Source organism: Vigna unguiculata, chromosome 5, assembly GCF_004118075.2.
Source record: "Vigna unguiculata cultivar IT97K-499-35 chromosome 5, ASM411807v1, whole genome shotgun sequence".
In the NCBI taxonomy this organism is placed as follows: domain Eukaryota; kingdom Viridiplantae; phylum Streptophyta; class Magnoliopsida; order Fabales; family Fabaceae; genus Vigna; species Vigna unguiculata.
In genome coordinates, this window is record NC_040283.1 from 11488501 (window position 1) to 11560589 (window position 72089).

Below are 72089 nucleotides of genomic sequence, written 5' to 3' on the forward strand. Positions count from 1 at the left end.
TTTGTTAAGAGTGACTATTGTCCAAAGAATACTTTTTCTTTGCCAAAAGTAGTTGTTGTCCAAACAATAGTTTATCTTAGCCAAACGTGGGTGCTAATCAAATAATACTTTATAGGTTAAATATGTTTTTTGTCTCTTAACTTTTAGTAAAAATTGAAATTAGTTCCTCTTTGAAACTTTGACCAAATTTAGTTCTTCAACTCTATAAATACGTGAATTTAGTTCTTTTAACCAAATTTTGTTAAATTTACTTAACATTTCAAATACGTTTTATAATAGTTTATTAGCTAACATTAAAGCTGAAATGTGTCAAACATTGTAAACAACTTAATGTTATCATGATACGCATTTGAAACATCAAATAATCTTAACAAAATTTGATTAAAATGACTCAATTCACACACTTCTAAAGTTGAGGGATTAAATTGGATCAAAGTTTTGAAGATAGACTAATTTCATTTTTCACTAAAAGTTAAGAGACCAAAATCATATTTAATCGTACTTTATATAAGTCGGTAGTGATTATAGTTCAAACAATACTCAATGGTTTAGATAAGAGTGGTTGTAATCCAAACAATGCTTAATGGTTTAGATAAGAGTGGTTGTAATCCAAACAATACTCGTTTTTTAGCTATAAGTGGTTACACTGCAAATAATACTCAAAATTTTTAACTAAGAGTGACTTAATGTTCAAATAATATTCTGATTTTAGTAAGGAATGATTGTATTTCAAATAATACTCGATTTATAACTTGCAATAGTTGATAGAGTAACTAAACTAAACACACTTACGGTATCAGAAGAACTTATGTAAAGATCAAATGGTAACTTATTATTTCCATTATCCTTTGCATATTATTGTAGTGCATAGGTGAAAGAAGGGGAAATTTACAAACCAAATAGAAATATGTTTTGGCAGATCGTTTGTTAATCTAAAACTATGATTTGATTGTCTGAAATTAAACAATACACTATGAAATCTGAAAAAAAAAATTAGAGCACAACTTAGCATTGTCTTCTTATATTTTTGACCTATTTAATTACAATACTATTTATGTAATTTCTTTCTAGATAATTTCTACATTAGTTTATCTCCTCCTTCCTCTTATATAGTTACACATCATAATGCAATATTCATAATTGAATATTTGATAAAAAATTCATATTAGTATATCTTCCACATCCAACAAATACAATTACATTCACTAAATAAAATTCTAATATAATTTCTATAGTAATGGATTTGGTGTAAACCAATCTCATAAAGAACAGAGGAAAGAGTTTAATTTCGTAGTACAAACATTTTAATAAGGCAGTGTATATCTGAACTCGAATGCTATGTTTCATATATCATTACAACTAACTTGTAAATAACATATTACTTTTAAATATTATTAGAAATTTAAACTAGTTAACATTTTTAAATAACTTCAGTTATATAGTGTTTTTGAGAGAGGTTAAATGGGAAATAAGATAACAATTTTGAAAATTTAAATATACTAATTAAAAAGAGCCATTTCGTAATTTCATATTTTAAAATAAAAAAGAATTAAAAAAAATTAAAAAGTAATAATAATAGTAATAATTAAATAATAAACAGTGAATGATTTACTGTGATATTTTATTGAAGAATGTAATTACTTTAGAAAGTGTAAATAAAGTATTGAAAGGTAAACAATAATGCCAATTAAAAAATAAATAAATGGTACATATATATATCAAAATAAAATATATATTTTATATATGACCATTGGCATAGATTATGGATTTGAAAGTGTGCTCCTTCAATGTTATGAAACATTTTTCTGACCTTTATCAAATATTTAGTATTGATAAATTGAATGGTATTGAAAAAGTGTTGGTAGTTCACATCCAATGAAATATTCAAATATAGTACGAAACCATCACTTATTCGAGTATTAGAGTTCGATCAGATCAATTATCTTTGGTATAATGAAGCATTGTAAATTTTTTAACTAAAAATAAACGTCATATATTTTGAAAAAAAAAAATCTAAAAAAGTATTAACAATATATCATAGAATAAATTTATTAAATAATTTGAATCTATATTCCTTGTAATAAGAATCGAATGAAGAAATAATCGGTCATTATTAAATGGAAAAACATGGATGAAAATGAATTCAGGTAAACAGGTTCACAATAATTGGCAACTCCGTAAGTGTTTTGAAAAGTAAAATTTAGAAAAGTAGCTAAGTTAGTTGAAAATGAAGGTTTATTAAGCACAAAAAGAGTTTTTTTTTTTTTTTGCTGAATATTGTTTTTTAATATTAATATAGGAGTTGGCTAACGCTAAGTACAAAGCTTTTCTGAAATACGTACACGAAGTGTTAAATGCAAACCAATATTTGAGCGGCAATTAATATAAAAGAAATTGCTGATAAAAGAACAAAAAAGAATGTTTAATTTGGATCTGAGTGTGAAGATACTAGCATATTCATATATGATAACGATAATATATAATAATTTCTATAATTTAATTTAATTTCAAGATAATAACACACCTGTTACCATTGTTTTGATTATTCTAAATTACGGGATCAAGAAGATTCCTTCCCTTAAAAATGTGAAATTCAGTTTTTATAGAATGTTCGAGTTAATGTGAATATTTCCACACTATGGTTAATCACATTCGGATAAACGTTTATTTCATGATTGAACTAATGTTTGAGAAACATATATTTAAATTTAAAATCTAAAATAAAAGTAATCAGGACCAAAAACAAGTATATTTCACAAATATAGATAATATAGTTTAGTTTTAAAACTATTTTTAAAGTTTTTACTTTCATTATACATTTGTTTTGAATTTTAATTTGAGTGGTAATAGTAAGATTTCATTCTCATTTTTTCATTCTCTCACTCATATGCACCCATTTCTCTTTCCTTCTTGGTAAGTTTTTTTTTCTATCTTCGGTACTTCAAATCTCATTTCTTTTAGAACATGATGGCATTTTGTAGTTGCTGGAAACTTAACTAAATAATAAAGATAACAGTATAACATTTATATAAAAATTAAATTTATTATAATTTGAAAAAAAACAAAATTAGTTTATTTTTAACAAAAAATTAGAGCTAAATTAATATTAAGTAAATAATAAATATAGAGACTAAATTAAGATTAAAATAACAAATATAGGGACTAAATTGAAATTAAGTCAGTGATATGGCGCTGACAGTGACACCTGATACTACCACTGCCACGTCACACTAACACTGTCATGTGACATAATGCTAATTTGCCATGTGACAATTTAAAAAAAAAAGCACGAACTGAAACATGACACATATTTAATGTTGTTAGCACAATACTAACAAAAGATCTAATTGTTACACATTTTCAAAAGGGTTAATTATGTTTTTCGTCCCTCAAGTATTATACGATTTTGTTTTTAGTCCCCCAACTACCGTTTGCTCCAATTTGGTCCCTCATGTTTTGAAACGATTGGAAATAGTCCTCCTTTTTGGACGCCGTTAGTTTTGTTTGACACCTGGCAAACGGACTGCCACGTATGGATCCCGTTTTAAGTTGTGTAAGTGGTCTATGTTTCTGCACGTGCTAATTGAAGAGGAAGACATCTAAATAAAAGAGGGGTTGGGAGAAGTTTGAAACCCTAAAATTGAAATTTGAGAATTGGGACTTCGAGGTAGTGAGGAAGTGGTGCATATCGTCACTGTGCAGGCAAAGTTTGGCATAGTTATTGCGTTCTTCACTGATGAAGAGTGGTAGCAAAGGGTTTCCATGTACGACGTGGAATACGGGTTCCAAAATGTCGCAAAGTTGTGCGTCATCTTCAGAAATGTCATCCAAAGTCTGTGGGTATGGGGAAAGATTGTTGCTCCTAAAGGCATCTACTGTGAAAAACAAAGGGAGATTATTTTGGAGATGTCGAAATTGGGCTGTAAGTTGAAAATTCTGTGACTTTTACTGGATGTTGCTTTTGTATTTGTGGTAATGGTTTCATCTTTTTCTTTCGCAGACCAATTCACATTGTAATTACTTTGAATGGGTTGATGACGAGGAATCCGATTTTCAAGGGAAAGAAACTGAAAGTGAAGCCAGTGGTGGAAAAAGAGTTGATGGTGGGAAAAAAGGTGAAGAAGATGAAGTTTCTTTGAAAAGGGAGAAAATTATACTGGATTTGATGAAAAAAAATGAGAAGTTGAAGATGAAATTGCAACAAGAGAAAAAAATTTGGGACATTCCTGTTTTTTTTATTTGTGATATTGTGGGTCTCAACAATTGTAATGGTGTTCATGTTGTTGTTCAAAGTTAATTGTAATTTTTGAGATTACTGTATTGGGAAGTGTTTTGTAGTTGTGATAATGGTATTTTTGGAATGGTAATGGAATTTGAAACATTTGGTTACTGTTATGTCTTAGTTTTTGGAATGAAAATGGAACTTGTAGCTGTGATTATTATGTGTTTACTGTTATCCGGATTAGTTTTTCATTACTGCAACATATCCACTTATTATTTTCCATTAATCTCAGATTGTGGAAATTTTGCTTAATACCAGATTCAGCATATTGAAACAAAACTCACGGCAATGAAATAATTACATCATAATTTACTGATATAACAAAGTGGTTTGAATTGTTTACATTCATAAACAATAAAAAGTTATCCAACACGAGTTGTCAATAAAGTGTAGCAGACAGGTGGTCCATAATTGTCAATACAATAATCCAATAGTTCTTCAATCAAAAAAGTGGTTCACTATCATTATGCCCAATATTCTAAAACAGTGGTCCACTATCATAATGCACTGTATTCCAGAAAAGTGGTCCACCATACAAAAAAGGCAACAAAAAACTTGATTCTTTCACATTCACGTGGGTTGTGCTGAAGTTGCAGTACTTGCTTGAGACCCTAAAACCCGTGTTCCCATTCTTCTTCTCCTTATGGTGGTTTGTGCTCTTTCTCCTTGGTTGATGGCTGCTGCAACCCGTGGTGTGGATCTGGTTCTACTGGTGGAGCTTTGGTTTGATGTTCCTGTAGTGTTGCTAGCTGCACTACCAGTTGTATGCATTTGTCCTTGCCAATTTGGTATGAATTAAAGATTCATAAGTTGTATTTAGGAAGGAAAGAAATTGTAAATATTACAGATGTGCGTTTACATTTCTATTTCTGATTCCCTTTCTACAGCTTCTTATGTTATGGCCTAATTGTTTACACCTGCTACATTTGATGATGTTATTCTTCTTTGATAGTTTGGAATGGCTGACATGTTCACCAGTTTCCCTTCTTCTTAGCTTTTTGGGTCTCCCAGGTGGAGTTTTGTAAATGGGTGGCAGTAGTTCAGGTTGATTAGTTTTTGGCCAAAGTTGTTGTCCATTGATTGGGGTAATTTGAGGGCCATAGGAAGTCTGGTAGGCATCCCTTTTGTAATACGCATGAACATAATCCTCTGGGTTTTCTACCTTGTAATTAATGGCTGCCACAACATGCCTACAAGGTATACCTACTAAATCCCAAAAATAACAACTACATCTATGGTTACTTAAATCAACAACAAATTTTTCCATTGTGAACCCCTATGTCACTTCAAACTTAGAATCCCCTGCCCATACAGGAAGCCAATTCCCACTTTTTTCTATTTCCCTGTCCAGCCTTTTCTGTGGTTTAGGCATCACAGTTCCTGAATATGCATTCATTTTCTCTCTAAGGGTTGCAAACCTACTCATTATATATGATCTAATCCATTCCATCATACTAATGATAGGTTTATCCCTAGCCAGTAAAATAATACTATTAAATGACTCTGACAGATTATTCATCAAAACATCACATCTTGGGTACATGTTGAATGCATGTTTACACCAAGACTCCCTAAGAATGGCAACTAACCAATTAAAAGCTTTAGGGTTGATGTTTCTCAACTCACCCATCTTTTTTTCCCATCCTGCATCGTACATCGCCTTTGCTGCTCCCATCATCAAGTCTCTGATCACTACACCACCACCAAATTTCTTCTTGAAATTGCTATATAAGTGTCGCAAACAGAAACGATGCTTCACTCCATTCAAGATTTTATCAAAGACAGTCATTAGTCCCTGCAAAAATGTAAATCAAAGTTAGAATTTAATGTCAGTTTTACATTCCAGTTTAATGTAAATCAGAGTTACATTCCAGTTTATGTAAATGTAAATCAGAGTTACCTTTTATTGATCTGAAATGAAAACCCATCTATGATTTCCAATGTCCCTAATATCTTTTAACAACAATGTCAAAAACCACCTTCAGGTCTCCTTGCATTCGTTTTCTACTACTGCAAAAGCCAACGGATAATATTAATCATTGCGGTCTCTACCCACTGCAACCAACAATTGACCACCATATGTTGTCTTCAAGTGGCAACCATCCACACCTATAAAGGGTCTGCATCCAGCCAAAAACCCTTGCTTACATCCATCTAAACACATGAAAAAACAACCAAACCTAGGTGGCAGAGTTGGTTAGGGTTGATTTATCTTAATCTTGAAAGTTCCAACATTCACTCTCAATAATTCAGCCACATAGTCATATAAACGACCATATTGTCGCTGACCATCCCCAACCAAATAGTCCATGGCAATCTGTTTTGCTTTACCAGCCCTCCATGGTGTTATGCCTACACTATATGTCTTCTTCACCTCGTCAATTATTTAAGCCACAGTCATAATGCCAACATTCATAAATCTGTCTATAAGGACCTGAGCAATCCAGTCCTTATTTGCATTTTTGTTTCCAAATACCCTCCCACATTTATGACGCCCAATAAGTGTCATGATTACAAAACCACATTTCTTCTTACAAATTGCCCTCACTCGCTTCTGATCATTTTTAACAAACTTTACTTCTTTTCCATTAAGAACACTATGCTCTATTAAAGCTTGTTTAAAATCCTTCAAAGATCCAAACTCCATTCCCAATTTAAATTTGAAGTCTTTATTCATATCTTCAGGTCTGAACTTACAAAATTTGGGATCAACTGTGCCAACACCCTCATCACTGTCAACATCAGAATCTAAGTCATATGTATTGTAGTTCTCATTAATGTCATGCACTCCAACTTCTTCATTTGTCACAAATGCCCCTTCACCAATATCTCTTTTCCTCTTCACTCTACTTGAATTCCGTTTGAATGATTTCCACCTATCCAAAACAGGCCCAAACTTCCTCACAGGTGGATCAATATCCATCCCAAACCCATCATCATCGTCTGCCACCCTCTCTTCTTACTATCATCTAATTTCTCTCCACCTAAACCTTATTCATCTTCACAATTAACATCTTCAACCACTACTTCCTCTTCTGCTACCACATTCTGTTGAGCCACAACTTCATCTTCTACAACCACATTATCTACAGCCACTTCTTCCTCTTCAACTACCACATTATCTGCAGCCACTTCTTCCTCTTCTACAACCACATCGTCTTCAACGAATACATCCTCTTCTCCTACCACACTCTCTTCAACCAGTACTTCCTCTTGGTGTACAACATTCTCTTCAGCCACTACCTCATCTGCTATACCATCACAAATAAAGTGAATGACTTCAGGCTGACTAGGTACATGTTGAACGTATATATCAACCTCTTCCTTAGTCTCCTCTGCAAAGTTAGCTAATGCCATTGCTTCCTTGTCATCATCCAGCATTCGTAGATTGTTTAATAGCTTCTCTTTTGAACCCTTCCACCACAATTTAACATCACCCCTGTATTTAAACTCTTTGATGATGTCCAATGCTTCAAAATAAGACTAAAAATCAAGGTCGATCCCTTTAACTACATGAATCTCACCCCCCAACGTATTTGAATCCCTTATTCCTTTCGAACCTACCCATATGATGAAAAGCAACTGTAAACCCCATTTCCAGCCCTACATTTTCAATCAATAGACAAACTAAACAAATACAACCATACATGAACCAAAAAATGCAACCAAACCAGACCAAGAATCCAAAAAAAAAAACATGAAGGAGCGAACTTACCTTAAGTCGTGATTCTACTCTTCAATACTTTAATCCCTTACATCAACCTCCTGATTCTACTCCCGATTCTACTCTTCAATGCTTTAATCCCTATCCTCAAGCTCCCGATTGTTGTGTAGTGGTTTAATCCCTTCCCTCAAGCTCTCGATTGGTCTCTGCAACGCTTTCGTTCAGACAAAATAACTCTCCCAGTGAAGAAATGACCTTTCCTCTCTTTTTAATTTGAACAGCCACCTTCTCCTTTAATTCGAAAAAGTTTAATTCGGACAACAAATAACATTTTCATTTTACTTAATTAAAGCTCCTATTTAATTAGCACGTGCAGAAACATAGACCACTTACACAACTTAAAACGGGATCCATACGTGGCAGTCTGTTTGCCAGGTGTCAAACAAAACTAACGGCATCCAAAAAGGAGGGCTATTTCCAATCGTTTCAAAACATGAGGGACCAAATTGGAGCAAACGGTAGTTGGGGGACTAAAAACAAAATCGCATAATACTTGAGGGACGAAAAACATAATTAACCCTTTTCAAAAATAGGAACCCAATTGAGACGAATCAAAAATTGATAACCAAATTAAGATTTTTGAATAATAACAAAGACCAAGCGATGGTTTAAATCTAAGACAAATTTATAGTATATAACTGGTACAAAGCACACCTTATAAGTTCATTTTGTAAGGATGAGTTAAGCTTAAAATTCATTTCTTAAGATGGTATCAAAGTCATTTAAAATCTGTTAGCAAAATTTGTTGTTTGTTGAGCCTATCATATCACCCACTATCTAGATGTTATCGAATTATTCATTAATGTCTAATCTCGCGCTCAAGATATATATGTCTCGATGTGAAAGGAGTGTGTTGAATATTTCACATCGACTAGAGATAAAATGAATTTACAATATATAAGTAGATGCAAACTTCACCCTACAAGTTAATTTTGTAAGGTTGAGGTAGGCTTAAGTTAACTTCCCGAGAGTGAAGAGTTTTAGGGAATCTATGTTAGAAAGTTGTAGCAGATGATTTTAAACTAGAGTCTTTTGTCATGGAGATTCTAGTAGGGAAACCTTGTGTTGCATGTTGCGTTCAAAGATCATTTGTTGCATGATGCGTTCAAAGATCATTTGTTGCATGTAAGTATGGAGCTCTTCAGCTGAGTGAAGAATAACTTGTGTTATTTGATGTTCTTTAGTTGCATGTGCATCTGAGCTCTTTAGTTACACGCAGAATCTAAAGTTCATTTGTTATAAGAGTTTGATACCCATCATCTATACATCGACTTTGAAGCTCATTGGTTGCATATAAGTTTAATGTTCTCAAGATAAGAGTTGAGTTTAGATCATTTTTTTTTCGTGTTAGACTAGGGTTCTTCGTTACCTTTTTACGTGGAGTCTTCATTTTATTTTCTAGTCTTAAAAGTAACTTAAGTTCATTACTACTTCAATGGAGTAAATTTATGGAGTAGGATGAGTATATTGGTAAGAGTTTAAAGGATTTAGTTTCATCAAAGTTGTTGAATTCTGAAGCGCTTGAGTGGAAGTATCGATTGAGTCACTACTATGACTATTTTGTCTTATACCTCACTCAATGAATTTTGAAACACTCAAGCATATGCAATCATCTAAGTCATTCTAGAGCATTTTCATCTTATACCCTTTTTCAACAAATTATAAAGCGTTCAAAAGGAGGTACTATTTAAATCACTTTAGTTCATTTTTGTCTAATATTATCCCTTAACAAATTTTGAATTGCTCAAGTTAAGATATGGTTTGAGTCATTCCAATGAGTATTTCATTTGATTTATTTTCCAACGAAATTATCTTCTTTCAAATAAAGAGATTGTCTGACACCTTTATTTAAGTGACTTTTCCTAATTTTTCTAAATATTAAAATTATGTATATGTATCTTTATATACAAAAATTATTGAATCATATGCTTAAATATTTTTTGTTTTATCAAAAGCAAATTTAATATATACATGTCATGTGAGTATGAATAACATATTTATTATAATGAAGAAAAAAATGTATATTGAATTTGATGTGATATACAAGGATGAAATGTTGAATTTGATGTGATATACATGGATGAAATGTATGAAAGATGAGTTCACAAATCTAGAATGTATGTTAATCATGACCGAATATATATATATATATATATATATATATATATATATATATATATATATATATATATATATATATATATATATATATATATATATATATATATAAAGTAAATATTTATAGACTTCCTAACTCTATTGATTGTCTAAATTACATAGACTAAGACTATAAAAAATTAGATAAAAGTTTATCATGTCAAAGCACATGTTGAGGTAAAAAATTGAGTAAAAGAACTTGTTGGTTTTAGATATTGATATATTTAAACTTATTCTAATTTATATAATCGAGTATTATCGAATTAGTTAATGAAAAATAAAAATAAAGAAGCATATAATATATATTAGCTGCATACATACATATATATATATATATATATATATATATATATATATATATATATATTAAGAAATGAAAAACTCATTGTATCTATAATGAATGATGCATAAGTTCTTGTAGAGTATTTTTAGTTTTAAGTCTCTAATGTTAAATCTTCTTCGTGAATTATTTTCTCCTCTCAATTGTACATTGACTTTGTTGTGTTTAGGAATGTAAAAAAGAAAATTGTATCCTTGGATATCTACGGATAAAATCCGTCATGGGTAGCAAATGAATATCCACGGATAATGAGTACGGGTATTATTTATACCAGTATGTTAATTGGGTGAGTACAAATAGCATAGTATTTGTACCTGTGAATACATGTACCTGCTATACTCTATTTTAAATATAAAAAAAACATGATTAAAACATTAATACATTAATTTTGAATGAGTTATTTTTTATCGATTAATTTTAAAAAACCTCCATTTCTTTGTAAACTAGTATTCAACATTATATAAATGAGTTATTTGTACTTTTTATTTGAATTTATAGTTAAAATATGTTATAAAATATTAATTTATTCTTTTAAAAATACCCGCATGTATTTGTAGATATCCATGAATATTAAAAAAATATCCAACTACCCGCATAACGGATATTTGTCCAAACATAAATATGAATACGAGACAGAACGAATAAAATAAGAAAGAACTACTATGTGTACCTGTCACCTCATTGTGATCCTTTTTGTGCTCTCTGCCTTACATATAGCGGTCACATTCACTTCTCCGATCCATTGTTGGCTGCCACCAGCAAGTCCTTCTCTAAATTTAAATTTCTCCAGCTACTTACACAAAAATGTAAAATCATAATTAATCAAGCAAACGCACCTCACAACTCCTTCCACTATGCATCCACACCAGCTTTTTGCAACAAACCTTCAATATCGAAAAACGAAATATTAAATAGTTTTAAAATAATATAAAATTTGCAATGCATGAAATAGATTTTTAATTTGATTATGAATTTTTAAGAATAATAATACTAGATAAATATTATAGTGTTGTAATTGAATATATATTTTTTCACAGTTCTCTTTTTTGTATTTTTTAAAATATAAAGTGGGGGTTAGTGAATGAAAAATACAGGTAGGCCACGTGAGAAGGTATTTGCTTGCAGTTGCTCTGGCTGTCCCTTTACGCACGTCGTTTTGCCAGCCAATGCCATTCATACGGAATCTACCACGCCACGCCTCCCTATCACTATTCAAATTCCAAATCTTTATATTAATGTCAAAGGTATAAGCATCGCAATTTCACTACTTTATTCCTTCATCAAACTATACTTGCAAAAACTTTCATTCAAAAGTACTGTATCACCCAATAAACTATAATCCTAAGCACCGATATTTATAAAATAATATTTATATTTACCTATATAATTTATATAATGTAATATAATGATATTGAATATCTAACATTTCAATCTAAAACATATATAATGGCAAGTATTATCTCTAATCCAAAATAAATAAATAAATATATATTCTTTTATTTTTTATATATTGCTTCTTCTTCTTTTTTTCATTTTCATTTTCATTCAAACTTTTTTCTTAAACTTCTAACACAATACATTGATGTCTACTTTTTTTTTTCCAGCTCCACCATTAAAATTTTGGATATAAGAATCACACTAATATCTGTTTATGTTTTTTCCAAGACGCAATTTTCCCATTTGTTGCTTTTGTTAAAGTACAGAATAAACTTTAATAATTGATGTGTAGAACATGCTTATACACTTCATTACTGATGGGTCAACTACAGGTTGTCTTATATGGGTGAAACACAAACTTTAGGCTTTTTCTTAATATATTTTGAAAACTAAAAGTTGAATGTACAATACAGAAAAATATAATTTGTTAAATAAGCTAACAAATAAATACCTCGTATGTGTATCAATTTTGATAAAAGCAGTCAAAACATGAAAAATAAAAGCAAAAATTTAAGAAAAAATAATTTGATTAATAGAAGAATATTTTATAAATATTAACTATACATATTTGTTTTACTTTAAAAATATTTTAATTTCTAAAGAATTCATATTTCAAGCCATTTCTAGAAGTTAAAACAATGTGCGAGATAGTTAAGTAACGATTTGGCAATGCCTATAGGTGTAGGTAATTATTACTTTTCGTTACGGTAGTAAATTATTTTCTTAGTATATAGTCAAGTGAAATCAGTTCAGTCAAATGAACTCTTTTTTTAAAGGAAAATAAAATTAAGTTGATGAGGTATGAAAATTTTAATTGAATTAAGTTTATAAGGTTACAAATAAAAAATAAAATTATTTTTTAATTTCTTAGAGATGATTATTTTTAGAATATTTTTTCACTCTCATCTATGATTCAGAATAATTTGTGTTATTTTCTTTAAACTTCACCAACTAAGAGATGATCGAATTATATTGTTTATTTCGAGCTCGATAAGTTTTTCTTTGATATAAATATGAAGTTATATATATTTGTTTTTGCTTGCATGTCAATGTTGAAGTGCTTGTATTGTTAGAAAAACCAAACCAAAACAAAATAATAATAATTATAATAATAATAATAATAATTCAAAGATAAAGATAAAAGAAGATTATCAAGCTAAACAATTCTTGAAACAAATAATAAGAATATAAGATAATATATATTTTAAATGAAAAAATGATTAGAAAAAATTTATGTTGAAATTCGTAAACAGGGCAAATAGAACGATATGTTACGCTCCCAAAATACAAATTTGTAATAACTTCTTTTACAAAGTTATACTCAGGGTTTTAATATAAAACTATGACAATCCTTGAATAAAGGGTGAAAAATCTACATAAAAACAACTTCAAAGGTAATATGAAGGGAATTAAGAAAAATATATTCAATTTGCAGTAATTTTGTGAGTACTTAGGTGCATGGCTTCCACGGCTTTCACGGTACGAAGTGAGTGAGTTCTAAAGATAGTTTATTTTTGGTTTCTAGAACACGGTTGACTTATGGATAAAACAAGTAAAACATTTATTTTAGGTCTTAAAGGTAAGAAAGTCTAAAAAAAAATTTACTACTAATATTTTTTTATTAAATTAATTATAAAATTATGTTTAAGAGAAAAAAGGTCTCAAAATTTTTTTTAGTAATAATTAATATACCTTTACTAAACTAATTATAAAATAATGTTTAAGATAAAATATGCCTCAAAAAAATATTTTATTACTAATATAGTTCTATTAATTAATTATAAGATTATGTTTGGAATAAAATTTAATTAAATTATTATTAGTGTATTTAATTTTTGTTGGTAGTATAAATGATAATTAATGAGTTAAAACATTTTTTTAGTAAATTATAATTTTGTTTACGAGGAAGAGAATGATTAACTCACTTTATTCTGGTATAATCAATCTAAATTATATTTTATTCTTTATCTCTCTATGACTTCTCTTACCTCTCCTTACCTTATTTGTTTTTCTTCTAATAGTCCTTTTTCTAGGGTTTTGGCATATCACATCTCTTAAATCTCTTGAATCTCATGTTGCCTGTGTGTACTAATTTTTTCATCCTCATTTCTGGTAGTATGTTTTTTATTTCTATTTGTGTTGCTATTTTTATTTTGTTTTAGATTTGTATTAGAATTAGAAACGTGTTTCTTTTTTCCTAGCTTTATTTTTCTGTACTTTTAAATTTACGAGTTTCGAGAGTTTTTTTTTACATATATTTTGAGTAAAAACTGAATTTTTTTTACAAAACTATTAATTAGATTATGGTTTAGTCTTTTGGTGGATAGTAGATTAATTGGAGCATAATTCAAAGTTGAGTTTGCTATAGAAAGATAAATCAAGTTTTGGGAAAAAATAGACCTACTATCGAGTTTAGAAGGACAATTTTTTTAAATTATTTTTATTAATGATTAATCCTAAAATAAACAACTTTGCAAGTTTGTGAAAAAGTTGAAACTTATGAACGAAAAAGAGACAACGGACTTCAAGATACTACAAGTCTACTATCAAGTTTATTTTCTTGACAACCAGAACCAGGTTCTATTGTTTTAATTCATTCGTTTTATATATTTATCTTTAGTAGTGTTTTATATATTATCATTTTTTATTTCATATAAAAGTATATAGATATGTCAACTAGAAAATTTGAATCAGACTATTCAAAAAAAAAAAAGAATTGAGACTTTAATTGGACAACAAAAAGGAGTTATAAACAAAAAAGAGCAATGTCTTGGGTATTGGTGTATAGACATTTCATTTTTAAAAGAAAAATGCTTAAACCTTAAAAAATCTTTAAAACATGATAATTAGTTGGATATTGATGGATTTGATTTAATTTCATAATTAAATATCCCAAGAGAAATTATAGGTTTGGAAAATGATAAACCAAATGACATTCTTAATTATATAAAAAGAATAAATTCTTTTCCAAATGCATATATAACTTATAGAATAATGTTAATAATTTTAGTGTTATTTGTTTCCGTCGAAAGGAGTTTCTCAAAGCTAACGATAATAAAAACTTATTTAAGATCAACAATGTCTAAAAAAATTAAACGGATTAGTCTAATTAATAAATAATTTTTGCATAAAAAAAACTTGAAAATTAAATTTTATGCTCTTTATGATTTGTCTGTTTCAAAAATAGTCTATCAATCTAAGTTTCAAAAAAGCACCAATGAATTTTTCTACCTCATATATCTCCAATGAAATGCATGAAAATAAATACATGTTCAAAATGTTTTGGTGGTCCCATGTTTGAGATTTGTTTAACTATATCGCTATTTTTAAAAATCAAACAATTAAATAATTGTCATAATACTTTTGTGTTGTAAACGAATTTTCTCCCAAACTTTCACACCTTTCATTCAAATTCATTTTGTTTGTTATTAGTTATTATTAATAAAGGATTGTCAACTTCCACTAGGCAATACCTTAACTCCATAGAATCATTTGCTAGAAGTCCACCTGATTCCAACACTAAATATGACATATTGAATTAAACTATTTCGTAATTAATTAAAAATATAACTTAGATTTATAAAAAAAATTAATAATTTTGTAAGTAACTATGTAGCTTTAAATTCCTATCTATATATAATTATATGACTATAATGGACCAATCTTTCTTTCGTATATATAAACCTTATTTTTCTCAATATATATATAATTAATCAATTAATTAATTAGGGAGTCAAAGTTTGAAACCAACCAACCATTTGTTTATTGTTTTATTTGCCACACGTCTTCTCTTGTGAAACTGGAGAAAAAATATCCGAGAACGAGAAAGAAGAAAGAATTGAGAAAAAATTGACGTTGAACGTGTAATGGCGCGTTTGGTCAGAGCCTCCTTGATAGAAGATATTGACGGCGTCATAGGGTCGTTGGTCAAACCAACCACAATTAACTATACTTCTTCATCGTATGAATTTGACCTAATTATTCTCGGTGTGGGGGCATGCATGTGCCACAAACAACGTTTTTTATTGGTTCTTCAGATCCTTTCACGTTCATAGAAAAGTAAACAAAACAAAAAGAAAGAGTTACCATAGTTGAAATAAGATGTCCATACCAATACAAAGGATCCAACTTAATTAATCCACCACAAAAAAACAAAAAAATTATTAATATTTTGCTTAAATACAATTATCTAGTGAAATTGTTGATTTCTTTTAGGTAAAAGTTTTTTAATAAAATAAATAAAAAACGAGTCTTCACCTAAACACTATGAATTAGGTAGATAGAAAATATATAATTAGTATAGCAAGTGATGTGGCACAACCTTGTATTTCAAAACAGTTGAAATACATGGATATTTATCATAACCTCCACATAAAACAAACCATCCCTGCTCGTATGGATGTTTCAATCGACCTTTGAATCCTAACTTCTAGAATTGCTATGCATTTTTTTTTTAAATCACACTTTAATTGAAGAGACTATTACTATTAACAAGTTATCCAAGTCAACGTTTCCTCAACAAATAGCTAACATGAAGGTTTTTTATTTTCATTATAATTTTGTAAGACTTTTTAAATATATTTTTATTAGTTTTTAGCCCTTGGTAATAACAAAAGTTTGAAGAGGAAACAAATGTCTTTTCATGTGATTTGAATATATAAAAATATATAAAAAGATACCTTTCACTATAAATGGGGTCTTACAAGTTTTCTTTAGAAATACTTTTAAAAGAAAAAAAATGATTTTTTTTTTATAAAATAAAATTAGGTTTCATAAAATTTAAAATAAGAATTCAGAGAAATTATATAAAATAACTTCTATTAAATTATCTAATTCATCTGGTTAAGTATGATGGATAAGTTATTATAAACTTCATTACATGTATTCAATTTCTACTTATAAAAGAGAAATTTTATTAATTAACTTATTTTGGGTTGTTATAAAGCTTTTTAAAAAGTAATTTATACATAAATTAGTTTTGGTTTATTGCGAAAGTAATTTTTCTTCTTGTCTTTATCAAGGAGGTGTTTCAAGTATTGCAAGGACGGAGGATGAAGCCAAAGGATTGCATTGCAAGAGCATTATTGAATGGGTGGGAATTCAAATGGGAATGAAAGAAAGCATAAGAAATAGAGTGAGGTTACGATAAATTTTGAATTAATGTAATTTTATTATTTACAATAATAATATAATTATTTTTTTTAATATTTATTACTTGGTCGTCAATGTAATATATTTAGTTATCAGATTTCATGAATAACCATGGCTGACTTTTCCACGTAAAAAAAAGAAGAGAGCATGGGAAAAGCGGAAATGGTGAGGGAAAGCAAAAGAGTGCAGAAACGCATAGAAAAGAACTGCTATGGATAGCAGAAGTGTTTATTATATTTGTGTTGTTAAAAAGAGAGGAGTCTCTTCCTTTTATACAAAGAGAAAGAGAAGAAAGTTTAGGTTAACGTACAAACAGAAAAACAGAAAACGGTTTACACAGTAGTTACGTGGTTACGCAGATAAAGATTGCTATGCCATTGAATCTTAAGATTCCCAGGTTCTACATATTAAGCCAAAATAATTTCTTAGGTCATCCAAGAATCTAACATCAATCAACTAATTCCTTGACTGACTTCATTTGATTCCCGCATTAAAAACATAACAATTATAACAAAACAAAACACATAAACTTTGTTCCCAAGGGTTGTAGCATTTGTATGATTTAACTTAATTGAGAAAAGAAGATGTTTTCCAACAACATTCCAAATCCAAAATCAAGAATATAAATTCCTCTACTTTCAAGTATTAAACATAAAACTAAACCAAGTATTGTAAAACAAAATATACTTATATGTATGTATCAAGAAATAACAGAAAAGTTCGAAAACCATTCAATTCCAACAAAAAGGAAGATTATCTGCTTATGATGAGCAGCACCAACCTTCTCTACTCGGTGCTTGGAGTAAAGAATTTAAAAAAATGTTATTTGACACCAATAACTACCATTTGATTATCCTTTGTAAGGATAAAATGTTCCTAACAAAAGTGAATTTTTATATTTCTAAAAAAAAAAAGGAAGAATGAAGGGTATTGTCAAATGGGTAAAAAAAAAATTAGTATCAAAGTACCATTGTCCAAAAGTTATAAAGTGATCCCTTCTCTTAATCCACTCAACGTCAACTTTATACACTCACTCTATATACCTCTTGCATAGGCCTCTTTCTATCAACAAAAATTTCTTTTGTTGGATTTTCCCATTTGCACTCACATGCAAAACAAAAATCCATCAACTTTAAGTAATTTCTCTTAATATAAGTATTTCTAGTATTCAACAATAATTGGAGTTTTTTTACAAAAAATATATTCAACTTGGGAAGAATTAAGTACATTAACAAAAAAATTAAGTCATTTTTAAATTGGATGCAAGGACAAATATGAATATATACATATCTACCTTGTTTTCATCTTGTTCCCGATATATGGATTTAAATTACTAAAACACCTTTAACTTATCATGTAATTTAAGAAATTTGTATTAATTTTTCTTTGGTCCTTAATATTGTAGCATATTTATAAGGTAAATAGAATAACAATGTAAATTTAATCAGAAACTTCCAATCTACAGTCCCCAATGATCAAAACGAACGTCATGAATTTGTTATCGAGTTTTTAGCTTGATCTACCTATGAACAAAAGTGAGAATAACAAATATACTTAAATTGTTTTAATAAATATGTCAAACAATATTTATTTATTTATTTTATTTCTCTTTCCAAAAGTGCATGAAATTAACGTTCTCTTTGTCTGAAAATAGCCTCTCTCTCTCTCCAACTAATCTTAAGTGGGACAAATTAACTTAACAAAGTTTTAACTTTTAAATATATTTGGCGGTCCAATCCATCATTTAAACCATATCTCCTAAAATGTTTATTTTAAAATAGTATATGATTGATTCGCTGTTTAGGATCCTGAGTCTATATCTTGGATATAATTTTTTTTATATAGAAACGAACGACCTCACCTCAAATATATATTTCTTGAATTCATATTTAACTTAATTGGACTTCAAACCAAATCTATGATGCGGGTGACTTCAAATCAAGTCATAATCATGATGTTTGGTTCATACATTTTTAGGTAAAAAAAATTATATCTTAACTAATAACTATAATTTTTGGCTAATGATAAATGTTCAATTCAATAATTTACACATAATCACCAATTTGATTTTAAAATTTTAAAATATATTAAAAAAATATAAAATGTTAATACAATATATTTTTAAAATTTAACGAAAGGAGAGAAAAAAAATGTAATAAAAATCTGGACTCCATAATCATCAACACCACAACAGTTGAACAGTACATTATTGAAGCACAAATCTCTTTTTGCGAAAGTCACAAGCTTTCTCGTAAAAACACATCACTGTAGTGCAACCATCTCGAAACACCCTTGCTCCATTCCTTTATTCATCTCTCTTGAGGCCCTTTAGTCAAACACGCTTACTCTTTTTTGAGATCAAGCTAAATATAACTAAAGAAGGAAAATAAATCCAAATAAATAAAATAAAATAATGAAACGAATCCCATTATTTCACACTCATGTTGCCTCATCAGCTGCTCCAAGGAAAAAAATTTAAATTATTCTATCACTGTCTTATTAATGATGTTAAGTCCTATGGGTCATAATTAACTGATGTTTACTTTTAATTATTTCATTGATTTAAGCTTTAAAACAAATGTGCATATTTATTACATATGTTTTATAACTTTAGTTATACATTTTTTATTTTAAGGTTCTTTATATGACATAAAAATTGAAAACAGATTAAGTGTTGTGAAATATCTGGTAATTTTGGTTTATAGTGGTTAAATTCAACCTTAAAATTGGAGTAGAAGTGTTGCCTATTCACATTACCATGATGTCATTCATTTAAGCTTGGTTAGAACATATTTTGTTTTATGAGAACATATAAATACTATTTGAAAATATTATTTAGGGATGTCATTTTTTGTACAGGGTTTAGACTAGGGGTCGTGAAAAAACATATATTATCCAAAGAAAAATATTTATTATGGTTTTTAAATTTTTAAATTTTTAAAAAAATATTTTGGTCTATTAAGTTATAATGTAATAATTAAACATGGACACTTGTGTAGAACGATGGATCTAGTTGGTTGGTTTAACGGAATACTTAAAAAATTTATGTCGGACTAATTTGATTATGCTACGTTGGGTCGACGGATAATTTTAGTCCACTTCAAAAACTATAAAAATGATAATAATCAATTTAAATAGAAATAAAAGTATGCTTTAAAAGTATAATTATTATTTTATAGATTAGACGTCGATTTGACTTAAGTTCAATTAGGCCACTGACCAAATAAACTGAATAAAAAATGACCCAATCCAAATTCGACTACAAATATATATATATATATATATATATATATATATATATATATATATATATATATATATATATATATATATACTCAACTTTGGTGGCTGAATTTTTTGCATTATCGATTCTATTTTGACAGTCTTAATAACTATTTTTCATTATTTTTTATGCCCTCAATGGAAAGCTATTTTGTTTTATACTTGAGCTTGGATTTTTTTTTTTACATTGATTTTTTTTATATTTTCAAATTTTTGAAGATTATAAACATTAATAAGCTTAAACAATAAAAATATATAATTGAAAACAGATTAGAATTTATTGTTTTGTTTTGTTGCTGTGATTTCTCTGAAACATCTTTTCCTGTGATAGCCAATATTTTTAGCATGTTAGTTTCAGAAAGGAAATTTATTTTACATAATTAAATTATTAAAACAAACATTTTGAATATCTACAATTTATAATAATTACAAAAATTTAAGCAACTAAGACGCATAGCGAACATTAATAAAAGGATAATGTTATTCTCAAATTAAAATTAGTTAACTGATGAATTAACGCCGTGGTTAAACACAATATGAGAACAATCTATATAGCAAGAAACTTTGTCATATACAAAAATTCGTTTGGTCATAGATAATCATTGTATTTGAAAAAAAAAAAAGAAAATTCATATCTGGTGTAATAAGTTGAAAGACACTCATAATATATAAAAGCTAAAGCTTTTATTTTGATAATTTACATAATACAAATTTATATAATGGTTGTGATGAATGTAAAATTTCAGTTTTTGATTAGACAACAATTTTTAAAAAGCTTAATTATAAACCGTATTCAAATTTTGTCGATGATTTTGAGGTTAGAATTGATTCAAAAGAGGATGATTATTATTTTGAGGATCATATCCTTGAGTGAAGTCACATCATTTAAAATTGTTGAAAAAGCAAAAGCAAAAGCAAGTAGCTCAATAGATGATGACTTAATGCATGATGTGCATGTGCCCCACCATGGCATCAAGCATACATTAACCTTAGAACAAGAGGACAAGATCCAGAGTAAACGGTCCAAACAAGGCATTAGAATAAAGAAGGCAATTGCTATTAGTTTTTAATAATATCAAGGTATTAATTTTTATGAATAAATTTAACGTTATATTTTCTATTAGGATATTTAATATTTTCAGTTAGTGTGTGATTTCATGCCACAAATACTGAACACAGTTGCCTTATTTTCAACGCCGTAAATGGTTTTGTTTTCTTGTTTAGACGTGGAGGAAATATTTTCTTAATTGACAAAATAACAAAGAAAATAAACACACGTAGTTGGTGAGAAAAGGCTGAATTCATATCAAATGTGAAGTTGAACTTTGGACTTATCATGTCCCTTTTCTCTTCACACATTTACCTCTATTTTCTTACTAATTATAGTAAATTCTTGTTTTTTAGCTTTTTATACTACTTGAGTGATATTAAATGTTATTAGCCTCATAAGTAAATACTCATAACTTGACCAAAGTTTTTAGATGATGTTATTTTACACACAAAAAACTTCATCTAGTGTTAGACTTTTTTTTCTTCACGTTTACATGTTTTTGTTTCATATATCATTTTGTGATGTTTTTGTTGGACACCATTGTTTTGGTGTCTAAACTTTTATATCGTCCAAATTTTCTTACCCAGTCTATAATTAATTTATCTATTCACGTACATACGATAATTAAACGCATGCTATTTTTACTCTAAGTTTGTGTTCTTCAATGCAATTGCTGTTTAATCACCCACCTTGCTTCTCACGTTATGTATTGCCATCAAATTTTCCAACACATCTCTCACGTTATTAATCCTAATTAGAAGCTATACCATTTTTCTAAGTCACTTTATGTCGTGAACTTGGGGGTAAAAAATAATCTAAAGTACCAACTATATATTAATTTATACCTTATTTTCTGTAACAAAAGTTTTGATCTTTTTCTGAAGGAAGTTAACCATTTCATTGGATTCACCCTTTTCTCTACAATTTTGTATCGCAGAAAGTAAAACAAAGTTGAAAGTGTAGTATTCAAGTCAACATTTTAATATAGACCCTTAATACAATTTATTCATGATTTCCATATTTTAGTTTGTGCATATCAATTTCTTTCCTGAAAGGAAGCAAAGGTGTTCAAACGGAAAGAGTTTTTCTGGTTTATTGTTTTGGGCCCAAAAATAGATAAAAGTTGCAGGGGTTTTTCTTCTTGCACCTCCAAGTTTGGCTGTAAAGACCAATATATCCTTCATAAAAATAAAAATAAGTTATAAATTAAATATCTCTACAACCTGCACCCTCCAGAATGAAATTCAGTATTCCGGATTCTGAAAGCCGGTAACACCGGATTCTGAAAGCCGTTAATACCGATTTCTAAAAGTCGGTAACCCCAATTTTTGTTTTTAATTTTTTATATATTTTTATATATTTTAAAATTATATTTATATATAATTATATTATTTGTATTAAGTTTAAGAAAATTTCTAATAATTTTATTTATATATTTTTTAGTTATATATCTTTATTGTTTAAAAATAAAAATTAATTTAATGGATGTTGGTTGATAAAAGCAATTAAGGTTCTATCTCTGGTCATAATAAAATTATTTTCAATAAGTCATCAAGAAAATATTAAAGTAAAAAAGAAAAGTAAGGAGATAAATGATTATCTAAATATTTGTCATAAATCATTAATATTTTATTATAATTTATGTATCTTAAATTTATGATTCTCCTATGATGTTTCTTCCAAATTAAGTTTTACCCAAATTAGTATGACCTTAAATTATGAAATATAAAGGTCGTTGTGTTTTCTGCTGAAATGGCAAAATTTATGGACATACTACATTATAAATTCTACTACACATAATGAATTAGTTAGATAACCTTGATTTGGAATAAAAATTAGAATACCTCGGTTGCGTGAATTCAATGATTTAAAAATATTAGAAATTGAAAAATGCATACGTGAATCACTATATAAAAATGGTTTAAGTAAAGAAAATGAAGAACTTTTTATTTAACTAGAAAATTAATTTATATATAAAAAAAATTAAATTTGACACCTCTAAAATTTTTATTCATGTTTCGTCACTGTTCGTATCTTGAAAATCAATAAAATCGGATTTTGAAAGCCGGTAACACCGGATTTTGAAAGCCGGTAACTCCGGCTTCTGAAAGTCAGTAACTACAAATTAAAAGGGTAGGAGTGGAATTATAAAAAATTTGGGGGTGTAGAAAGAAAAATTGGGGGTGCAGGAAGAAAAACCCAAGTTGCTGTGGGGAACTAATTCATGGCCCAGCTAGAATAAAAGTTGGGCCAAGCCTAACCTGAATCCCATTTCTTTAACAATCTGTGGATTCGTCAGTTGCGCAATGCCGTTTCTCTTTGTTTAATGATATTTAATAATTTCAATTGATACTTAATGAAAAAATCGTAAAAACTAAAATAAGATTTATAAAACACCATTATTTTTTATTTTCTGAATTTATTTTGATGACATCTTATCACTTTGTTAGAAGTTTATCATACCCGTAAAATGCATGACTATAGAAAATTTTAATGCTAAAATGTGCGGAATATTTTTTATGATAGTATTTGCAAAGTGATGATAATTAAGTCATAAAATATGCGTATTTTTTAATTTTTATTTGAATTTTGTTCCTGTATTCAAATCTTAAAAATATAATTTTTTTTTCTGGGCTTCATTGTTTCCTCTTTTGTGTTGAGTAAAAATACGTAATTTTTCGCCTGTATGAGGACTTTCTATTTAAAATAGGAGCTTTTGAATGATTAAAAAAAATGGTTTTTATTGTTAAGAACCACAAGCTACTTAAAGCCTAAAATTATCAGATTGCATCACTCTTGTAACTTTCTGTGAAGAAAATTGACTTTTACAAGATCTTGTAAATTGTGTCTCAACCTTTGCGAGAACAATTTATAATAAGATGTTTATCTGTCACATCTTTTACCTTCTAGAGTCTATTTTTATTTTTAATTTATTTTCTTGCTATGTAGTCATTTGTTTTTGATACAAAGTCTTAACATCTTGGATATTATATGTTACAGCTTTAAGTCTTCACTCATTTCGAGTTTGGAAACTTTTCCTATGAAGGGTTAAGGTAACATTCATTATTTTAAATTAATTTTTTTTACTAAAAGTAAAATTACGAAGGGACATTCTTCTACCTTCAGGATTTTAATCTCTTGCAATGCTTGTCTTCCATAGCTTTTAATAAGAAGCTCCATCAATTTGCCTGCACTGAACATTTCCACTCACGGATCTTATATCTGGATTACTCACTCAAGACTCTTGAGAGATTGTAGAGGATAAAAAAAAAACTAAACACTTCTTATTATTCTTTCGCAAAGATCAATCAACCCTATTTATAATTTTGGTTTACAACCGAATTTGTTTTCCAATAGTCAAAATTACCAAACAACCACAAAATATAAATTCTGTTTACAATTTTTTTATTACATTTTCTTATTTACTTCCATTCACTTTATTCTTTTTTTTCCCTATTTCTTTCCTTGTCATCAACCAAATGTGTTCATGCTAGAGGGAATATAGGACCATTTTGTTTGAATTGAAAATTTGATACATAAAACATATATAGATATACCTCATATTCTTGACATAACTAAATAATCAATAGACTTGTCACTAATATATAAATGAATACGATAGTTAAATAACTAAATAAACAAAAAGAGATTTGATCTCAATATCTATTATAACTTAATAAATCTTTTTATTACATAAAAGAGATTTGAATAGTTGTGTGTCAAGAGATAATTTGGAATTCAAAGTTATATGAGAGAGTATGAAATTTGATCCTTTAGCATTGTCTCCTGTGATTTGCAAGTTTGTTTCTTATAAATGAGATTATATCTTTTGTGATTTGATGTTTCAATTTTAGTTAAAATAATTCAGAAGTGCTGTTTTACTTCTAATAGAAATAGAACAGCAAGGACTGTACATGTTTTTAAACGGCCACCTCTTAAACGTCAAAGCATTATTAATTAAGTACTTGTTCAAAGTTTTCATGACAAAATTGTTGCGATGATGTCTAATTTCGAAAAGACTACAGCTAAATCACCAAAACAGTCGAATCCTTAAAAAAAAAAAAAAATCTAAAATGAGAAGTTAAAAAGTTAGGAGATCAATATTGACTTTCACCGATTGAAAAACCAGAATATAATAAATCTTTTGGGAGTTTGAGAGCTTACAAAGAGTGTTTATGAAATTTGGATTTTTTGCTGATTTTTTTTTACTGTTCTTTTATTGTACTTTCATAATATAGATTATCATTAACTTTTCGAAATATATTAAAAAAATATTTAAAATACTAATACAATGTATTTTTAATGCTCAACAGAAAATAACATCCAAAAAATCAGTAAAAAATCTGAACTTATGTTTGTTTATGTTAACAAGATATTAGGAGTAAGAGAATGAAGATGTTGAAGATGATATTTAGATAAGTTATGATAGAAAAATTTATAATTTGTGTTCATTGTTTCTATAATTTGAATGTTATTGATAGTAGATGCTATTTTATTTATGCATGTATGATGAAATAAGAACAAAAACAGAAAAAGAGAACAAGTTTTCCAGAAACGAAACTCTCTAACATACTATAGATTATTTTTAGATTCCCTTGACATGCATAGAAGACTTTCTAGAAAATTATGTAGAAGGAAAGCTAAGAGAAAAATCTTAAGAGGAGGAAGTTGAATTATACGTTTCAGTCTCCTTTCTCTTTGAAGAAAAATCTCAAGAGAAGGAAAGCTATATAGTGATATCATCCAATCTTGAATTGATTATTTTGAGTCTAAAGTTGAACCTGATTGTTGTATTATGCAGATTATTTGACACTTTGATAAGTATATGATCCTCTTATAGAAGTCCAGTTCCCAGTGCTCAAGATGTACAATGAATACTATACTATTCTTATTCATTCATGTTGTATTTTGTAAGATGTTGATGAGTGAACACAAGAATACAATGAGAATGCCATTTTCTTTCAGCCACAACAGGTATTTATGGAGAAATATATAGCAGTGCAAGAAATTGTAACTCCCTAGCTTCGTGGTAATAATATACAACAGCTATCTATGATAGTGGAAAAGCCTTCACTTTCTGAAATTAAACTCTGTCAGCAGGGGAGTATGGAGGAATTGGATTATAATATAAAGCTGCTTTACCCTGAAGTTCATGGTTGTTTTTCCAACTGAATTCCTTATCGATTGCTTCTTGTATGTTATTCATTTCCAAGGAACTCTGTAATTTCTGGTTGCCTAAAACTACCACAGAAATGAAGAATGCTTGTAAATGATTCATACTTGAACTGTATTCCACCGAATAGAATCCATCCTTCAATGGCAGCAAAGTGAATATGGGAGTGTTTTCCTCAGCTCCTTCCTGAAAGTTATGGCATAGAAGATATTAACTGGCTTGCCATTATATATATAACTGCATATACTAATGGCCACAAGAAGAAAAGTAAAAACATACCTGAACAAAAAGATGAAATCTCTCTGGGTAAGATTTTGAACTCCTTGGAATATTTGAACTGATGTTTTGGTTAGAGAGAACAAGCAATTTGCAACCAACATCCCAACCTCCACAATCACATGATCCCCCCAACTTCCATCTTTGGATCAATGGTGAAGGTTTTCCAGTGTTGGGTGAACTATGTACTCCACCAGGAAGTATAACTTTAGTGCTGCCATAGATATCATTTTCTTGTGCTCTGCAAAAACATTTTTCATCTGCCAAGCACTTTAGGCATCTCTTCCCTGCCAAATTATGACTATATAGTAGTTCTTCATGATTTATGTTTTCACAAGGAATCTCAATAACAACTGCTGCAAGCTCCTTGCTCATGAAGAACTGTGGTGTTTCTCGATCAAGCTGGTCAACTTCAACTCCCATTAGGACATATTCTTTCACCACTCTCTGTCTCTTGGAGTTCTCATTGTTTGATTCATCGATTTTAGAACTAGAAACCCTCATCTTACCAACCATATTGTAGGCATATCCACAGTTTTTTTCTTTACTCCAATGACTCATCCATTTGCCACTCTTTTTCTTTATTTCATTAACAACGTAGAATGTAAAATAGCTGTCTAAATCATCCTTCTCCTGCAATGCTAAACTCTTCGTGGTAGCGGCAAGAACCGTTCTTTCACTGTTGATCACAAATTTAAACAGAGGTACTCCATTTCTTATAGTTAGCTGCAAAAGAGCTTGGAATGATGATTCCTTAGTCTTTTCATCAGGCAGATTAATTGTCCTCAAGCTGATCGAATCTATGCTTCCTTTTGATGTCACACTGTGTTCATCTGAATAGTGCATGCTTGATGTCTTGTACTTTAATAAGGGGTCTAATAACCTTAACAAGGGGCTAGACCTGGTTCTGTTATGGCCTTTTACTTTGTACTTGCTATGATTTTCCAAACAAGCTGAAGATTCTGGTGTCACTGAACCAGACTTTGAACTCACATACATGGAGCTAAGTTTTGGAATAGAACCTTCCTTGAAACTGAAACTTCTCCCAATCCGACTTAAACTTAAGCTTAGTCGACGATTAGATGAGGGATTCACTGGTGTCGGCTCAGGAATTTCACGGTCCCGTGATTCCAGCACATTACTGAAAGCACACTGATTTTTTAGCTTGTTATCTAGCACATCCTTTTCAATGCATGTATCTTGAGATTGGAGACTGAATGTGTTATTTGAGTAAGATGATTTCTTATATACACCAGAAGACCGACCAATATCTAGATCAGTATTATTACTCTGTTGCAGTGTTTCAGAGGAAATAAGCTCAGCAACAGAATGTGGAATTTCAGAATGTAAATCTTCAGTGTAAACCTCCTCAGGAATTGACATATATGACAAACTACTCCGGCTTGATTCTGCAAGGTCTTCATCGGATAAGGTTCTTGATTGAGAATGCTGAAAATAGTCTTCAGATTTCAATTGCAGAACTTTTCGGGGACGAAGCAGCACAATATTACCAGGCATCCCATGACTTTGTTTATGATCAGCATCAATATCTGATTGGTGCCATTGATTCATCTTGTTCTTGAGTTCACTGCTGCTGGAACTCATTTGCTTCTGAGAACGAAATAACACACCTTTATTTTTTGATTCCAATGATGAAAATCCCTTATCAGAACTAGACTTCAGATTTCTCTCCTTTTTCTTGAGGCTATGCGGGTGCAAACCCTCCATTCTCTTCTCATCTTCAATATTCCTACCACTAGAATTTTCGTTAGAAACTACTGAGACCCCGTGATGCCTGGATTTAGATGCAGAGCTTCCAACTACTGAAGTTATTTCATCATAGTCATTAACTTTCACCCTTTGAAGTGATGGAACTGACATTCCGAGCTCATCTCCAATGGTCTTTGTTTTAATTTCAGAATGTTGATACTGTTTGACATTCTGAGAAGACATTTTAGAACTTATAGCAAGGTCTTCTTTATAAGATCCCTTGTGTCTTGAAGAACTCAAACCTTTTTTACCATCAAGCTTTCTATTATGGCCAACAGAAATGGTAGATGATGTGGTGGCTACCGTTGGTAATGCTTCTTCTCTGCTACTGAATGATGTGAAATTGCTAGCTTCTGCTTTTGTATGCGTTTGCTTGCTCTTCCATTTTTCAAGTTTAGACCAATCAAGAACCCCAACATTTAAAGCCTTCCCTTGAATACTTTCTCCTCCATCAGAACGCTTGAGAAATCCAGGCAAACTAGACATGTACTTGACAAGTTCATCAGGTGAAGTTGAACTTCCCTTTGCACTATCCAAGTGCTGAACCTTTCTTACTATGTCATGCTTTGCTTTATAACCAGAATCACTGCTTGCTTGACCAACAATAGACTTTGATTTTAACTTAAGTGAGTCCCTTGAAGATGGATTGGGTTGGAGCAAACTAGAACCATCCTTTGCTGACTTTGACCTGCTTTCCTGTTTTGAGCTTTTCTTTCCAAGGGTTAAACCAAACCCCATCTCTTCAGAGGGATTCAACAACTCATTATATTGCAGGATGATCAATGATATGATTTGACATACGCTAAGATTTCGCTCTGAAGTTTCTCTCCCGTATACTCATGCTGCAGAGGAGTTACTCCACTTGATCTGGAGATGTTTACATTTAGATAAATTTGTACAAAAAAACAAGAATTCCAAAAACAATGCTGCAAACATTAAATTCATAGGATAAGGATTTCGCAGAAGGAACGTAGATGGCATCCGAAGCAGTTCAACAATGATATCAGATTACATTTTGCAACACAACAATGGCATGTTTTCATAAACAGAATAACATGTATTACATACTACAATTTATAATATCATAAACGTACTACATATTATAGGGTGTTCAACAATTAAATGATATTAGAGGGGAAAATAATCGTCATTAAAATGGGTTATTGCTCTTTCTTTTAGTATATTTTGGGTACCAAATGCAAATAGTTAATTGTTCCTTGAAACAGAGAAATTTTGTTTTGACGCTGAGAAGAAGGAATTAGGAGTTGTGACAGAAAGCTACGTGAAAGGGAAGTGATTGAGTTTACTGTAAATATCCACGTCTTAATTCAGTGAACATAAACAATGAAATATCCACCACTCCGTACTCAAGAAAACAACAATGAACGCATTTCCATACATTAACCTATGAATACGATGCTTCCGAATTAAATGCTAATCAATTTCACATAAATGCACATCAATATCATGACATAACCTCTGTTTTGAACCCAAATCAGAACACAAACACAACCATAGAAGTAAGCATAGGCTAATACTTATGCAAAACTTAGACTATAACATCAGAACCAATTAATTTGTAAAACGATGGGGTGCCCAATTTAGTAAGACACAGCATGAGTCAACAACTGGAAGCAGAACCGAAATTCATGAATGACACCAGAAATTTAATTCCTGTTTGGCTGCTGAGAAGAAAAAGATGCAGTAACCAAAAGTAAAACAAAACTCAAACACCCTCTTGCCGGAAAATCAAGACCAACAAAACCCACATTTTCAATGAAACAAAGGATCCAAACACAATGATAAAAAAAGTTCCTTTAAACCCTGGATTAAGTTTTTTCAAGAAAAAACAAACAACAAAGATAATACACAGAAGGTGATACAAAGATGGAGCACCGAACTGATCTCAAAGTTTTCTGAAGAACTTACCAACCCAGAGAACCAAGAGTGAAAAAGAAGGAAACTTGGCAAAGGGAAGAGGGAAATCCTCCACGTGGGTATGTTATGGCGGCAAGTGGGAGCGGAACAGGCTTCGGAGATCCCGAGGAATATAGAAAGGTAATTGGGTGAGGAATTCAATGCAGGAGAAGATAGGTTGGAAGCAGAGCTAAGAAGTGAAAATGAGCGGTGGCAGCACTGTGCAAGGCGTGTGGAATGATTGTTCCACGTTGTGGTTCATCATCACAGGCATTAGTATCAACATCAAATAATCCTTCTCTTGCTTCTTCTTGGTATTGGTATTTAATACATGTATGTGTTTTCTTCATTGATAAACAAAGAGAGAGAGAGAGAGAGAAAATAATGATAGACTCCTACCAATTCTTTCTTATGTAACAAAACACACACAGAGGAAGAAGATAGAGAGGGTGTGTGTGTGTGACAGTGAAATGAAAGTGTGTGTTGGGTCGCTGCGTGGGTCCCATGATGGGAAACTTGTTTCCCTTTCACGATTGCCTATGTTCGAGAGCTAGGGTCCACAAGACTCCAACTAATTTTTGTTTATTTTAATAAATATGGTAAACACCTATATCATGGCAAACGAGTAGTGTTTTTATACAATTAAATAATATTATTTTATTATGTTTATCACGTAAAATTTAATATAATTATCAGGTTTACGTAGCTTTCAAGTAATTTGGATATTTTAAAAGAAAATTTTATTGAGCATTTATAATATTAGTTTTATTTTTTAGAATAAAACTAAAAGAGGGAAAATTGATAGTTGGGTTTGGGATTAAGATTGCAAAACACTTTGATTATGCTGTTTTTGCGAAAAAGGTGAGATTATATATATGCAAAAACGATTGTGAAAGAGTGACGAAATAGCATGAATGTGAAGACTAATATAGAAACCAGTTATCTCCTTTTTGGTGTTTTGCAACTCAAACTATTATAATACTTTAATAAAGAGTTGTGACTATAATGATTGAATTTTGCTGCAAGCTATAAGCATTGGAATTGTCCTTCTATTGATTTCGAAAAGGAAGCAAACATATTGATGCTGAGGTTAACTGATAAATTTATCTAAGTGTTTTGACCTCATTCCATTTTCCTGAAAGAAGATGAATGATCTAAAATCAAATTATTCGTTTCCTTTTTTAATGCCACACCAAATGAAAACACGCCTTACAAAATGCTAAAGAAATTCAAAGATGATTGCTTTTGTAATCATCAACTTTAAATTCCTCGATGTTCGTGCTGGAACCTAACTTTCAACATTATGAAACTGAATATCAAAGATTTAAAAATTTTGAACATTTGAATAAAGAAAATAGTGACATATGACTCTGATAATTTAGCTGATACCAATACAAAACAAGGAAAAATTCATATTACTTTTGAATTACTACCCAACAATACTTTCTTTTTTGGCTATACAGCTTATAGTATCGTGAACGGCAAGCATGCCATCTTTGTCTTATGAGTATGCTATACAACATGTACGAAATACTATACTGGATCTTTTTTTATTTAATTAAGGTTTTTTCACCAACTTAAAAAGCATTTAAAATGCAGTTTAAATTTAATTATCTATTATACCTGTTCAGTTTTTTCTTTAATGTTCAAATAATTTTAATGCACTATAAAAATAGAAATAAGAATATTACTGAAAAAATTGCATTATGTTAAAATTTGAAAAATAACAATAAACCCAGATATTTCTTTTTTAATAAAAAACCATTATTAAAAACAAAAATAATAGTATTGATTGGAAGAGTTATGCAACACTGAGACTATGACATCAGATCCAAATAGTATTTGTGATGACATGTTATGGCATTAGGATTCATTTCTTTATGTTTTTTTTTGGGTATTTGTATATCAGATAGATTTATTATTATTTGACTTGAATATTATTATAAAAGTCATTTGTTGACTTATTATAGTCCCATAATAATATTGAATTTGTCTTGAATTTTCAATAATTCTTAAGGTACTTAATCACTCATTGTGTGACCAACATTGTACCATGGCAGATCCAAATATGATGCAATAACTCAAGATAAACTTTTCTCCCACTCCATATTCGTGGTTTCTTTTATTAATTGCCATGATAAAATATTTTAGTTATTCACAAGAATAGACATTAAATTAATTTCTCTGTCCGGTTTAGTACAATTATGAGGGTGTCACTACTTCTTTTGGATTATTTTGCAACATGATTTTGAAAATGGATCCCGGTGATTACATATTTTGAATACATACAAAATCCATTTCTTGAACTTCTGATTTGATTTTAAAGTAAGACTTTTCCCTTTTCCCTTTAGCTTTTTCGAAGTCTCCTAAAATAACCCGTACATGAAAAATAAGAATGCTTACCAACTCCTCTAGACATCGTCTCCTTCTTGAATGTTCTAAGAGTTGTATCTTGAGTCCTCCATGCAAAGTCCACAACACCTTTTTCATTCATGTAATACTTAGTGATCATGCTTTTATAGAGTAGACTATTAAGAAGAGTTTGTACTCTATTAATCATGGACCGTATGGTTTCATTTTCTTTTATAGAAAACGTCTCATATTGATGTTTAAGAACAACTAGTGCTTGAGGTGACGTCAATTGTTTCATGGCGGAGGTCAAGTTAGTCAAGTCACAATTGAATCGTGATGTTTGAACTGTTAGACTCTTAAGAAAGAGTTGTGCCTTGACTAAAAGTTATAGCTTTATGCCTAGTGGTAAGTGCTCGATCCAACAATTTAGAAGCGTAATTAATTTATTTGAAGAATTTAAAATTCTTTACACTAAAATGATTTGTTTGGATAAAGTAATTCGAAAGAAATTTAAATTTAAGAAATTTTGAAGGTATTCAAATGAAGAAAATAGAACAATTTTAAATACCATAAAAAATATAAGAATTTTGAAATTTCACTCATTTTCACTTTACTCTCACTTCACTAACACAAAGGTCATGTCGAGTTGAGCCAACTTATGATAAAGGTTCAGTCGAGTCAACTTTGGCTTAAGGCTCACTCCATAGACAACAGTCTATTAATGCAATTCTCCGCAAATAGCTTACTCTTGCATTTGATCAATTCAAGAGAATCTTCAATCCCATCCAGATTTAACCCCTCAAGCACTTCAAATTGTTTAGCTGAAAGATGTGGAAGATGATGTTCCACAAAATTAAAGCAAAACATTGGGGATACACGTGTCTTGAAAGGAATCTGACCATGGAGCTGCGCAGGCAACATTTCCATGGTATATGGGTGTCAATCCATATCCTGTTTAATATAAAAAAGTTGTCATAGTTAAAAGTCAAAACTAAAAGGTGGTTCAATTAAAAAAGCAAAGTAATTTAGCTTTACCATGTCTTCGAGATTGTTTAAAATGGAAATTATTTTTTGTTCATAAGTTGCATAGTGGTCTCCATCTATCTTATGCAATGCCTCAACAACCAAAAATAACAAGAGTGTTGGCGGCTGCACTTGGTGGAGGTCAATTTGAAGCTCTTCCCGCAATTTTGGAATGTGGTATAAAAAAAATCCTATAAAAGAAAAAAAAAACACATCAACTTGTTAAAATATCAAAAATCATAAAAAAGAAAGAAAAACTCAACAAAAGAATTTTTCTTACCAATAGAACCCACATGTTGCCATCACAAAATTTCTTATGTCCTTTTCTATACTTCTTCATCCCATGATAGAGGAATGAAAGTAATGCAACCCCCAAGCATAACCATTTACATCGTTCAATTCCTTAATGAATTGAACATATGTAGGGCGACATAAATGTCCATCCCCTTATGGTACTATTATACAATTGATAATGAATAATAGTACATCATAAATCTTATGGTTTTGTGGCCCTTGTCCACATGCAATTCTTTTCAATTCACCAAGTCTAAGGGTCTTTGTATTGGACTCAAATATAGAAAACGCATCCTCATCACGACTAAAAGCTGGAATGATAGGTTTCCCATTAATGGGTAGCTCAGTTAAAAAAAGAACATCCTCAAGCGTGATGTTCATGCAAATGTCATTGACTAAGAAAGAAAAAAAGTCTAGGCGTTCGACTTTGATTTGGTACTTTTCTAATAAAATTTGACACAAACGAGTTGGAAGAGAGTTGCCTTTACGCATTACCATCAATAAGCGGAAAAGACAACTGGCTGGACCATTTGAGGATATGCTTTCAGTAATGAAAGTCTTCATTTCATTATCCAATCATATAACTCTTTTAATGTGTCCAACTTGCCACAACTCTTAGATGCCATTCCTACATTTATTCAGTTCATAAACATATACAAGAGCAATTAATGAAAAAATATGAGTAGATAAAAGAATTAATCGAAGTTGGCAAAAAAAAATATGTATACAGAAGTTCAGTGAATCAGAGACAGTATACAAGGTTCAATCCAATGAATACATTAACTCTAGAGATGAGAAGGAAAGGAGGGTGGAGAATGAGAATGATGAATTCAAGTGCAAAATTGTATACTTTGACAAAGCAAAGATTGTTGAGTTTTATGGCAAATCAAACTACAACACAGTTTCACTAAGAAAATACCAACTACTATTCTAGAAAAATATTCAATCCATTAAAACTAACTCCAAAGTAGTTTGAATTGGTGTGAAAATGAATTAGTTTTGACTACTTAGATATACACATGATTTTGCAATTTATATCTACAACTAATACAAGTTATGATTTAAAATAATGACCCAAAATAAACAAACAAATATGATTTAAAATAGTGACCCAAAATAAACAAATAAATATGATTGAAAATAATGACCCAAAATAAATACATGTCAATAATTAGAGTATAATATAACACATCATGAACAACCAACACACCAATCTGTATGAAAATGGTAACCCACAGAAAAAAGGCTTTTTCAATTGCTTGTTCATTGAAGCATGGTAAGCACAATTTCACTATCAGTCAGGATGAATAATTAAAGGGTTCTAATAGAAATTTTGGGGTGAGTAAAAACTGTGCCTTATCACTGTATAGGTCCCAAGAGAGAGTTTATCTCAATACAAACAACACAATTATTGCAAGCTTAAAAATAGCAAAAGAATATGAACCAACAATACAGTCAAAACTAGGTCGCAAGACAAAGTTTATCTCAATACAAACAACACAATTATTGCAAGCTTAAAAATAGCAAAAGACTAATGGAAAAAACTAACTACTAAAAATTATGCAGAAATTTAAAATCATCTTGTGCCTTGATAAACTACTTTAGAACACTACTAAAATGAGTATGTAAATCTGAAATAGGCCTAATACTATCAAAATTAACTAGAAACAATAACAAAACAAGATCAATTTCATCTACTAAACAACTATTGCAGGTATTTATAGAATTATAACTGAGTTGCAAAAAATTCACTATATGCCTAGAAATATACCACAAAACATAACAAATTTCAAGGTAAAATTGACAAAAAAATAAAATTCTAAAAACAGCATACTAGAATTAGGAAAAGGAAGATGGAACCAAGTTGGATGTGCAACTCTTAATACTGAAACTTGTGCAGCAGACCTACAACAACACAACAGTAGAGTTAAGCTTCTTCCACCCCTTACTTTAAATTTTATATTAAAGGAAAGGAGTAACCTTATGATTAATCCTTCTTTAATAACCCTAAATTGCTAGTTGTGTATTATCTCTCAGCAGCAATCACAATTATAATCACAAGAAATCAGTAAGCAAAGTTGATGGAAAATAACTTATAAATCAGGGCTCAAAATTGAAAATTGAAAAAATGGGAACGAATTAGGGCTCGAAATTGGGAGAAAGGGTTCGAAATTGAAAATTGAAAGATTGGGGACGAACACAAACCTGTGGTGGGTGCGTTCGTCGTAGCTGCGGTGGCTGCAGCTGCACTACGAGATCGTGGCTGCGACTGCTCAATCCAAAAAAATAACAAAAGGATTAATTTATTTCGAAGTTGAAAGGAGAACCCCTGCGGTTTTATAATAAGCTATATGAAATAATTTTGTACCAATTAAATTGTTAAACAACTACATAGAAAAAATTTAAATATTAATAAATAGTTATTTAAATATTAATAAATATATTATTCATATTTATGTACTATTTAAATTTTTTTATGAATGTAGTTATTAAATAGATATATTATAATGTAAACATAATATTGTATTCTTACTTTATATAAATAAATATAAGTTTCAATTACTACAATACCCTGCAGTGTTATATTTTAGAGCTTAAAATTGGATTACTAATGTTGGCTAGACCGTTGGTTTACTAGTTCAACAATTGAAGAAGCATGCATAATCAATTGCATTTCACTCATAGGGAATAATAGTTCAATAGTTTTGTTTGCACAATAAATGAGTAAGCAAAGTCGTTGGAAAATAACTTATAAACCAGTAAGCACAACAAGGCAACAATAATCACAATTATAATCACGTCCAACTGTTGTGTTCAGTTTACCATCACAATTAGGCAAAATCAATAACACACAAAAATCACAAATTAGGGTTTGAAATTGGTGGAAATGGTTCGAAATTGAAAATTGAAAAATTGGGGACGAATTAGGATTCGAAAATGGGGAAAAGGGTTCAAAATAAAAAATTGAAAAATTGGAGACGAATTAGAGCTCGAAATTGGGGGATAGGGTTCAAAATTGAAAATTGAAAAATTTAGAACGAATTAGAGCTCGAAATTGGGGGAAAGGGTTCGAAATTGAAAATTGAAAGATTGGGAGGAATTAAGATTCAAAAATGGGGGAAAGAGTTCAAAATTGAAAATTGAAAAATTGAAGACGAATTAGGATTCGAAAATGGAGGAAAGGGTTCGAAATTGAAAATTGAAAAATTCGAGACGAATTAGGGCTCGAAATTGAAAACGAATTAGGTAATGAATTAAGGCTCGAAATTGGGGGGAAGGATTCGAAATTGAAAATTGAAAAAATTGGAACAAATTAGAGCACGAAATTGGGGGAAAAGGTTTGAAATTGAAAATTAAAAGATTGGGGGACGAACACAAACATGTGGTGTGTGCGGTGGTCGTGGTTGCGTTCGTCGTAGCTGCGATGGCTGCGGCTGCACTACGAGATCGTGGCTGCGGCTGCTCAATCTCAACAAATAACAAAAGGATTAATTTATTTTGAAGTTGAAATGAGACCCCTGCGATTTTATAATAAGCTATAGGAAATAATTCTGCACCAATTAAATTATTAAACAACTACATAGAAAAAATTTAAATAATAATAAATAGTTATTTAAATATTAATAAACATATTATTCATATTTATGTACTATTTAAATTTTTTTATGAATGTAGTTATTAAATAGATATATTATAATGTAAACATAATATTGTATTCTTTCTTTATATAAATAAATATAACTTTCAATTACTACAACACTCTGCAGTGTTATATTTCAGCTCTTAAAATTGGATTACTAATGTTGGCTAGACTGTTTGTTTACTAGTTCAACAATTGAAGAAGCATGCATAATCAATTTCATTTCACTCATAGGGAATAATAGTTCAGTAGTTGTGTTTGCACAATAAATTAATAAGCAAAGTCAATGAAAAATAACTTATAAATCAGTAAGCACAACAAGGCAAGAGTAATCACAATTATAATCACGTCTAGATGTTGTGTTCAGTTTACCATCACAGTTAGGCAAAATCAATAACACACAAAAATCTTGAATTAGGGTTTGAAATTGGGGGAAAGGATTCGAAATTGAATTTTGAAAAATTGGAGACAAATTATGATTCGAAAATGGGGAAAGGGTTCGAAATTGAAAATTGAAAAAATGAAGACGAATTAGAGCTCGAAATTGGGAGAAAGGGTTCAAAATTGAAAATTGAAAAATTGGGAACGAATTAGGGCTCGAAATTTGGGAAAAGGGTTCGAAATTGAAAATTTAAAGATTAGGGACGAACACAAACCTGTAGTGGGTGCGGTGATCGTGGGTGCGTTCGTCGTAGCTGCGATGGCTGCAGCTGCTCTGCAAGGTCGTGGCTGCGGCTGCTCAATCTCAACAAATGTTAAAAGAATTAATTGATTTCGAAGTTGAAACGACAACCCATTCGATTTTATAATAAATGTACCAATTAAATTATTAAACAACTACATAGAAAAAATTTAAATAATAATAAATAGTTATTTAAATATTGATAAATATATAATTCATGTTTATTTACTATTTAAATTTTTTGATGAATGTAGTTATTAAATAGATATATTATAATGTAAACATAATATTGTATTCTTACTTTATATAACTAAATATAACTTTGAATTACTACCTCACCCTGCAGTGTTATATTTCAGAGTTTAAAATTGGATTACTAATGTTTGTTAGAACGTTGGTTTACTAGTTCTATTTAAATAATTGAAGAAGTATGCATAATCAATTTCATTTCACTCATAGGGAATAATAGTTCAATAGTTCTGTTTGCACAATAAATCAGTAAGCAAAGTCGATGAGAAATAACTTATAAATCAGTAAGCACAACAACGCAAGAGTAATCACAATTATAATCACGTCCAGATGCTGTGTTCAGTTTACCATCACAATTAGGCAAAATCAATAACACACAAAAATCACGAATTAGGGTTTGAAATTGAGGGAAAGGGTTCGAAATTGAAAATTGAAAAATTAAGGATGAATTAGGATTTGAAAATGGGGGAAAGGGTTCGAAATTGAAAATTGAAAAATTGAAGACGAATTAGGGATCGAAATTGGGAGAAAGGGTTCGAAATTGAAAATTGAAAAATTGGGAACGAATTAGGGCTTGAAATTTGGGGAAAGCGTTCGAAATTGAAAATTGAAAGATTAGGGACGAACACGAACATGTGGTGGGTGTGGTGGTCGTGGCTACATTCGTCGTAGCTGCGGTGGTTGCGGCTGCCCTGCTAGTTCGTGGCTGCGATTGCTTAATCTCAACAAATAATAGAAGAATTAATTTATTTTGAAGTTGAAACGAGAACCCCCTACGGTTTTATAATAAGCTATAGGAAATAATTCTCTACCAATTAAATTATTAAACAACTACATAGAAAAAAATTAAATAATAAGAAATAGTTATTTAAATATTTATAAATTTATTATTCATATTTATGTACTATTTAAATTTTTTTATGAATGTAGTTATTATATATATATATATATATATATATATATATATATATATATATATATATATATATTATAATGTAAACAAAATATTGTATTCTTACTTTAATAAAAAAATAAAACTTTCAGTTACTACAACACCCTACGGTGTTATATTTCAGAGCTTAAAATTGGATTACTAATGTTGGCTAGACCATTGGTTTACTAGTTCTATTTAAACAATTGAAGAAGCATGCATAATCAATTGCATTTCACTCAATTGCAAAATCAATAACACACAACAATCACGAATTGGGGTTTGAAATTGGAGGAAAGGGTTCGAAATTGAATATTGAAAAATTGGGGATGAATTAGAACTCGAAATTGGGGGAAAGTGTTCAAAATTGAAAATTGAGAAATTGGAGACGAATTAGGGAACAAATTAGGGCTCGAAATTGGGGGAAAAGGGTTCAAAATTGAAAATTGAAAGATTGGGGACGAACATGAACCTGTGGTGGGTGCGGTGGTCGTGGCTGCGTTCGTCGTAGCTGCGGTGGCTGCGACTGCTCAACGAGGTCGTGGTTGCAGCTGCTCAATCTCAACAAATAACAAAAGGATTAATTGATTTCGAAGTTGAAACGAGAACCCCTGCAGTTTTATAATAAGCTATAGGAAATAATTCTTTACGAATTAAATTATTAAACAACTAAATAAAAAAAATTAAATAATAAATAGTTATTTAAATATTAATAAATATATTATTCATAGTTATTTAAATAAATTCATGTCAAAGGTCGAGAAAATTCAACTTAAGCTAAAAGTCAAGCCAAACAGGTATGGAATGAAGGGCGAGCCAAGTTGAAAGTTGATGAAGGTAGTAACTGGTTGGTCGAGTCAAAGGTCGAGACGACTAGACCTTGGGCCAAAGGTTGAAGATTAGACTTGGGTCGAAGGTTAAGACTGGTCAACATGGATCACATGTCGAGATGAGTCGGTCAGGTTGAAGGTCGAGTCAAGTTGGCACAGGTTGAAGGTCTAGCCAAGTTGGCTTAAGTTGAAGGTCAAGTCCTGTCGACCTAGCTGAAGGTCGAGTCAAGCTATTCCAGGTCGAAGGTCGAGCTTATTTGGCCTAGGCCGTAGGTTGAGACGAGTTGACCCAACGAGTCAGACCAAGACGAAAGTCGAAGCAACTCGAACTGGATAGAAGGTCGAAACAAGTTGGGTTGAGGTCGAAGTTCGAGATAATTTATTCGGGTTGAAAATCAGGAACAGAACAGATAAGTCATCCGGGGCCTAGTAAAAAACGTTTTAATCAAAATTAAAAGTTGTACAAAAACTTAATAGAATTAAAATTTATAATACTATGTCATCTAAACTAAGGTGTTATACATAACAAATTATTTTGTTCGTATAATTGTAACTTAATCCAATGTTTCTGACTTTAGCGGTTGTGTCTCATTAAAAATTGCAAAGTTAACATAAGTCTATAAGTAAATAAAAATTTAATTTATGATGATGTACATTTATGTGGTCAGTTTTTTATTACATATGGGAGAATGAGTTGAGAGTCAAAAGACTTGAGTTATGTTTGTCCTCATTCAGGTACAAACCATAGATGAACTTAAATTGATAAAAGTTGTTAATAATATATATATATATATATATATATATATATATATATATATATATATATATATATACTAAATAATAATTCAAAATAATAAATTAAACCTTTTTCAAGATTTAACAATATCTAAAAAAGTGACGGTAGTGAAAAGTTAGGGATGACAGCAATCTGCAACACTGAGAATGGTGATATTTACTGTAGTTAACGTTAATATATACTTGACTTAACCGTAAAATATTTACGTGTTAACAAACTTATCGCTAATTTTCCTGATTTATAAATTTGTAGATTTAAATTATCTTAAATGATAGATATATTTTGTCAAGTATATAGATTTTGAATGAAGTAGAGTCATTTTGGTATTAATGATATTCATACAAAAATGGAAAGTATAGGTGTCAACTGCGTGTACAATCGTTTTCTTTCTTCCTGCATGCAGCAAATGTTAACCACCAAGTTCCCGATCAAACAAAGGGTTCAGAGTCAAAGAAAATAAAAAATAAAAAAAATCTTAGAACATTAGATGATTGGTGAGAGTGACGCAATGGAATTGTAGAAACATTCACATGCAGTGGTGGTGGGGTTCCGAAGCATGTGTGCAGTTTTAACTGTTGCTCTATGCTGCCCTACCACTCAATCAAATTATGTTGTCGCCACCGTCACATCCTCCTCATCGAATTTTTTAAATGTATGATGTGCTCCTTTCGTCACTTTTCAACTCTGTGTCTGTGCCTCAGAGAACTTGCTCATTAAGACCTAATTGAAAATGGAAAAAAGGGTTTCAATATTTCTCTAGACAATTTATTACGTTGAAAATTGGTAACATCAAACACATTTAATAGAGTGTGCAATATCTTCAATTCTTCGTCAAACTAATGAGAAATTTCCGTTGAAAAAACATATCATATTTTTCTTAGGAAAATAAATGCGTAATATTTGTAGATTGTAAGGCCCCATTTTATTCCTGTCCTAAAGTTAGTGGGCTGCCCCTAAGTGGGCCTAAGGGTTGGCCCAGTGTATATAAACCCTGCTACGTTGCCCTAATGGGAGGTCTGTGTTTTCCCTTTCTGAACCAGCCGTCGCTCCGCCCCTTCGTACCGCTAGAGCTCTGCTAGGGTTGCCCTGAGGTCCTCCTCGAGCTAGCTCAAAGCTCAAGTCCTACTTCCTGCACGACTTCCTGATCCGTCTCCCAAACTGCTGTGCTTCGGGGCCCAATGTCGAGGTCTGTGCGAACCCTTTTCCAGGTACGGGAAGTTAGGGTTCCAGTATTTTAGGTGTTGTCTTGGCTGTTCTTGAGTGAGTTAATGATTTCATGAATGAATCCTTCGTTTTGGTGTGATTAAATGCTTGTTATGCCTGGTTGATTGGATATGCATGACTGTTACAGTGAAGAACAGTGACGAGACCTGTAAATCTCGCCCAAGCGAGTCAATCTCGCCTAGGCGAGATGAAACAGGGAGCTCGCCTAAGTTTTTTACGCGAAACGTCGCCCGGGCGGCTCGCTCAACTTTTGAGCGAGCAGGCAACTCGCCCAAGCGAGAGGGATCTCGCTTAAGCGAGAGGGATCTCGCTTAAGCGAGATCCAGTGTTGCCCATGCCCTTGTTTTTGGCGCTCTCGCCTAGGCGAGGGGGAGGCTCGCCTGAGCGAGCACGTCTCGCCTGAGCGAGACCCCTCAGCCTGAGCGAGATGCTGGGCGAGACTGTGCTATAATTTGGACGTTTGATGTTTCCCGAGTGATCTGTTTTGATTGGGTATGATTGTGTGATGATGGACGTGTATATAATGGAGTATGAGATATATTTCTAGCATGATTCATGAATTGTGAATGAATGGGTTGGTATGAGACTTAACGTGTGAAATGAATGAATGCGTTGGAACTAAAGGGATACATGATTAATATGAGATGAGACCCCAGACTCATTGGGGTGGTGATGATCAGAGGTATGGACTTGAGAGGTGATGCATATGAGGATGTTAATTCCAAGGGTGGATATGGGATTGAAAAACATGATTTAATATTCTCTTATCGATGAATTATGAATGTTGGTTCGTGTCAGCGTGTAATTCCTTGGGGGTCTCTAGGTGAGACCTCCGGGGTCGCGCTTCAGTGGTCGGGACGTAATTCCATGGCCCCTGCTAGTGGGTGTTCATGGTGGTGCCCCATCTGTATAACTAGGTAAGGATTCAAGGTAAGGTTGCATCCTGACGCTCTGAGGAGTCAGTTAGTCTCACTTAGAGCGGACTGACTCTTGTGGTGGGAGTAGCAGGAGGCCTGAAACTCACTAAGGGCTAACCTTGTGGTGGGAGAGATTTGTTTCATTGCAACACTGGTAATACATGGCTCAGGATCGAGCAGCTCAGGTTCGAGCAGGGGTACCCACACAAGTGCAAGCATCCGCTGAATCCGACCAAGTTATACGTATCCGGATGAGTCGAGTCGAGTCGTAGTGTATTGAATGAAGAGTCATAACCTGTTTGGTTGCTATGTGGATGAGATAGTAAAAATACATTTGATTGCATGTTGAATATGTTGATTGGCTCTAGCTTACCCGTTTTGTTGCATGTTTGTGATGTATGTGGCTGTTCTTCTTGCGATGATCATCAACTTGGTTGATGGGAGCAGATGGGCGAGGTCCTCGTGGTCAGCAAGGGAGTGGTGATCCAGCAGCTTAGCCATCCGGGCTAGAATTCGAACGTCTTTCTTTCATGTTTCTTTAGGGCTATGGCCCCTGTATTTGTTGTTACCGGATTTGTAAACTCTTAGTCAAACTGTTTATCCTGCTTTTGTTGGCATCGTGGTGTGCCTGGTTTTGTAGGGGTGACGTTATGAACCCCAGGACTGCATTGTCGATTTATCTATGTGTGACGTGTCCTTTAATTTTACGTATTAAATTAAATGGGACGTTACATTTATGGTATCAGAGCAGTTCGTCCTTAGGATGACCTGAGGTTGTGGGTTTGTCGTGCTTTGCGGGCGTAAGTAGTCATGTCTAGTCGAGTTTGTCAGTGAAACCAAAAGTTTAGGAACAGAAAACGCCTTGATAGAGTAATGAGGGTGCACACTCATGACTAGATTAAAGGTTGTTTTCCTTTCTTAATTCTGATGGTTCGGGGAAATAGGGGCGACAGACAAAAAGGAGTTCGTTGTCTGTAAGTGATAGATTGTTGCTGGGTATGATCTAGTTTGTCTTGCTGCGCCTCTGTGCTTTGTGTCTAGTGTTTACGGAGATAAGGGAATTGAGATTTAACGTCTTGGACTAATAAGCTGGAGAATATGCTAGAGTTCCCAAAATAAAGATACTACTAGTTTTCTAAAGGGAGTGAATCAAAAGGGTAATAACACTAAGGGGTATTAGTGCATGCAAGTGCCACGTCGTTTGAGGAAATCAAGCTGATTCTACACCCCGACGATGGTGGGGTTCCGAATTATGAAAATGCATACGGTGTTAGATGGAGTGTCATTGAATATAGTCATATGGTCACATCTAGTGCTTCTTGGAGTGGTGTAAGAGGAACAATTGGCAAATCTGAGGTTGCTAAAAGTGGAGGAATTGCTTAGCGACAAGAAAGGTAAGAGAGGAGGAGACTGGGAAGTGCAAAAGATGGCAAACCTCTAGTGAGAGGCTGAGATGGATAAGGGTTACTGATCAGTCAGGAAAGATGACGTTCCTAAGTAGGGAAAGGAACAATTGATGGGTAGGGAAGAAATGGCATAAGGGATTCATACCAGGATTAATAGTCAGCAGGTAATGATGGGTATTTTCAAATTTGTGAGTGGGATGCTTCAAGGGGAAAATAGTTCCCACGAGTAGGACATCTGACCCTGGGTATAAAGTGAAGGGTTTCACGTATTAGAAATAGGGGCAAGCCTTTAAAGGGTTATTCTCGTATGGAAGGACAACCCAACTGATGTCATCACACAATGATGGGGGAAATAAGGAGGGAAGTTCTGAGTGGTTTGCATGGTGTCTACAATGGTTGATGCTAAAGTGGTTAGCACGAATAAATCTCATACAGAGATGTGTCATACGAAGAGATGCTTGGACTAAGGGCCGATTTTCTTGGAATCGTGTACTCCTTGATGTCGTCGGTATGGTAGATGAGTGATGGTTGTCTTTAAGAAAGGACTGAAGTTGAGACGATGGTTTCGCCAAAATTGCGACCAAGTGGAAACCCGCTCGAGGGTATGGTGCCTTCGGGGTGATCAAAGTATTTGAATTTAAATCCGATCTGAATTATGCGATGTTGGGACGTAGTCTCAAGGGTGAATCAGTTGTTTTCTCAATCTCATCCTGATGAGCTGGACAACCCACGAGGTGGTGTTCTTGGATTAAAAAGAGATGATTCAATGGTGGCGGTTGAGGTATGGACCAAGCTAAATAGTGGGGACAAAGCTTCACGTGAATCAAAGACATCTGACGAGGGAAAGTGGATGATAGACGAAGAGGATCTCAGTGGAAAAGGAGTTATGGACGTACTGTGGGACAAGTACCAGAGTTTTGACCTTGGTGTGATAAAATTCCCCTTTGCATTGGTGCCTGAAGAGGAAACTTGAGACAATAGTCCCTAATGGAATGGTTTCTACAGCGAGTCTGAAATAAACACGGAGGTAGAGGAGATGTCGGAGGAGTAGTGGCTTATGCTGAGTACGACCACAATGATGACAGCAGATTTGGTGAACATCAGAGGAAAGGTAGTGGTGGAATAGATTGTTCAAGGGAAAACGTTAGATAAGGAAGGATTGACTTTTCGGACCTATGGTTGTATAGAGTGGAAAACATGATGGAGGTAAGGCAATCCCAAACATGTTAGCTGTGTCGTCAAGGTTTAACGGCGAGTATCCAAGTGCGAACAGAGTCTTTAAAATGTGCAAGAAAGGGTATTGACAAAGGATGAAGTGCCTAACAGGACGCATAGTTAGGAAGGGTGGATGCAATGTTGCGAAAATGAGACGCTAAGACTATAAAGAGGTGAGTCCAAAGGATTTTACAAGTTGCATAGAAGTTTTGAAAGAAGGTTTCTCGGTGATGATTGATTCCTTGTCACGGCAGACATGAAAGGGGCATCATTTGGGGTAAACAAATGAGTGGCCTTTTGTGGTGATCAGAGTAGCGCAACGAGATGATGGCAAGTGATACTTATGAGGGGTAAAAGGTGTGTGGAAAGAACTATCTTACTTATGAACAACAAATGTGTCGTTCTTATGAGTATCAGTTAAGGATGTTCAGTTACCAGTTAAAGTTGGAATTATGAAGTTGCTCAAAGAAAGTTGTGCAAGAGAAGTAGGGGATGGTTTGAGTTATGATTTCAAGTTAGGGTGCCAACTTGGAAGTGAGGACGTGAGAGTAGATGTTTAGCCAGAGAAGGGAATTGAAGATCCTTGATTTGACGAAGTAAGAGTGAGAGTTGGTTGAGAACCATAAGTGTTTGGGTTGGGAAGAGAATGGGTGAGGGGATTTCATTAGTCTCGTCATCTTACTAGCACTAGTGAACCTCTCAACAAGGTTGAGAAAAGCCAAATCGGAATATATCAGTTTGAGGTGTATCGTGGAGTTACGTGGTACGAACCAGACTAGAAATTTGAAGTCAAAGGAAGTTATGGTTCTGGGGTTTTGTGGAATGTTGCCTATAAGTTAGGGGGGATTAAAGATGAAGATAGGATGCTGATGCGACATGGTGAAGAAAGCAGTTGAAGGTTTAAATGAGAAGAAGATGTAGGAGTTTCAATATACATAAAAGTGGTCAAAAGTGTTGATGGTGTGGCAGTAGGCCAACACTCAAGAGTGATCAAGTCAGTGAAGTGATGCATAAAGGAGTGAACAAGATGATGTGAAGTGATAACGAGCGTGCCTTGGTTGGAGACTTAAGGTCATCTGAGAAGTTGATAAAAACCTACAAGGGGTAGCGGAGAGCAAATAGAAAGTGAGTCAGTATGTTAGATACAAGTTAGTGGGGCATGCATGGACGAGCATTCGGATTTTAAGGCTGGAGGATTTGGAGTGCTTCGAGAGTAGTGACTGATTTAATCTACATAGTTGGGCACCTATCGCTTAGCACAGAGGCAAAGTTTCCAATGACTATAGGTGTGGGAGTCGTTGTATATGTCGTGTTTGAGTAGTGGTTTCCAGAGGAGATAAGGAGAACATAGCTCCTTCCTATCTCATCGATGAATTTTCGAGGTCGAAAATTTTCTTGTTGGGGAGAATGTAAGGCCCCATTTTATTCCTGCCCTAAAGTTAGTGGGCTGCCCCTAAGTGGGCCTAAGGGTTGGCCCAGTGTATATAAACCCTGCTACGTTGCCCTAATGGGAGGTCTGTGTTTTCCCTTTCTGAACCAGCCGTCGCTCCGCCCCTTCGTACCGCTAGAGCTCTGCTAGGGTTGCCTTGAGGTCCTCCTCGAGCTAGCTCAAAGCTCAAGTCCTACTTCCTGCACGACTTCCTGATCCGTCTCCCAAACTGCTGTGCTTCGGGGCCCAATGTCGAGGTCTGTGCGAACCCTTTTCCAGGTACGGGAAGTTAGGGTTCCAGTATTTTAGGTGTTGTCTTGGCTGTTCTTGAGTGAGTTAATGATTTCATGAATGAATCCTTCGTTTTGGTGTGATTAAATGCTTGTTATGCCTGGTTGATTGGATATGCATGACTGTTACAGTGAAGAACAGTGACGAGACCTGTAAATCTCGCCCAAGTGAGTCAATCTCGCCTAGGCGAGATGAAACAGGGAGCTCGCCTAAGTTTTTTGCGCGAAACGTCGCCCGGGCGGCTCGCTCAACTTTTGAGCGAGCAGGCAACTCGCCCAAGCGAGATCCCGTGTTGCCCATGCCCTTGTTTTTGGCGCTCTCGCCTAGGCGAGGGGGAGGCTCGCCTGAGCGAGCACGTCTCGCCTGAGCGAGACCCCTCAGCCTGAGCGAGATGCTGGGCGAGACTGTGCTATAATTTGGACGTTTGATGTTTCCCGAGTGATCTGTTTTGATTGGGTATGATTGTGTGATGATGGACGTGTATATAATGGAGTATGAGATATATTTCTGGCATGATTCATGAATTGTGAATGAATGGGTTGGTATGAGACTTAACGTGTGAAATGAATGAATGCGTTGGAACTAAAGGGATACATGATTAATATGAGATGAGACCCCAGACTCATTGGGGTGGTGATGATCAGAGGTATGGACTTGAGAGGTGATGCATATGAGGATGTTAATTCCAAGGGTGGATATGGGATTGAAAAACATGATTTAATATTCTCTTATCGATGAATTATGAATGTTGGTCCGTGTCAGCGTGTAATTCCTTGGGGGTCTCTAGGTGAGACCTCCGGGGTCGCGCTTCAGTGGTCGGGACGTAATTCCATGGCCCCTGCTAGTGGGTGTTCATGGTGGTGCCCCATCTGTATAACTAGGTAAGGATTCAAGGTAAGGTTGCATCCTGACGCTCTGAGGAGTCAGTTAGTCTCACTTAGAGCGGACTGACTCTTGTGGTGGGAGTAGCAGGAGGCCTGAAACTCACTAAGGGCTAACCTTGTGGTGGGAGAGATTTGTTTCATTGCAACACTGGTAATACATGGCTCAGGATCGAGCAGCTCAGGTTCGAGCAGGGGTACCCACACAAGTGCAAGCATCCGCTGAATCCGACCAAGTTATACGTATCCGGATGAGTCGAGTCGAGTCGTAGTGTATTGAATGAAGAGTCATAACCTGTTTGGTTGCTATGTGGATGAGATAGTAAAAATACATTTGATTGCATGTTGAATATGTTGATTGGCTCTAGCTTACCCGTTTTGTTGCATGTTTGTGATGTATGTGGCTGTTCTTCTTGCGATGATCATCAACTTGGTTGATGGGAGCAGATGGGCGAGGTCCTCGTGGTCAGCAAGGGAGTGGTGATCCAGCAGCTTAGCCATCCGGGCTAGAATTCGAACGTCTTTCTTTCATGTTTCTTTAGGGCTATGGCCCCTGTATTTGTTGTTACCGGATTTGTAAACTCTTAGTCAAACTGTTTATCCTGCTTTTGTTGGCATCGTGGTGTGCCTGGTTTTGTAGGGGTGACGTTATGAACCCCAGGACTGCATTGTCGATTTATCTATGTGTGACGTGTCCTTTAATTTTACGTATTAAATTAAATGGGACGTTACATATATAGTTGTTATATTAAAAACCAGGTCATTTACTTTTAGTCCAATTTTCCTTCTCTTCGACGCTATTTTGAAAATGATAAATGCATTGAGAGACTTTTAAACCCTAAAATGCATTAAAGCAGCGACCCCATGCGGGTTTTTCCTCCATCCATGAGAAAGGCTTTCTACCTTCCTGTAGGGACTTTTTTCTGAGTGAAATTTTCTCTCCATTTAGGTCTATTTTTTAGTGACAGTTTTCTTTGCCTTTCATATCTCTTTCTTTTCCATCACTTAGACAATTTCTCTCTGTTGTTTAGCCAGGTTCAGCCTACACTCACTTTTTTTTTTTCTTTTTGCATTCTCTTTCACTTATCACATTTTTTTTATTTTTAAGTTTATTTAATTTTAATTAAAGTTTTAGAAATTTAAGTATGAGTTTAAGTTTCATATTAAAAAAAATAATACTACTAGTGTACATATAGACGTTGTCGTGTTTTTGTGTACGCATTTTATAAATATACATGATATTATATTAATAGGCGATGATAATATAATGTTATTAAGTTAATATATAAAATAAAATTATTTATTAAAAATAAAGTGAAATATATAAAAAATGATGAGAGAATAACTATTGATAAATAGAGAAAAAAAAACAGAAATAGACGATTTTATAAAAAAGTTTATAAAAATAAATGTCAATTTTTAAAAATTTAATAGATAATTGTATTTTAAAAAATAAAATTGGTATTTTGAAATGTAGAGACAAAAGAGAATATAGGCTTTTTTGTAATTGAGGTCCATTCTAACTCGAATTTGTAAAAAAGGGTTCTTTGATTTATTTTTTGCAAAACAAGATCAAGTCGTCATACGAGAGAACGAGATTGAAGGTGAAGTCGTACTCCCTCCAACCGGTTTTACTGTTTTTTTTAGAGAACAATGTCGTCATAGACCAATCCGGTTTCTGTCATCTCCACAGTAAAGTCGTCTTCATGATTGGAACTTAAGCAATTAGTAGTAAAAAATAATAATAAATTGGAACTTCAGCCACCTTTTCCTTCTCCAACGCCAAATTCAGTTCATCTTTTCGGGTTTCAGAATCGATCAATCAATGGATGTTCGGTTTTTACACTCATGCTTTTCCTGCCCTAGTGCAACCTTTTTCTTTTTCGCAGACTTCCAACTGAATTAGCACCTCTCTCGAATTTTATTTTATTTCTTCTGTTATCACTCTTTCTTCCACTCTAATATTTCCAAACAAGAAAAGCAATTTCATTATGATTTATACTATTAATTACCATTTGAAATAACTGGTCACAGCTCAAAACATAACGTTAAAAAAAAGGTAAAAGTGAAACCGTCATGCACTCGACGACTTTAATTTAAAACCGGTCTCCACCATGATGATATCACTTTTTCAAAAAAAAAAAAAAAAACTGAAACCGATTTAGCGTAGGACGAATTCATCTTTAATGTCGTCCTTAACCCATTAAAATCCATTTAAAAGAAAATTCAACTGACCCTATTTTACAAATTCATGGTCAAAATAATCCAGAAATAAAAGAAACCAAAAAATATTTTTATATATTATTATAGATATAAAAATGAAAATTCATAAACTTATTATTTTAAAAATTTAGTTGTGCGTAAGTAAATTTAAATTTTATTGGTTTTGTTTCTCTCGTCTCATCTCTATGGAAAGACACAACATCACATTAACTTTCTCTTATTCTGTTTTCCATTAATATAATATTGCTGTACTCATAGTTAATATAATATTGCGATTGTTTGGCTCCTTTGTTTTGAATTTATCTAGTGCTACTACAGAACGAGCAGTTATATGTTTGATATGTAGTTAACATACAGAAATTTACGCAAGAGTTACAGGATGAAGTGTAAAATTCAAAATTCACGTCTAGTAGGTCGTACATAAATTTTAAAAATTTAATTTTATAAATACTACCGTGTATTTTTTTTATTCCTTTACGTCAAACCTAAACGTAGTGATGTGATATACTGTTTTTGTTTTAGGCAAAAAAAATCTTTGTAAAAATATATCCTTACATTCGAATTAAAAGATATTAGATAGATATATCTTGTAGACTACATATATTATGTAATTTTCACATAAAATTAATTTTAAAAAAAGAGGTATATAAGAAACCACGTGTAAGTGTGTTAGCACATACGTGTCATCACAGAAAAATATGATAATGCCTTTTGCAATTGTGGTTATTGTCGGTTTCACCATTCATTGGGTTCCCCACGTCACTGTGCCTGAATCAGATTTTGCCACCATCGCCGTCGCAAGATATTTCTTCATCATCAACGAAAAATTAAAGGCAGCTATTTTTCTTTTTCTTCTCTTTATCAATTAAAAGAAAAAGAATACATTGTATTATTGAACAGAAAAAAAAAATAAAGTTTTCAATCTAAAACAAACTAGCTCATTAACACGTTTATTTATCTTTGTCAAAATCTAAAAGGTATTATCTCATAGGGTTAAACATATTTATAATTTTTAATTTGAAAATGAAATTAGAATTAATACTTATGTTAAATTTTAATATATTTTAATTTTTAAACTTTAAAAATTAAATAAATATAGTCTTTAATCTAATATTGTCAAATTTTTTTCACGTATATGTTAAATAATATTTTAAATTTGTATTTGAGTTGAAATATGTAAACAGAATAAAAAATTAAAATATGACAGTGTTATTTGACGTCAAATAAATTTAACACTAAATAAATTAGAAGAAATATAAATATTTTTATTTTTAAAATTTAAAGATCAAATTATATAAAAGTTAAAATATTAAAAAAAATTAATTTCACGTAAATTTAAAAATTAGAAACATATTTAACAATTTTTTTTATAATATCATACATTATTCCATTTGTTTCATAGCCTCCTAGGATTTGTTATGTTGTCAACAAAAGATTGATAGTAACAAATTTATCTTAATTAAAAGATTTCTCATCTATTTTGAATCCTAATATTATAATCAAAATTCTAAAGATTAATAACACAATTTGTATTAAAATATATGAACCAAAATCACTTATTCAGTCACATTACCCAATACAATCCTTATTATTGTGAGTGTATTGCGCTTTTTTGACTATGCGTAATATTCCTGAGAATTCTAGACTTATAACAAAATTAGAAAACTGATATGTAAACCTATATGTATCAGTAAAACAGAAAGAAAAGAGAAGTGAGGAGAGAAGATGCGGACACGTGCAACTAAACCCAATCCAACGTACAAAATTCAATATGACATCACATTGATGAGACAATAAAGCATCGAATTTAAGTTACATTGCATGTTAACCATTTTTTTTATGAGCATGTTGAAGATAAATGTGTTTATCTAAAGTTTTAATTACTTAGTGTAATTTTATAATAAATATTGAATTAAATATACATTGGACTTCTATTGTTGTTGTTTTTATTTAATTTGGTCTTTTTTTGTGTTTAATTGGATTCTTATTTTCATTAAATTTTGGTTAATTTGATCCTGTTTATTAATGATAAAGTCTTCAAACAGTACATACCATATGTCGGCTCCTAATTTTTTTGATTTGTTTTACTTTTTTTTTATTTTTTAAAAAAAAAATTAATTTTCAAAAAAAAGGTCACGTGTCAATGTCAGTGTCACATGTTAGTTTATGGTTGTATTATTTCTTCTTGTTCAATTTAGTTGCAATATTCATTATTTTTGTTAAATTCAGTTCTTATATACGTTAATTTTGTTTAATTTAGTCCAAATTTTTGTTAAAATATAACTACTTTTTCACTTTCAAGTTGAGACCAAATATAATATTTTATAAATATTATATATATTTTTAAAATTCACAGTATTATTAGTTATTTTTAAAGTTCAATTATAAATTATTATATTTAATTATAAATCGAATATAATTCTTAGATTCAAAAAGTTAAATAGAATATAATTATTTAAAATATTATTAAAATATAATTATTAAATATTTTAAAAATATAAATTAACATTTGTAAAATTGATATTTAAATATAAAATATTTAATATTTTTATTGTATTTTAGATATTAAATTAAATCTAAAATGTTTTATATTTAAATGTTAATTTTATAAATATTAGTTTACTTTTGGTTAAATTATACTTTTGGTTTCAATTTTCGTAGCAAAATTTGAATTTGGTCTCTCAATTCTTTTTTATCTCAATTTTATCCCTATTTTGGAAAATTTGATACAATCAAGTCCTTTCCATTAGTGGTGTAGTAACGGTGTTAAATGAGGTGTCACGTGTCAGTTTCTGAATTTTTTGATTTCTTTTTGAATTTTTTTTAAATTTTTTTTTGAATTTTTTTTTGAATTTTTTTTGAATTTTTTTTGAATTTTTTTAAAAATAAAATTTGTCATGTGTCAAGCTGATATCGTGCCATGTGGCAGTGATAGTGCCACGTGTCACTATTATGCCATGTGTCATTTCTCTATTCTCAATTTGGTTCCAGTATTTTAATTTTTCTCTTAATTTAGTTCTAATTTTCGTATAAATTGTGCAATTTTGTCCCCCTCTAAATTGAAACCAAATTTAATTTCTATATAAATGTGCATAAATATTTCTATCAAAATTGATATTTCAAATAAATATTTTTAACAAGATTAAGTTTATTTTGATTTATATTTTACATTAAACTTTATTTAAAATTGTTTTAAAGTTGTTTTAAAATAAGTAAAATTCAATAATTTCTATACAAATCTTTTTGTTAGTATAAAAATAACAATTATATAATTTAAGAAAAATTAACTAGTTTATGTAACAATCAAAAACAAATAAATTTAAAATTTGAAAATAATTTTAAGTAAAATTGAATATGAAACAAATTTAAATAAATTTAGGGGACGAAATTGAATGTGAAACATATTTAAGTAAAAATATTTGTATAACATTTTATAATTTTTGTTTTAATTTGAAGGGGACGAAATTATATCATTTTTACAAAAATTGAGACTAAATTGAGAAAAAAATTAAAATATAGGGACCAAATTGAGATTGAGAAAATGACACCTACCATAATAGTGACACGTGGCACTCTAACTGTCATGTGGCACGATGTTAGTTTGACACTGGCAAATTTTTAATTTTTTCAAAAATTTTAAAAAAATAAATAGAAAATAAAAAAAAAAATCAAAAATTCCAGAAGTTGACACGTGAAACCTCATTTAACACCGTTACTACACCACTAATGGAAAAGACTTGATTGCATCAAATTTACCAAAAGAGGGATCAGATTGAGATAAAAAAGAATTGAGGGACCAAATTCAAATTTTGTTACGAAAATGAGGACTAAAGATATAATTTAACCTTTACTTTTCTAAAATATTTTTAATATTTGAAATATTTTTAAATATCAATTTTAAAAATATCAGTATTTTAGAATATAAATATTAGAAAAAAACATTTAATATTTATATTCTTATAATATTTTAAATAATTGTGTTTTATTTAATAATTAAATATAATAATTTTATTCAATTTATAATTAAATTTAATAATTTATAATTCAATTTTAAAAATAATTAATAAAAATTTCAATTTTAGAAAAATTATTAGTATAACTTTTATAACAAATATTAAATTTAGTATTAATTTTAAAGGGACAAAATTGATTCACTCTTACCAAAATTGGGACGAAAATGAACAAAAGTAATAAATGTAAGGACTAAATTGAAAAACAAAAACCCAACCACAAACTGACACGTGACACTAACGTTGACACGTGGATAATTTTTTTAAAATTAAAAAAATTAAAAAAAAAAACAGGAGTTGACACATGGCATATACACTAAAAAATGTTAACTAGTTAAACACCATTAGTAAAAATTGTCAAATTAACCAAAATTTGGCGAAAATAAGGACCTAATTAAACACAAAATGAAAATGAGGACCCAATTGAATAAAAACAACGAAAATAGGGACCAAATATATATTTAATCCTAAAATATTTTAATTATATCTATATTATTTGATATTATGATTGCTTTAATAAAATCCTTAATTATAATTTAATAATTGTTATTTTAATAAAGATTATGATAATAAAAAAGCTTTTTTATAATTTTATAATTTAATTATTTTTATTACAAAATTATGAATAAAATAAGTTTTTAGTTCTAAATTTTTATGTGGAATTGAAATTCATTCTCTCGATACTAATATATTTTATGTGGACCCCAAATGATGTTTGCCATTAACAACATAGTTTTTGTCCTTTACCACAACAGTTATACCAAACCACCATCGTCGTTGTTCAATTATATGACAACAATCAACATTATCATTACAAAGACATTATTTTTTACAGTGACCGGCTTAACAACGATTACATAACCATCGTGATATGTCTTATTTAATCATTGTTAAAAGATTATTTTGTAGCAGTGAATGATATGTCAATATACATTTACTTATAAACTTCAAAAATTTTATAATAACATATATTTCTATACAATGTTTTTGCCCTCTTTATTTTATATAATTTAGATCTAAAATAAATTTTATTTTATGTTGTATTATATTTATGTGGTTTGTTGCTGTGATTTTTTCTTTTTTAGAAGTTTACAAATTTTATACTATGAAGGTTATGTTACTTGACATATCAACATGACAAACAGAAATGAAAATTTTCTTTCATGAATACAGACTATAATATGGACGTGCATGAAGTATCTTGTTGAAATAGAATTGTGTAAGCATTATCTCGAGTTTGGGGGTTGGTTTACAACACATAGGGTCAAGATAATCCCACATTCTATAATCAATATCATCATGACCTACTGTTAATAATATGGTAAGCTAATGTTACGATATGAAAATTAATGCATCACGTCCCCAAACATTGCTAAAAGAGGGAATGTGATAAGATACTTCTAGCTAAAAGACCTACAATTAGAGCTACAACTAGGAGAATACAAGAAGATTGGGTCTCATCTATGCATGTTAGGTCCAAGTTGAAGTTTAGTTGAATCAAGGAAGATGTGAAGACCTAGCCTAAGTGTCTACCTTTATATATATTAGATTAAGAGATTTTTTTTGGACTTTGTATTATGGACCCAGTAGAATAGGATCTTCTTTAAATCATGTATTAGGCATAGGAGAAAGTTTTGGGTCTTAGAAGCATTTTGGACCAAAGGGAGTTAGGCTTTACTTTGGGCCATGTGGAACATGCACAAAGCTGAAGATTCTAGATCTTTCATGCGTTTAGCTTGCTCACCAAGCTTGTCTTGTATGCCTATGTGCAAGGAAAATGTGACTTGCTCAAGTGGCAAGTCACACTTTTCACATGTTTCATTTTACTCCAAATTTCAACTTTCTAAACTAGAAATTCCCTCTACTTTTTGAAGACACCTAACTCTCTTTTTCTCCTATAAATAGAAGAGCTTAGTTCATGTAAACCTAGCTTTAATTTGAGTAAATAAATGCTGTCAATTACTTTGGTTCTCCTATTAATAAGATTTTATAGAAATATATTTTCATGACAATTTGCTCTTATTTTAATCTTTTTTTTATCATGAATTAGATAACTCAATTATCTCCTTTAATTTTATTTGTTTTTTTTAAATAGAAAGTTTTGATGAGGCCATGTTTCTTTTCTTTCTGTCTTACTCTTTTTTTCTCATTCTTTTTGATATATATATATATATAGCCTGGCCTATGTTGATTTTGTTTATATATATATATATATAGCCTGGCCTATGTTGATTTTTTTTTTCAAGGAAAGAAACAAAAGTTTGTGACTCGAATAAAGGTTGCCACGAAAACAAAAACAGAAGGATATGAAGTATATGAAAAAACGACATGAATATGTGAGAAAAGAGGAAAACAGAGATGAAAAATTATTCTTCGAAGATAAACAAAAGGAAATCATAAAAAATATTTTTTGGTGATAATAAACATAATTATTATTATTCATTAAGAATATCTAGAATTTTTATTAATATCTATTATTATCATTATAAAAACTTTAAAAATCCCTTAAAACAAAAGAAGAATAGGTCATGGAAACTCATACGTTAGAAATAAAAATACTTTTAACATAATCAATGCTTTTTGAAGAATGTGTAGGAAAAAATATGATGGATCTTATCTATCTCTTTAACCATTTTCACTCATTGTTTTCTTTTACTATTGATACTTTTGAATCACTTTCACTTTTTCCCTATCTCTCTCATCATCCTTTTATAATAATAGATGTTATTAGTAAATTATAAGCAATGTTTTTTTATTGTGAATTTTGAAACCAATATTTATAATTTTTATAAAATAATTGAATATTGATTATAATTTTTGTAACCTATTTTTCTTTAACTTACATCTCTTATACAATTTGAAACAACTATTTTAGTCTCAAATATTAATTTTAAAATACATACAATTTATTTTACAAATCTTCTTAAAGCCGATCAACAAATCTTCTTAAAATATCACATATAAAATTATATTATAGACATTAAATAAATAATATTTAAATTGGAGTTTGACCTTTCGTTAATAAGTAATAGTTATAAGTATTATTTATTGTAATACTGAAATAGTAGTAAACTTTTTTTTAAAGCATAAAAAAAACTCGAATCAATAGGGTTATTAAATAGTACGTTATCGAATAAAAAGAAGTAGATAGTACGTCACTTCACAGATACACGTTTCTACATGGTTATTAATTATTTTTCCCAAACAAAAGAAGAACGACAACTATTTCTCATGAATTATTACATTAGTATATTCCATTTGTGGCTTATGTCGTAAGTTTTTATTTGGATTGAGAGACGAGAAAGTAAGGAAAAAAAAAAGGTGAAAGTAAAGTTATTTGTATTAAAAAAAGGTAAAAAAAAAATAGGAAAGAAGTAACAAGTTTGTGATTGTAACTAACTTCATAGAATAAAATATAGATTCCAATTTCAAATTTAAGTGATCATTAAAGTGTATTTATTTTATAATTAAATAAGATTTACTGTAATGTAAAATGTATGGTACTTTTACGTTGTTATTTTAATGAAAATAGTTTTGAGGACGTAATCCATTCAGAAGAATGGTAAGTTGATAAATTTTGACATATACAATTAATTATAAATTATGTGTAATCTATTATGTAAGTATATAATATAATACATTATTATTGTTTTCTATAATTTGTATCGATACAAGATTTCTAAATCAAAACGAAATAAATTTTGCCATTTTTTTTGTTTAAGCTAAAATATTTATTATTTTCAATTTGAATATGTTAAATTTACATTAATAAAACATTTAATCTCCACAAGTTCAATTTGTAAAGACAAGTCACGAAAATATGCTTGAGTTTTCAGGATTATCTATAACAATAAAATAAGGGGATTCCTTTTTTGTGTCTATATTTTAAAATTTCAATTTTATCCTTTAAAATATAATTATTTATTAAATTTTTGAGAATTGACCATTATTTTAACAAGCTTTTTATAAAATTGTCTATCTCTATTTTTTTTTTCTTTTTTTCCTATTTATCAATAGTTATTCTCTCATATTTTTTATATATTTCACTTTATTTTTAATAAATATAGGTTTATTTTATATATTAACTTAATAACATTACAATATTATTACCTACTAATATAATATCACGCATGTTTAAAAAATTTGTACATACAGGCGCGACAACATATGTGTTTATGCTAGTATTATATAAATTTCATTCATTACTTATTGAACTAATACTTATATTTGATTAAAAATACACCAAAATAAAATAAGTGAATTGGAAAAGTTATAAAATAAAATAGTAAAATTAAAGGAAAGTGTAAACAAGTAAATATTAGAACTTCCAAATCATGTAAATAGATGACTAAATCAATTAAGGTAAATGTAAACGAAAAATAAATGATCTTTTTTAGTGCGTGATACAAGCATATTTTTGAAGAAAAGTAAAACAATTCATTGTTCCTAAATCACGAAATTCATTTTTTTTACCATGAATGTTATAATCTTTTAAATATTTAATTAACCATTAAACCGATAGTCTTTGTCTCTTTAGAATGTGATTCGAATAGCATATAAATATGTGTTTGTTATTTTTCTATTGTTCTAGATGTTATTCTCATTTCCAATATGAAGTTTCAGTTGTTTGCTTCCCACTTTAACGTGTTTGCTCTGTTTGAGTTTTAACAAATTAGTATCAAAAACCAAGGTTTTGATGGAGCCAACTAGTGCAAGTTTTTCAACTAGTAATCTTCTTGTTCTGGAAAGAATTGGGATCGGTGACATGTACCAATGAAGGCGATTTTTGGTTATCAAAATGTTGCAGAGATTGTCGAAGAATGTTACCCAAAATATTTCACAACTGCACAAAAGACACTTAACAAAGAAAATAAAAGAAAGGATTGTAAAACAACCTTCCTAATTCATTACTCACATCAATGCTACGAAAAATTGTGGTGAGAAAGTTTTAGATCAAATAATTGTAGAAAAAAATCTTTGTAATTACAATAGAGGTTATCTTAAATAGGCAAAAAGAAGGGTCTCCTAAAATTTGAGTAAATTTCTTACATTAGAGGTTCTCTTAAATAGGAAAAAAATTCTTAGGGTTAACTATGTTTTACGTCCTCAAACTATTGAGCGTTTTTGGTCCTCCATCTTCTGAAACTTGTGGAATTGGTCCCTATTTTAACACGCTGTTAGTTTTTTATTGAGCTGGCAGACGGAGTTCCAGGTCATACATTATCCTTAAGACAGATTTGAGCTACATTGCAAACGTGGACGATGAAAAGTAAACTGGAGTGAGTGTGAAGCTTTGGTTTTGTTAATCAGAAAGTGTACAAAAGATTGGAAACGACCCTTTCGATACCCAGGTTGCCTTGCATGATAGTGGTAGTGGAACTGATCTTTTGGAAAAGAAGCTTTAAAGTGTGACTGCGAATTGGAATAGGGTTTTGATTTCGAAAACAAAATTGGGGGTTTTGGTTTGCAACTCGAAGACAGATTGGTGGGTTCGTGTCGCGTATTTCTTCGACGAGGTAAGTGGTTATTTTTTGGTTTCATTTTTTCTTTTCTCTGTGTAGTTCCATTTGGTTTTAATCGAAGTGATTTTACTGTTGGTTTGCAATGTAGGGTTCGAGATGGGTTTTGATCTCGTTTTGTATCATATGGGAAGGTTTGAAAAGAAGAGGGGTGTGAAGTATGTTGGTGGAGAAATACATGTTGTTAAGTGCATTGATCCTGATCGTTGGTCGTATTTCGAAGCATTGGGTATAGTCAAAGAATTCAAGTACGGTGGTGAAGTTAGACTATGGTGGAAGGGTTCATCCGAAAGCCTATACAACAATCTGAGGCTACTGAATGATGATAAGGAAGCATTGAACCTAGCTAAGTATGCAGATGATAATGAAGAAGAAGTTGAACTGTACGTGGAGCATCTTCCTAGTATGCCAGAAATTATTAAGTGTATTGAAGGAGTGGGCGAAGAGGCGGGACAAGAACAGGTTGTACAGCCAGAGGTTGTCGAGGAAGTGATTGCTGATAAAGTGGTAATGGGGGACGAAGAAGAGGTTAGGGAAGAAGAGGTTATGGAAGAAGTTAGGGAAGAAGAGGTTGAGGGAGAAGAGGTTATGGAAGAAGTTAGGGAAGAAGAGGTTAGGGGAGAAGAGGTTAGGGGACAGGAACTCAGGGGAGAAGAGGTGAGGGAAGAAGAGGTTAGAGGACAGGAACTGAGGGGAGAAGAGGTGAGGGGAGAAGATGGTAGGGAAGAAGAGGTTTGAGATAGACTTGATGAGAGTGAAGAAGAAAGGGTTGCTGATGATGATGATGGGTTTGGCATGGATAATGTGCCACGAAGAAATTTTCAGCAGGTTTTGGAGAGGTGGAATAGATTGAAAGCAAAGTCCAATTCAGGTAGGAAAAAGAGAAATGTTGATGAAGGGTCATTTGTGACTAATGACTGCGTTGGACAACATGAGATCAATGAAGAATACGATAGTGAGCAACTATGCTCTGATGTTGATAGTGACCAAGGTGCTAGTGATAGAGTGCCAAAATTTGTGAAGTATAATGCTGAAGATATGAACAAGAACTTCAAATTCAGATTAGGGATGGAATTTTGTTCCATGAAGGATTTCAAGCATGCCCTTATGGAGCATAGTGTATTGAATGGGAAGGAAATAAAATTTGTGAAGAATGATGTTAGAAGAGTAAGGGCTGTTTGTAAAAAGAAATGTGGCTTTCTAATAATGGTGAGCAAGGTTGGTGGTAGCCAAACCTTTAGAGTGAAGACACTTGTTGGCAGTCATAGATGTGGGAGGGTTATGTTCAACAAGAATGCAAATAAAGATTGGATTGCACAGGTATTGTTGGACAAATTTTTAGATGTGGGGAACATGACTGTAAACCAAATAATTGATGAAGTTAGAAAGAATTATAGTGTTGGGGTAACACCTTGGAGAGCTGCCAGAGCAAAGGAGATTGCAATGGACTGCATGGTGGGAGATGGTCAACGACAATATGCTCTGCTTTATGGTTATGTGGCTGAGTTATTAAGAGTAAAGGCTGGAACCTTTAAAATCAAAATTAACCAACCCACTCCCACTTTGCAACCAAGATTTGGATCTTTTTACATGTGTTTAGATGGCTGTAAGCAGGGGTTCTTGGCTGGATGTAGGCCTTTCATTGGTGTAGATGGTTGTCATTTAAAGACAACCTATGGTGGACAATTATTGGTTGCAGTTGGTAGAGACCCGAATAATCAGTACTTTCCATTAGCCTTTGCAGTGGTGGAAAATGAATGCAAAGAAACCTGGAGATGGTTTCTATCATTATTATTGGAAGATATTGGGGACATCCAATCCAATCGTTGGGTTTTCATTTCGGATCAACAGAAGGTAAACATAATCTGAAATAGTTTTAATTTTGTTGTTTCATACATCTTAATTGACATGATAGCAATATTATTGTATTCTTTGCAGGGACTAATGACATTTTTTGATGAGATATTGGAAGGAGTGGAGCATAGGTTCTGTTTGAGACACCTTTACAGTAATTTTAAAAAGAGATTTGGTGGAGGAGTTGTCATCCGAGACCTTATAATGGGGGCTGCAAAGGCTACCTTCTATCAAGCTTGGGAAAAAAAATGGGTGAGTTGCAGAAAATTAATCCTGATGCTTATAACTGGTTACTTCAAATACCTAGGAAATGTTGGTGCAAACATGAATTTAGTATGTATCCTAGGTGTGATGTGTTGATGAATAATTTATCTGAATCCTTCAATAGTTCAATTCTGATTGCTAGAGATAAACCTATCATAACTATGATGGAGTGGATTAGATCATACATCATGGGAAGGTTTGCATCCCTAAGACACAAATGTAGCTTATATACTGCAAATGTGATGCCTAAACCTCAAAAAAGACTAGATAAGGAAATTGAAAAAAGTGCAAATTGGATTCCAGTCTGGGCAGGGGGGGCAAAGTTTGAAGTGACTCAGGGGTTCACCATGGAAAAATTTATTGTCGACCTAACTGAACATAGCTGTAGTTGTTATTTCTGGGATTTGGTTGGGATTCCATGTAGGCATGCAGTGGCTGCAATTCAGTACAAGATAGAAAATCCTAAGGATTATGTTCATCCCTATTACAAGAAAAATGCATATCTGGCTTGTTATGGACTTGAAATAACCCCCATAAATGGACAACAAATGTGGCCTAAAAGTGATTTCCAAGAGCTGCTACCACCTATCTACAAAACACCACCAAGACGACCCAAGAAACTACGTAGGAGGGAAGCAGATGAACATGTTAGTCACTCAAAGATAAGTAAGAAAAATATTGCCATGAAGTGTACAAGATGTAATCAGTTTGGCCATAATATCAGGACCTGCAGAAAGAGAAACACAACCAGAACAACCAGACAGGTAACATTTAATCCAGTTTTCTATCTTTATTATGTTATACAATATTCAAAATAATTACAATACCCATTTCACAGAGTAACACACAAAGGAACACACTAGGAACATCCCTGCAGCAGCAGCAACTGAAGCTGGATGTAGCAATTCTGCACAAGCAAGAAGGCAGATGCCTCGTAGGAGGGAGAGATCCTCATCTTTGGCTGGCACGAGCAGGCAACGAGCAACTACAATAACAACAAACTCAACTCCACAAGTTATAGGGTCCCAAGCAAGTAGCACTGCACCCACTGGACAACCCACGTGATTTGATTAATTGTAACTTTGTAGTTGGTTTGTTGGATTAAGTGAAAACTTTGTTTTTTTTTGTGTACATGAATGGATTATTGTCCCCCACTAATGGAACACCATAGCGGTGGGTAGGCATGTGGTGGACCATCTTTTGTTATAGGCACCACTTTTGATGCATGGACCACATTTTGATCAATGTCCACTTTATATGGCTTTTTGTAATGACTTAGTAGTTGTTTAATTCATATGATGCAGGGACCACATTTTCATCAATTCAAAATATATGTTTGGTTCAAACTGTCAAAAATTTCAAATTAGTAAAGAAGTAACCAATATGTAAATAATTATATGTTTGTTTAAGGCATATTTAAAACTAACCAGTATGTAAATAAAGCTACCAAAACGGATAAAAAAATGGCCAACAGATTGTTAATACCACAAGGGTAATAGAACACCAATTAAACGAAGTAAAATGGAACACCAATTCTTTCATTAATAGCAAATTCCCACGAATACAATACCTATCTAAAACAACCCCTAAAACATAAAAACCTTCACTGCCACAGCTCACAACTCCATACCTAACCTAATTACAATTCACCTTCAACAAGAACATAACCACAAATAAAACTGTAAACGCCCACGACATAAGAAATAAAAATTGCAGGAATTTCCCTAATCTTCTCTCTGTTTGCAATTTCTTCTTCAACTTCTCATTTCTCTTTGTCAATTCTAGGATAACTTTGTCCCTATCTAAGCAAACTTCATCTTCCTCTACTATTTTTCCGTTGTTCGCTTCAATTTCAGATTCTTTACCTTCGAATTCAGATTCATCTTCTTTAACCCACTCAAAAAAGTTGCAGTGTGAATTGGACTGCAAAACGAAAATATTATAGCATTTTCGTACATAAATAACAAGCAAAAGTGATGGAAATTGATATACTTACAGCCCAATTTCTACATCTCCAAAACAATCTGCCCTTATTCTTCACAGTAGTTGCCTTTAGGAGCAATAATCTTTCCTCACACCCACATACTTTTTATGCTATTTCCGAAGACGAGCCACAACTCTGCGACATTTTCGAACCAATCTTCCTCTGCGTAAAATTGAAACCTTTGCTTCCACTCTTCATAACTGACTCCAGATGATTGTTGTTGCCTTAGTTTCCCCAACACGAACCAATCTTCCTCTTCAGTCACACTCTTTAGCACATTACCACTGTTCCAATCCCGTTCCAATCCTCCAATTGCAATATTAGGGTTCAAATCCTGTATAACAAGCTTATGAGTAAAATAAAGTAATTAACTTTTATTTTGCCACGTTTCACTGTAGCTTAATTGACCCTTAAAATAACGGGTGACATGGAACTCCGTTTGCCAGCTCAAAAAAAAATCTAATGGCGTGCTAAAATAGGGACCAATTCCACGAGTTTCAGAAGATGAGGGACCAAAATAGATTAAAGTTTGAAGGAGGGACCAAAACCAAAAACGCTCAATAGTTTGAGGACATAAAACATAGTTAACCCAATTTCTTATCTAAACATAAATATTTGTGAGGTATAAAAGTACCATAAAAGTAAGTGAAATCAAAATTAAACAAAGAACAACAACACAAAACAAACAAATGAATGACATAAATGACAACATTAAGTAAAATGAAAAAGGATTTTAGGTTACTTCAAGAAGATGTAGTGAGAAAATGAATTCTGAAACAGATTCTTGAAATTATATCTACCACTTGAAGAAAAAGATATCTTCCTTTTCAGAAAAGGATTAGATTTTGTTTATTATACCAAAAAACAAAACCAAGGAATGAAGGTAGAAACACACAACTTTCTACCATGTTCAAAACCCCTCTTGAAAAATGTTTTTACACACTATGTATAACCTAACAAATGATTTTAAAATTTAAAAATAAACATGTTTGCAACACTTGACCAATTATGATGATTGGATGCAGTGATGGTGTTAATAAATTATAGATTAAAATATATATTTGGTCCCTATTTTCATTTAGTTTTGTCATTTTAGTTATAATATTGTCTTTTTATTCTATCAGGTCCTAATTTTATTTTTGTGAATTTATAATGCCACTTAAATAATTAACGGTGATGAACAGTGATGGTCATGTGTCACGTCGTAATTTTTTGTTTTTTTAATTCTTTTTTAATTTTTTAATAAAAATGTAAATTTTAATAAAAACATTATTATAACATATTTATATACAAATTAAATTTGGTCTCTATTTGGAGAGGGACAAAATTGTTTCATTTTAAAAATATTAGGACTAAATTAAACAAAAATAACGAATATAGGAACCAAATTGAATATAAACTCTGACACGTGACACGCGGTTGAGTTGACACGTGAACATTTTTATAACAATAAAAACAACTAAAAAAATATAAAAAAACCAGTAAAATCACGGAGTGACATGTGGTAGTCATTGTTCATGACCGTTAATTATTTAAATAGTGGTAGAAAAAAAAAGACCAAACTGAACAAAATTGACGAAAAATATGACCTGATTGAATAAAAATGGTTAAATATGTTTTTGGTCCTTTAACTTTCGGTGAAAATTTGAATTAGTCCCTCTGTGAAACTTTAGCCTACTTTAGTCTTCAAACTTTAGAAATGCATGGATTTAGTCCTTTTAACCAAATATCAAAATTTGTTAAATTTATTTGACATTTTAAACGCGTTTTATGATAAAATTTGAGTTAACATCAAAGCGAAAATGTGTCAAATACTATTATGAAATATGCTTGAAACATCATATAAACTTAACAAAATTTGATTAAAATAACTAAATCCATGCGTTTTTAAAGATAAAGGACTAAATTAGTCAAAAATTTTGAAAATAGATTAATTCCAAAATTCACTTAAACTTAAAAAACTAAAAACATATTTAATCTTAAAAAAATATTAGAATTAAGATGAGAAAACTAAAAGAAAATAGAGACCACATATCTATTTTAACCTAAGTTATAATGATGGGTCCCATTAATAGTATATGTTAGTACAGATCACCTTAGTTGACCAGTACAGAGGCGTTTGTGAAGCGCGGAGTACAAACAAGATAACTAATTTTGTTGAGTACTAATGTGCAGTACAAACTAGCTCACACATAAATGAATGGCTTTTGGATGTGAATGCAAAAGATAGATCTATTCTATACTTGGAGTGGCATGTTTCTTTAGGACTATGGTTTGGACGACTCACTGCAATTGCAAGTAATTTTTGGGTGATGACATTGAAGAATTTGGTTGCTACTTGTCCAATCCATAGTTTTAAAGGAATCAACCACTCCATAATTTTGGTTTCTGACAGATGAGGTAGGCTTTTTTCCACTGTTACTTCATAATTTTAATTGTCTGCATTGTTCTCTCTTTTATAATATACCTTTACTTAATATTTTCTCTTCTCTTACTTTTCTTGTATCGTGGGCTATTTGCTCTTTAGAATTTTCTTGGTAATTCTGAATCTTTTGATTCTACTCAAACAATTTAATGACAGTGATTATTCATCTGGTACAAAATTCATTTTGCTGCTGCTCCTAATTAGCTTTTTACAACAATATTTACAACTTATATGCTTGTTTTGACTCAATCAAATCATGCTTTCTTGTCAGGTTCATGCTAGGTATCCTCTATGTCACACACACACATGTTAGATTTATAGAAAGTGTTTCATCAGGAATATACAACATCAACGAGATCTGAGCCCAATCACATAAGACATTGACACCACTCTCAACCCAAAATCTCAAGATAATAGTTTTATGAATCTTTATTCTCTTATATAATGTTCTATTTTTTCATTTCTAACCAATATAAAACTTATACTCACACTTAAATTTTTAACAATATACGGTCAGATCACTGAAGGTGTCGTATCAATGTCGAAATCTTAAGCCAACAAAAAGACTACGTTTGAGAAAAAACACTGCATTATCAGCAGTATGTCTCTGTCATGAAATAGGCACAAAATATGATTTTAACATTGAATTAGTAAGAATTGCATAAAATAAGAATGATCAAAGAAAAGAAAACACAAAAATACAGGTTAATCAGATCAAGTAATTGAAAGAGGGTACAGAACAAGTTCAATGATTTAAAAGCCAATTACTTTGACACAATATTGATTGATAGGCATCTCACGAGCAGAACCAACCAACCAACAGTTGTTACAACCTACGAAACAAAGACTGATTGAAGCAAATAGTTCAATATTGCTATTCTACATAATGGAATTTGACAAGAAATGAAGAGAGAGATAAAGAAGAATACAAGCATGGCCTCTGTATACATTAAAAGAGAAGACACTGGAGTTGCTCTGAATCCCTTGAAAGCATAACTTTGGAGAAGAAGTTCACTGGTTTTTCCTCTCCATCATCCTCCAAAAATAAATGAGTCACCCAGAAGGGTACTTGGATTCTGATCATTCACAAAAATTTTCAACTTGAAAAGTTTAAATTCTTCTGACCTAATTTTCAAATTAAACACAACTTGGTGTTCAGAGATGTAAAGCTTTAGACTCTCTTAAAGGAATTTCAAAAGTGCAGTACACAATTGTATAGTTTCACAAATAAAGCTTCTTAGTTACCTTGTACAAGATAATTATTAATTAATTCTAATGCATTTAATTAGATGTTTTAGTCAACAGACGTCACCCCACGTAAACAAGGATCAAGTATATTTTTAGTCTCTGAATTTTTTTTATTCAAACTTGAAATTTGTCTTATCCAAAACTTTGATACACTTTTTTTAAACTTTAAAATGAATGAATATAGTTATTTAAATCCAATTACCCTTAACTTTTTTTGAGGTGTCCAACACATTTTCTAATATGAAATGCATTCGACATGTCAAAAAAGGTTAACTTAACTAGGTTAAAATGGATTTGTCAAAATGGGTTATAACTCGCCAGCCAACCTGACTCATCACAGGTTCAGGTCGGGTTGGGTTGAAAAAAAATTACAAATTTTAATACGGGTTAAAAATGAACCCAACCCACTAAGAACCCGACTCATTCGGGTTGAACCTGTGATGAGTCGGGTTGACTCACCAACCCACCAATAAATTTTAAATATTATATATATATATATATATATATATATATATATATATATATATATATATTGCTAGTGAGTTTGCTTTTAGTCTTGGTTCTCATGTGCTAACCAAATATTGTTCTTTCATTCTTCTAGAAAATGTTGAAGCACTCATTTTAACACAAAATTGGTGGCATAGTTTTGAACTAACAGGTAACATTATTGTCAGTACTATAAAATTAATTTAATGATTTAATACTTAATCTTTTAATATTATTAGTCAACATTATTTTTGTTTTGTTTTATTGTAGACGGGGATAAAGAAGATGCTTCAAGAGATGAATACGTTGTAGATTTATCCATTCAAGACTCTAATACTATAGTTTGATAAGTGACAAGAATGATTTGATGTTAGATAGTAATTTTTATTTTTGTGATTTTGGTTTGCATTTGGAGTTTAACATAATTTGGGATTTTATTTGGATTGTATTGAAGTTTATTTAGATTTTAATCGGAATTATAATTTAGTTTTCTTGAGATTGAAGAAAAAAATTGTGTTTTTTTTTTTTTTAATTAAGTGAGCCAGTGAGCCAACCTGTTTAACCCGCCAACCCGTGGTGGGTCACGTAGGGTTCGTTCTAATTTTGTTGGCTCGCTAATAAGTGAGCTGGGTTGGGTTGACGCACTAAGTGGCCAATCCGTTGCGGGCCGAGCCGGGTTGGGTCGAGTAACCCGTTTTGACAGCTCTAGGTTAAAATGATTATATTCATTCTTAGAGTATAGGGACCGAAATGTAACAAAATTTCAAACAGAGACGAATTATAATTTTGTGTCAAAGTGCATATATTTAAAACACAATTAACCCTAAATTATAATATTTTTAACATTATTTTATAGCATCTCTTTTTAATATGTATGTTTGTCAGGTAAGTTTTTTTTTTTTTCACAGTACTTTTACTTCTCTTGATTATGGAAATAGAAAAGAGCCATAAGAGTATTATTTTTGTTGTACTATTTATTCATCATAACGTACAGATATTTTTTTAATCAAACAGTGTGGGAGTGGAATATATTCTGGATTAGCTTGGTGATAAAAGCAGAAGCAGTTTGATATTCTGATATAAATTAACGCATTCACATCTGCAATATTTATGTGGTTTTCCCCATTCATAAAACTTCACACCAGCCCTTAATTTAAGTAAAATAATCCATTTTCATTTGAATAACTTTAAAACATAGTTACTAAATACTTGAATCTTGGAATATTAAACAGAAACAAGTTGATGGTGGATGTTGAAAAGGAACCTCCAGCTAAGCCATTGTTCATATATTCTGCACCATTTCATATTTTATATTTTGCAATTGTTCCATAGTCCCATCACAGTGCAAAGTAGATTCTCAATGAAATTGTAGAAATTCAGGACCTACACCATAATAACCATACAAAATGTCTTCAGAATAAATCCTATAAAAACAACGTTCTTATCCTACCGCTATGCATTCCGGCATCGCATATTTAAAGTAGAATTCATACAAATCTCACCAAATTCATACCATTTAACAAAACCCCCTGTTAACATGTTCCAATAAACTTTTCAGTAAATATTCTTAAGTTTTCTATAGCCTAAAACTGATTTTTTATAAGTTAATCAGTAAACAACAATTAGTTATATCAATTGTTTTAAGAAATCATTTTTAATTTAAGTATATAAACTAATTTTAGTGGATGGAAATGTATATTTAATCCTTTTATTATTTATTTTTTCTTAGAAGTAATTTACTCAACCGGCTTCTATTAACTCTGAGTTGAGAAATAGTCATGTTTTTCTCTTTGCTTGAGCATGAAGTTAAGTTCAGGAATTCATATACATTTCTAGAATAATTTATTTTAATTCAAATGTTTAATATATATATATATTTATATATATATATATATATATATATATATATACATATATATATATATATATAAGGTAATTATTTCTATTTTGAGGTTGACATTTAATTGTTATGCTTTTCTTTTATCTTTCTCCCTTTATATAAAGTATTTTATTCTCTCTTTTTTTAATATTTTTATTATTTCCGATAAATATTATATTTCTCTCTTATATCATTATTTCATTATAAAAAATTATTAAATAGCTTAGAGAAAAAAAATAATTAGTAGTTATATTAACTAAATTATACACAATTTTATAAAATAAAATTATTTGTATCTAAATTAGTCTTCATTATTAATAAAAAAATATAATTAATTTATAAACTAAAGTATAATAAATTGATCTCTAACCTTAATTATCAATTAACTACTTATTATTATTAATTCTAAATTACTTTCTAATTTAAAAATAAAGATTAATACCTAATAGAAATTTAATATTTTTAAGTGAGAGATGATAAATAAATAGAGGAAGATATAAAGACAAGAGCTAAACACATATTTGATTGGTATAATAAGGTTAAATTATGTCATTGGTCTCCACTTTTTTGTTGGTAAATCTCACTTAGATCTCTTTCTTTTTCTATGGATCTTAATTTAGTTCCTATTTTGAAATATTTGATGTCGTTAGTTCGGTAGTAACAATATTAAAGAGGTGTTACATGCTAGTTTCATGATTTTTTTTAATTTTTAATTTTTTTAATATTTTTAATTTAAAAAATAATAATAAAAAATTTTCACGTGTCAAGCTTACTTAATGTCGCATGAGAACGACAATGTAATGTAATAACAATGACAGTGTTACTGTACACCATTTATCATTGTTTTAGTCTCAATTTGATTTTATATTTTTATTTTGTCTTGTTCCCAATTTTATTTTTAAATAAAACAATTTTGTTCTCTCAAAATTGAAACTAAATTTAATTTTTATATAAATATATAATTTTTTATAATTTGATACTTTTATTAAATATTTTTAACAATATTAAGTTTTCTTAAATTTATATTTTACACTGAACTTTATTTAAAATTATTTTAAAGTTATTAATATAAAGTAATATTAATAGAAAAAAGTTCAAAATTAATTCAACTAACAAATATACTTAAATTTTCTTATTAATTTCATTTCATAAAATAAAATAAATTTATCATGTTTTTTCAAATTTTTAAAATTTAAAATTTACATTGAACTCTATTTGTATTTTATTACAACATACTTAAAAATGTGTAAAATTGAATAATTTCTATACAAATGTTTGAGTTGATTTAAAAATAATTTTAATCAATTTTGTAATAATTTAAAAAAATTGAAATCAATTTTAAATAAAATTTAATGTAAAATGTAAATTAAATAAATTTAATCTTGCTATAAAAGTATTTAATAAAAATGTTTGTATAACATTCATATAAAATTAAATTTGGTTTTAATTTGATGAAAGACTAAGTTGCTTCATTTTA

The 72089-nt window shown here is 31.0% G+C and overlaps 2 protein-coding genes and 2 long non-coding RNA genes across 15 annotated transcripts; 1 reads left to right on the top strand and 3 right to left on the bottom strand.

Moving 5' to 3' along the window:
- Positions 1-4852: 4852 nt before the first annotated feature.
- Positions 4853-7205, bottom strand: LOC114184358. The gene is made up of 6 exons (XM_028071670.1): positions 6717-7205; positions 6516-6656; positions 5872-6077; positions 5575-5700; positions 5258-5472; positions 4853-5058 (listed from the first exon to the last, which is right to left on the bottom strand). Exons 1-6 carry the CDS (start codon positions 7203-7205, stop codon positions 4853-4855), a joined length of 1383 nt encoding a protein of 460 aa, XP_027927471.1.
- A 19085-nt stretch (positions 7206-26290) lies between these two features.
- Positions 26291-30975, bottom strand: LOC114185444. Its single transcript, XM_028073166.1, has 3 exons — positions 30573-30975; positions 26877-29510; positions 26291-26783 (listed from the first exon to the last, which is right to left on the bottom strand). Exons 2-3 carry the CDS (start codon positions 29379-29381, stop codon positions 26508-26510), a joined length of 2781 nt encoding a protein of 926 aa, XP_027928967.1. The 5' UTR covers positions 29382-29510; positions 30573-30975; the 3' UTR covers positions 26291-26507.
- Positions 30976-33374: 2399 nt separating this feature from the next.
- On the bottom strand, positions 33375-40336 carry LOC114184875. Of its 12 annotated transcripts, none has more exons than XR_003604665.1 (7): positions 40204-40336; positions 38526-38604; positions 37604-37688; positions 36435-36498; positions 36064-36134; positions 33948-34857; positions 33375-33863 (listed from the first exon to the last, which is right to left on the bottom strand). It is a non-coding gene; the product is annotated as an uncharacterized LOC114184875 (long non-coding RNA). The 12 variants fall into 12 exon arrangements; XR_003604664.1 differs by having other exon boundaries at positions 37610-37697; XR_003604667.1 differs by lacking the exon at positions 37604-37688 and having other exon boundaries at positions 33948-34540; positions 34725-34857; positions 40204-40335.
- Positions 40337-66770: 26434 nt separating this feature from the next.
- LOC114183801 lies at positions 66771-68253 on the top strand. Its single transcript, XR_003604519.1, has 2 exons — positions 66771-66974; positions 67271-68253. It is a non-coding gene; the product is annotated as an uncharacterized LOC114183801 (long non-coding RNA).
- Positions 68254-72089: the final 3836 nt, after the last annotated feature.

Excerpts from the sequence above, each read along its gene's own strand:
- LOC114184358 (XM_028071670.1), bottom strand. The coding sequence starts at position 7,205 with ATGGATATTGATCCACCTGTGAGGAAGTTTGGGCCTGTTTTGGATAGG. Across the intron at positions 5,701-5,871 it reads AACCCTAAAGCTTTTAATTG|GTTTGCAACCCTTAGAGAGA; the intron begins GTTAGTTGCCAT and ends TATAATGAGTAG. Across the intron at positions 5,059-5,257 it reads GCTAAGAAGAAGGGAAACTG|GACAAATGCATACAACTGGT; the intron begins GTGAACATGTCA and ends CAAATTGGCAAG.
- LOC114185444 (XM_028073166.1), bottom strand. The coding sequence starts at position 29,381 with ATGGGGTTTGGTTTAACCCTTGGAAAGAAAAGCTCAAAACAGGAAAGC. Across the intron at positions 26,784-26,876 it reads GATTTCATCTTTTTGTTCAG|GAAGGAGCTGAGGAAAACAC; the intron begins GTATGTTTTTAC and ends CATAACTTTCAG.